We start from the raw sequence: 69,683 nt of genomic DNA, 5'->3' as shown, positions 1-69,683 counted from the left end.
TAGAAACCCCTTTGGTGAGTACATCTGCAAGTTGCTCTTCGCTTCGAACAAAAGGGAAGCTAATAATTTTGGCATCTAATTTCTCCTTTATAAAGTGACGATCAACCTCCACATGCTTAGTACGATCATGCTGTACTGGATTCTGTGATATGTCGATGGCTGCCTTGTTGTCACAATACAACTGCATGGTATTTTTGAGTTTGAAACCCAGATCACGTAACATATTTCTCAGCCACAACAACTCACACACTTCGTGAGCCATACCTCTATACTCTGCCTCAGCACTAGAACGTGCCACAACTTTCTGTTTCTTACTCTTCCATGTAACCAAATTACCTCCCACAAAAGTAAAGTAACCTGATGTTGACCTCCTGTCTGTGATATTTCCAGCCCAATCTGCATCTGTGAAGCCACAAATCTCAAGAATGTTGTTGTGTTTAGAAAACAGTACTCCCCTTCCTGGAGCTGACTTCAAGTACTTCAGAATTCGCATAACAGCATCCATGTGACTCTCACTCGGATTATGCATGAACTGACTCACCACACTCACTGCATATGCAACATCTGGTCTAGTATGAGCCAAATAAATCGAGCGCCCAACTAACCTCTGATAACGAGCTCGATCAGTAGGTACCTGATCTGGATACTCAGCTAAACAATGGTTCTGCTCAATAGGAGTATCAATAGGTCTGCAATCCAACAAGTCTCTGTCAGCAAGTCAAGGACATACTTCCTTTGGCATAGATAGATTCCTTCTCTCCCCCTGGCTACCTCAATTCCTAAGAAGTACTTAAGTTCTCCCAAGTCCTTCATCTCAAACTCAGAGGCTAGTTGTCCCTGCAGTCTATCCATCTCAACAGTATCATTGCCAGTGATTACCATATCATCCACATAAATAATTAGGGCTGTTACCTTCCCTTGTTGATGCTTGAGGAACAATGTATGGTCTGAGTTGCTCTGTCTGTAACCAACCTTCCACATGAACTGTGAAAATCTTCCAAACCAAGCACGAGGTGACTGTTTGAGACCATACAGAGACTTTCTCAATTTGCATACAAAATCACCTGGAGAAGCAACTACATATCCAGGTGGAAGGCTCATGTACACTTCTTCGACTAACTCTCCATGAAGGAACGCATTCTTAACATCAAACTGTCGGAGTGGCCAATTTAAACTAGCAGCAAATGAGAGCAGAACTCGAATGGTGTTCATCTTGGCAACAGGAGCAAATGTTTCATCGTAGTCTATACCATACGTCTGAGTAAACCCCTCTGCTACAAGGCGTGCTTTGTACCGATTCACTGATCCATCTGCATTATGCTTCACTGTAAACACCCAACGACAACCTACAGCTTTCTTGCCTAGTGGTGGAGGCACAAGTTGCCAAGTATTGTTCTTCTGCAACGCCTCCATCTCTTCCTCCATTGCCTTCCTCCACTTTGGATCCCCCAACGCATCCTGCACTTTGTTAGGTACTGACACAGCAGATATTTGATTCACAAATGATTCATATGACTTAGACAACCTCCTAGTGGACATATAATTGACTACTGGGTATTTGGATTTGGCAGTAAGAGTAGGTTCATATCTTTTGGCTGATTGACCTCGAGTTGTTCTATTTGGTAACACATATTGCCCAACAGTAGACTCACTACTACTAGTACTAGTGGGTGGACATACCTCAAATGAGTGATCTTCAGTACCAGGGAGCTGTGGGTCAGGGGTAGAAGAGAAGGCAGGAGGAACAGTTGTGTCTTCAGCTTCACTTGAAGAGCTTGAAACTGGTGCCTGGAGTCCGTCAAAGAACGACCAAGCATCTTCTTCTTTGACTTCGGCGTCATCTTCTCCTCTTGCTCAGATCCAGCGCATCAGACCCAGTCGTCCTAGTCTCTTGCTCAAATCGCCGAGATCGATTCCGGCCTTGTCTTGTCCAGATCGAGTCTGGCTTAGTCCTCAGTCGAAGGTCACCGGTGCTCTCCTCTTGCTCCGATCGCTTTCCTGCTTCGTCTTCAGCCAAAGACCGCCGACACTCCTCTTGCCATGACCGATTTCACCATTCGTCCGAGACCGTCGCAGACTATTCGTTCGAGATCGTCGCCTCCTTCTCACCCACATACTGACCGGGTTCTTCAGTTCGTCGCTGCTCACAGGTCCACCGGATTGGTTTAGCCCAGTCAACATCTGGGTCGAATCCGTCCGTCACAGATCGACCGTCTGTTTCGCTTCTTCAGTTCAGGCCGGTGTCGGCCTTAGTCCAGTCCTACCAGTGCAACAGGTCAAAAAAAAAAAAATTAAATAAATAAAAAAAAAAAAAATATATATATATATATATATATATTAAATTGCTGCACGTTCTGGTATTATTTCAGAATTCCTGTTATGCTGGATCTGAGCAAGAGGAGAAGATGACGCCGAAGTCAAAGAAGAAGATGCTTGGTCGTTCTTTGACGGACGCCTAGTGATGCAGACAAACGACGACAATAGCAACGTCGTTATGAGACAAACTCCTCAATTCAGAAAACTGAAACAAACAAAGAGACAAAGTCCTTTCGGATCTTTGCTCTGATACGATGTTAAACAGCGACAAGCGTGGCCCGTGGTCCACCATTGTACCGATACTGTCCCAACTTAACCACCCATTAGGTGTTGGGTTTTAATCACAAAAGGCCTCGGTACAATTGGGTGAGATCCACCCACTTATAAGTTATATTTCATTTGTCACTTTTCCAATGTGGGATCTTTCCTCTCCAACACGCCCCCTCACGTGCAACCTAACTCTAGGTCTGCACGTGAAATTAATTAATCCAATTTCCACATTAGAAATTGGGACACAAGTCTCATATCAGAGACTTGGTCGATACAATCCAAGGCCCACATTGGACACTTGGTAATTTCAATGGCAATACAGGGAACCCCAATTTGGGTTCATGATACGTGCCTACGTGGAGACGCAATTGGAGAATGACCCGCTCTGATACCATGTCAAATAAAATAAGATTGAGAGTGAATTTTCTGATATATTATTACACCCATTCTGTGGTGTATATATACGGACTACAATTGTACTACAACTATTGTGTACTACTGTACTACACAACCTATACAAGGTAAGTAGTTACAACAATATATTCCCTTATAGTCTATTCCTAATAGGGAACAATGACTCACACTAACAAAGAATCCATGCAAATACGCAATCAACTTGATTGTCTTCTAAGATATGACATCCAATGTTACCAATTTAATATATTTTTGGGATATACTCCAAATGATGGGAACTCTTGGCAGCTTTGACTGGAACACTACATATATGGCTGCTGGTGAAGGAAAGAAGACCAAAACACACTGGCTTTAGTCAGTTGAAGCTCTCCTATTGCTTTCAATACTGTTCTTCATTGTACTCTTGTGAAAGATTTGTTTTCCTACCACTAACCTAGTGGTTGAATACTCCATTATCTTCAACTTTGTGGTTGATCCAAAGTTGAAATAACCAACAAGGATGCCATACAAATGGTTGAATACTTCATTAGCTTCAACTCGTAGATTTTCGTGGTTAAAGATCATATCACCTATAGTCCTATACTCAAGGTCTCGGGTTTGAATCTCCCGCATCTAAAACAAAGTAAGTATATGTTTTCACCTACCTCATCCACTTTTCTTTTTAACCACAATGTGTGCGTTTACTTCACTAGTGGTCAAACGACTTGTCGTATTGGCTTGAATCAGAATTTGAGCTTCCTTCAAGTATTTGTGTTCTTTTTTGCATGGCGTTGTAACCTCGTCAACCTCACAATAAAAAGAAGATACGCACACTCAATTATGTCCTCCCCTTTCAACTTTTCTCTCCCTCGTTTTCTAAACATGCCGGAATTGCCAACTATGATTCCGGATATTTATACCTATTACTATCTCTAGCCCCCAATTCCCTCACCCTGTTTTTCTTTTCTTTTTTCTTTCCTTTTTTGGATTTGACCTCCATTTTGTCAATCAGAGGTAATGATCTCGGTGACTCGGTCGGCTTAATTTTTTTCAGTTTTATCTAATTTTCTTTCTTTTTCAATCTTGGGTTGCATTTGCGTAATTAGCGTATTGATTTGTTTGTGATGTTTGTTTTCCTAGGTGGAATGTAAGTGCGGGCATTCGGGCAGGGCTTTGGTTCTGGATCCCTGCATCTGTGATTGAAGTTCTTTGTTTTCTTCTGCAAGTTCTCTTAGAGTAGCAAAAGAAGGTTGTATAACCATGTCTGGATCTCAATCCACAAAGCAAGGTGAAAGACTACTTCAGTCTCTCTATGGTTAATACATTTTCAAAATTGTGATGTTTTATCATTGCATTGTTTTTTTTTTTTTCATATGTGTGGTAATGGTCGATATATATGTGTTTTCAGAGGTCGAAATCTCTGAGGAAGAGAGAAAGACTAGGATTGGGTCATTGAAGAAGAAAGCATTGACTGCTTCTGCCAGATTCAGAAACTCTTTCACAAGAAAGCATAGGAGAAGCCAGAGTAGAGTCTTGTCTGTAGAAATCGAGGATGTGCATGACCTTGAGGAGATAAAGGCTGTTGATTCGCTTCGTCAGGCACTTATAGCGGAGGACCTTCTTCCTCCCAAACACGATGATTATCATAAGATGCTGAGGTTTATACCTCTTTGTTTTCCACAAATAATTTGTTGCATTTTTTTTTACATGATTTTGCTTCTGGTTGTGTTAATGTGGATTTCGTTTTTGTAAGACAGATTCTTGAAGGCCAGGAGATTTGATATCGAGAAGACCAAGCATATGTGGTCCGAGATGCTCGAGTGGAGGAAGACATTTGGTGCTGACACAATAATGGAGGTATAGTCATAGCTTCTAAGGCTTTTGAAATATTTTTTTTTTTTGTTTAAAAAAAAAAAAAAAAAAAACCTTAGTCCACCCCATCCTTACACGTGTCAATGAGAATCGAACCCATGAGTTCATGACCTTTATAATATTGGAGTTATAACTTACCAACAAATTATAGCTCACTGGCTTTTGAAATTTTCTTAATTTCCCTTACGGTGCTTCATTTAACAATATTCATCATTTTACATACTCATAATCTGTCTTTCTTTTCATAGGATTTTGAGTTCAAGGAACTCGATGAAGTCTTGCAATACTATCCTCAAGGACATCATGGAGTTGACAAGGATGGACGACCTGTGTATATTGAGAGAATAGGCCTAGTAGATGTAACCAAGCTGATGCAAACCACTACAATAGACCGCTATGTGAAATACCATGTCCGCGAGTTTGAAAGGACATTTGATGTTAAGTTCCCAGCTTGTTCAATAGCAGCAAAGAAGCACATTGATCAAAGTACAACTATTTTGGATGTGCAAGGAGTGGTATGTAATTACCATAATCACAATTTTTAGAGACAAGCTGTTATATTCGTTATAGCTGTTATTATGTCAATCATTAGGGATAAGTTAAAGCTCTGTGCATATTTCAAACAATGGTGCTTAAAAAATACACCAACACTATCTTTAAAGTGTAATTTTTGTATTGGCTCTCAATGCTTAATTGTGCACCAAAGTAAAATTGTCTATATTAACTTAGATGCATGCCTCAGGGACTTAAAAACTTCAATAAAGCTGCCAGGGAACTTATCACTTGCCTTCAGACGATTGATAGCAACAACTATCCTGAGGTACTATACGAACATCTTTTGGTCTATATTATTTTTGTGGATGACAGAACTGGGAGTTTTTCTTGTTTTCATTGCAGACCTTGAATCGTATGTTTATCATCAATGCTGGTTCTGGTTTTAGAATGTTGTGGAGCACTGTGAAGTCCTTCCTTGATCCCAAGACAACTGAAAAGATTAATGTCAGTATAACTTTTTTAGCTAAGAGTTCTAGCTAGTTCCTGTCAGGATCGGACCATATATGTTATTAACCGGTGAATGTTATATTCCTCCAGGTCCTTGGTAACAAGAGCAAGTTACTTGAAATAATTGATGCTAGGTAAGTCTCTAATTGAGCAGCAGCTTATTTTACACTCAAAATTTTCAGTTCTTGCCTTGCTCCACAATGTTCTACCTTTTCTCTGCTCTTTGGCGTTTACTATATCTAACCCAGTAGCCATACATAACCTGTACTGTTATCACAATAAGCTTGTCTGTTTAAACATTTCCACAGAGCTGCTCACTTTCTTTATCTTAATGTTCCATTGTTGGCTGCTTCAGTGAGTTGCCAGAATTTTTAGGAGGTACATGTACTTGTGCTGATCAAGGAGGCTGTTTGCGTTCTGATAAGGGCCCCTGGAAGGACCAAATGATAATGACGGTTACTAAATACCATTTCTGCTTCTTTTTCTTTTTGTATCATTATAACTCGGCAGATGGAATCACTTTGCAGTTTGTAGTTGAGTTCAATTTCTCAGATAGTTTATATAAACATGCAGATGGTCCAGAATGGTGTTCATGAATGTGCAAGGAAACCTACCGTTCCAATAAGTGAGATGAAGATGATACCAGAGGTGAAATAGCATACCCGTATATCTTACATGATTTTTGAAGATAGATCCACTTTCTCTTTATCTTCACCTAACAAACCTCCCCATGTAGACAAGACAAGTTTTTAAGGATCAAATTAAAGAAGCTCGTCTGATTGTCACATTTGGCACCGAGTCATCTCTGATTTTCCATTACCTTATTTTCTTAATGTCTTCCAGCGTTTCTTGTCTGTTGACAAAAGCTCTATCTGATTTATATAACCTTCTCAGGGACGTGACGCAGCTGATGTGCAACCTGTGTCTCCTAGACGTTCTCACTTTCACAAAGAAGTAAGTAAGTGTGGAAGATTCAACTTCAGTTTTCGTTGCATTCAAAATCTCTAATGCTTTATGCATGAGACAGTTAGAGAGGGTGGGGTGGATAGAAGTTGGGGTGATAATTCTGCAGCACTAGCATTATTGTTCTTTTGTTCGTCTTTCATTTGCAACCTGAGTATTGGGATAATTGTGGACTTTTTATAGATTCAAAAGCACTTAAGCACTTAAGTGTTAAGTGTGTTCCATAGGATTGAATTAATCAGACAATGATGCAACTTATAATGTTACTGTGGTACTATGTGACAAATCCATTTGAATCATGTGTTCACCTTGGTATCTAGGAGTCAATGTCTGCAGAAGAGATGGAATTGCAATGGTCTTCATGTAGCTAACTTTGTGTTGAAGTCATGTTATCTGTCTCACCTGTGTTATTAATTATGACTGCTTTAACTTCCTCTGAAATAACATTCACAGTTATCCATGAGTAAAAGTATCCAAGGAACTACTTTCAAGTATCCCCCAACTGCGGGTTCAACTTGGCAAATGGCGGTTAAGAATGGCAAAGGTACATCAGCTAACCGATCGGTGACCTTATATCTGTATTTTCTTTCCTTTCCAATCCAAGATAACCCAAGCTTTGCTTTGTGTTTTGTTTCTTTGACATTGATTATGTACTGATTTTCCCTGAACTTGCAGCAGGAGGTTGTTATGATGCTCCCAAAGTTTATGATGGATTCAGCTCTCAGATTTCTGCTGCTATTATGGCATTTCTTATGGGGATTGTCACTATGGTCAAACTAACCCGTAACATGCCAAAGAGGCTCACTGATTCCACCTTCTACTCAAGCACTGTTTACGGTGATGACACAGCGTTCAAAAACCAGCCTTCACGCTCTACCATCTCCAGTACAGAGCTCATGTCTGTCATAAAACGTATGGCTGAATTGGAAGAGAGAGTTAAACCACCTGCCAGGCCAAGTGGGAATGAGGAACTTCTGAATGCTGCTATGGGCCGAGTTGATGCCTTGGAGCATGAGCTTATGGCAACAAAGAAGGTACCATCCTTGGTCTCTTCAAGTTTCTTTTCTAAAACTTTGTTTCACAGAACTGTAAAACCTTGCTTAAGAAGGTAGTACATAACACAATCATAGTACAGAACCAAGCAACATAAAAGTATAAGCTGTAGTTTGCATCAATGACTAGAGATTAGCACGCAACTGCCGGTCTCATTTGAATTTGTTTCCTTTTTTAGGCTCTTCGCGAGTCACTTGCCCGACAAGACGAGATCTTGGGACCTAAGAAAAACAAGAAGAACAAGAAGAAGAAAATGATGAAATTTATGTGCTATCATGGTTGATCGAGTAGCATATTCTTAAGGTTCAGTTTGTGTCATTCCACACGGTGAAGGGAGACCTGAAGAATACGCTTGGATTTGATTGTTGGTTTTCCAAAGCCGCCCCCCAAATGCCGCCCTTACATTGCACCATTTACCTCATCACATGCTATAGTTTGGTAATTAGTACAGTCGTGTACCTACTTTTGTTCCAAATTTTTGTGCCATATCATGTCAATGTAATCATTAATATTCTTTCTTTCTTAACAAGTTTTTCGATACTATTTTCATGACTTAAAATGTAAACAATAATTATTCTTAATCACTAAAACTACAAATCAGACTGCTCTTATTTCAATACACGAGTTACATGAGTTAGATCCTATATATGACTTTTGCTCGCACCAGTTACCACAATTATCACATTCTGCTAAATCGGGTGCAGGTGCACGTACATCATACCCTACGCTGTACCCGACGACTTTCCAGTTTTGATTGCCGGAAAGCTAGTGAGCTACTTTGGATTTTGGTGATAAACACAACAAGATTGATAGGTGAAGTGGGGCCGAAGCAAAGCTAAGCAGGAGGAGGAGGCAACCGGCGGCAGCTACCAGCTTTCCACGTGGCGAGCCGCTTGCTTGGTAGTGGAGGCAGAGTTAGAGTGAGTGAGAGCAAAATATTAAGAACGTCTCCTTTGAAAATGAATTGTAGGGTAAGCAAAGGCAAACACTAGGATCTTTACCATATCTTCAAGGTGGAACTGCCGCCCTTTGAAGCCATTTAGTGGCTTAAAGGCTTTAGGGCTGCCCTAAGAACTTGGCTTAGGCTTAGCTTAACCCCCACAGGATTTAATGGAAGATATTGAATACAGAATAATTAGGTAATAAACAAGTTGAATGCTAGTAGAGCTAGAGGGGCACCCTAATGTTATGAATCACAGGTAGATACCTGGGTGTTGAAAGTAACATGATTGTTACATTAATGGAAAAGTCTATCCCTTAAATGGGTTGCATATTCTATAGGCAATATAGGTTAAGATTTCAGAGTTGGTTGTAACGTGGTAGAATCTTAAATGTTATAAGTCGGAGTGAGATTTTAAATTTTTTTTTTTTTTTTTTTTTGCGAAGAGAGATTTTAAATATTTCAAATGTTTTGCTTATGTGAAACATTTTTTGATATTGATTTATACAACTTCTTTTTGTTAGATTTTTGCTTTTTAGAAAAAAAAAGGAACTATAATTTCATTATAAAAAAATTACTGAGTCTGAGAAATAAAAGTTGAATGATTTTTTGAGGCTCACTAATTTAAACCATAACCTGATCGAAAAATAAAATTATCCAAACAATTGATGTAGAACCTTTTCAGCTTTAGGGCAGCTTAAGAGATACTCAACAATTTTGTCATATACACGTCCAAATGGGGAACATGCAATGCTAATGCTTTTGGCTTAAATCACATTTAAGAGGAATTGTATCAAACTTTCGAGTAATTTTACTTAATATTTCATGAAGATTTATATATTTGAGATTTTCATGTTAAAAATATACGATTACTAGCTAAATGAAGAATTCTTTAATAATATGTGAGAGCCCTTCTAATGAGGATCACTAAAATGAGAACTAGTTGGAGACTTTTGTGTTAAACTTAATTTTTTATCACACTTATGCAAATCAACATGTTTAGATATTTATGTGTAGATCATTTATGCAATATTTCAACCAAATAATTGTGATTCATCAATTATAAACATGAACAGTTCATGTTTGACAGATTTGGTTCGTCCATTAATTTGATCTAGTACGGTACCTTAACCATTAACAATTTGAAATAAAATTTTCAAAAGTAATTTACTCATGCATACATAAACATCTAACGATTGATTTGTCGTAATGTAATCAAAAGTATGTATTCCAAATTATTGATTAGAAAATCCTGAATTAATCCTCATTAAAAAGACTCCCCGTAAGAATTAAGTTTCTCTTAGGTATTCGATCAACTCTCTTCCCATAAGAATTAAACACTAAAATCAAATCGAATGACAAATAACGTATACCATAAGATTATCCAAAGTCGTTTTCCAAAGAAACATTATGGTGTTGAAAACAAGGCAGAGAACAGATGGCTGAGTGGGACTGCGCCGGTCACTGTAACAAGTGAAAGATGGGTTGACTTGAGCCGAGCTGAAGTGAGGCGTGTTTTACTTCCACTCCATGACGGGGATTTTGATTGTGCATGAAGAAAAAACAAGAGAAGGAAAGAACACCGAAAGAGATCTTTGAGCTGTCGTTTCTGTGCAGTTATATACGTTGTGAATTTTTCCGTGTGGTACTCTAATGGATGAGTTTGGGTTTGGGTACTCTCATCCTCTTCCCCATTCCTTCCCCTCAAAACCCCATTCTTTATCTAAATAACTATCTTCAACCCTTCTCTCTATCTATATTCTCTGCTCTGTCTCGCTAAGATCTCTTTGAAGAAATAAGGATCGAGTGATCCGATCACCGTGATATTTGAAGTGATTTATATTGGATAAGGAACGATCTACGTGTTTGTAGGATCTTTGCTGGTTTTAATGTTTGTTGCCAGTTATTGAGGTGAGGCTGCTCTTTCTTCTCTTCTGTTTTTTTTTTTTTTTTTTTTGTGGTTGATTATGGTGTAAAGTAAATAAGTAATGGAATTGAGTCTTGAATTTGTGAATTGGGTATTGGGGTGTGAGTTTTGGAGGGGTTGGGTTTGAAAGTTTGAGACTTTTTTTTTGGTGTGAATGGGATTGGAGAATTGCTGGGTAAGGAAGTAAAGGACGAGAGATTAGGACTTTGGGAGCTGGCAGAGTGTACAGAGTGGGGTTTTATGTAAAGAGAAGAAGGCAGAAAGTGGAAATGAAATTGTTTATAATTTGAAAAAGTAGGAGAAAAGTAACAAGAATAACATAAACTAGGAACAGGGTGACTGGAAAAGATCAAAACCCAGAAGTAGAAGGGGCAAGTAAGAATTGATTCTATTCAAAAGAGAGGTCTTTTATACCTGCATATTGTGTTTTACTTATTGCACGTCATGCTATTTAATTTTTCTCACTTGGCTATATTTCCTGTTCCAACCAGCTTTTTTCTGTAAGGAATCATGTTGTTCATAGTAAACTTTGTTGGTTTTGAAAGTCATTTCGAGGTTTCTGTGGCTCAAGTTATGATGGGTATTGAGTGATTTAGATTATTATATGGTGATTTGCAGGGAAATGGCAACTTTAGTGGAGCCTCCGAATGGAATCAGGCAACGGGGGAAGCAATATTACTCAATGTGGCAAACGTTGTTCGAGGTTGATTCCAAGTATGTTCCGATCAAACCCATAGGGAGAGGAGCATATGGTGTAGTCTGCTCGTCCATCAACAGGGAAACGAATGAGAAAGTTGCAATCAAGAAGATCCATAACGTGTTTGAGAACCGCATTGATGCATTGAGGACACTGAGGGAGTTGAAGCTACTTAGAAATATCCAGCACGAGAATGTGATTGCTTTGAAGGATGTTATGATGCCTATCCACAGGACAAGTTTCAAGGACGTGTATTTTGTGTACGAGCTCATGGATACTGATCTTCACCAAATTATAAAGTCTTCACAGCCACTTTCCACTGACCATTGCAAATACTTTCTATTTCAGGTATTAGATTTCTCTAAACTATTGTTATGTTCACTCATTTGTTCTTCTTTCAAGTAGTCATCCTAGTTAGTTAATGCTAAATTTCTGCTGTACTAATTCATGGAGACGTCCATGGTTCTGGGAAAAAGGAACACAAACTTAATGACTAGAACGCATCAACTAAAGTGTATTTTAACCAAGTATGAGAGACATTGCAGCCTCTTACATTTTCGTATGTGGAACTCAGCACTTGGGCTTGAGAAAATGTGATTCCACGTATACCAAGTATCAGTTAATTTTGAGCTCTATTGCTTCTAGTAATTATTAATTTGGAGTATGCATTGCAGCTGCTTAGGGGGCTCAAGTATCTTCATTCAGCAAACATTCTTCACCGAGACTTGAAGCCTGGGAACCTGCTCATCAATGCTAACTGCGACTTAAAGATATGTGATTTTGGGTTGGCCCGAACCAGCAGAGGTAATGACCAGTTCATGACAGAGTATGTTGTCACTCGCTGGTATCGTGCACCAGAGCTGCTACTGTGCTGTGACAATTACGGAACATCCATTGACGTCTGGTCGGTAGGATGTATCTTTGCTGAGATTCTTGGCCGAAAGCCAATCTTTCCCGGAACTGAATGCCTCAACCAACTAAAACTAATTATCAATGTTCTTGGTAGCCAGCATGAACCTGATCTCGCATTCATTGACAATCAGAAAGCCAGGAAGTTCATCAAGTCACTGCCCTATTCAAGGGGGACACATTTCTCCCGTCTGTACCCTCAAGCCGATCCTTTGGCTATAGATTTGTTGCGAAGGATGCTTGTGTTTGATCCAACTAAGAGAATCACCGTCTCGGAAGCACTCCAACATCCTTACATGTCAGGGCTATATGATCCCAGAAGCAATCCTCTTGTTCATGTTCCGATCAACCTCGACATAGATGAGAGTTTAGGCGAACATATGATTCGGGAGATGATGTGGAACGAGATGCTTCACTACCATCCAGAAGCTGCTTCTTCCGACCCTTTTACCTAGGTAAATGTCAAAAGGCTTTAATTCCTCAACAATGTAATGTTTCTTTGTGGGCATTTGAGAAAATATAAGGTGTTAGTCCTGATATTGGTTTTACCAAGATTTTGTTTCACGTTGTCTGTTTGGTAGTTTGAGGTCTCTGCAACGGGACATTGCTATCTTGTAACTCTGTATATAACTATGCTTGTTTATCCCTAGTCTGAGACTATGGTCCTGTATTATCGATCATGTAAGGCACTTCCTTTGAGAAACTGAAGGAATTGAATAAAATTGCATCTGTTCTTTTCCTTCCTCTCCTCCGTGCATGGTCATTTACAGTTGCTCATTCTTCCACAAAATGCAGAGTGAATTCCTTTCATGTGTTGTCCAACTCATGACAACCGTCTACTTGCACTTTTTAGGGTTTCTTGTTGCTCTCGACTTTGAGCCCTTCAATGTGATCACAGCCAAACTCATTTCTTTCAAGTTTCGAATGCTACTATCCTTCTGAAACCCTGTTAACACTTGACATACCCTAGTTTTGAGGTGTCGGAGAACTGGATTTCAGCTCAAACAGAATGTTGGTTCTCTTGATTAAGTACTGTATTGGAGAATGAAATTGGGTATGTGTCAATTCTAGCCTTTCCTTTGCTCTAGCTGTAATGTCATAAGCGGTGAAATGGATTTGAGATCAAAATGTGGGTTTGTTTTTGGATGATAAAAGCCCAATGCAAAGTACAAGGTCCAAGACTACCACTATAAACACAGGCCGGCTCAAAGCCTAAAGGGCATGTTCCATCGGCTGTGATGAAGCCCAAAGTTTCTTGCTTTAGAACGTACTACAAGTAGTGGTCACCGATGACCTAGTAAACAAGAAATTTATGGTTCCCTGTTCTTATATTTAATATTATGAATTGAAATTTAACATTTAATGACTAAATTAAAACATTGAAACTTACTCTCTCAAAAAAAAACCCTAACGCGCTTGGCTCTCTCCAGTGTGCCGTCTTGCCTTGTCCGACGGCACGCCCTCGTGGCGGCGGCGTCGAACGGGCTTTTCAAGGTGGATGGGTCGTTTGATGGTCCTCTAGTATGCCTAGTCTGTGTGGAGATCAGATGTTGCCGAAATCAGGTGTTGGTTCGCTGGGTTCCGGACGCTATAGATGGGAAAGCCGGTGGGGATTCAGTGGTTTGCAACGGCGGTCGTGGTCTTCAGGGTGCTATCTGGTAGGTCTCCGCCTCGGGGTCTTGCCAGTAGGGATAGATCCGAGCGGCCGGATTGGGTGGGAAGCGGATTTGGATTCGACTTGCCGTTGGTTTGGCCTGGTTGTAGGTCACGGTGAAGCGCCGGTGCTGGGTTTGGTCTGTCTAGTGCTGGGTTGGTTGGCACAGGTCGTGGAATGCAGAGGTAGGGGTGTCGATGGCGGAAGGCGGGCGACGGGATTCCAAGGGAGCAACCGGTGTGGTGGCTGCAAATCTAGACATGGGCTTGGGTTAAGAACTTTGTGGGCCTGGCAAATGCTTTGGGCCCAAACTATTTTAATTTATATTTATGTTCTTTGTTTTTTTTAATTAGAATTGGCTTGGGCCGGGTTATATGTGTTGGGCCCGTGTTGGTGGGAAGTTATTATTAGTTTTCAGGGCTGGGTTTTTTTGATTTTGTTTTTCGGTTTTTAAGTTAGCTATTGGGTCGGTGCACTGCAACTTTTGGCATAGACAATCTTCTCTTCGGCGGTCTAGAGGGTCGTTCCTGTTCTGGAGTTGGGTCAGCAGCGGTGGCGAAAATGTCTGGCTGTGGCATACTAGCATAGACAATCATCCTTGGCCTTCTAGGGGGTCGTTCCTTTCTGGTTTCGGGTCGGAGGTGATGGCGATTTGGAGCATTTGTGGATTGCTGGTGTTGACATTCAGGTAGCAATGGAGTTGGGTTTAGTTTAGTCTCAGGTCTGATGGTCCAGCATTTCACTTTGGTTGGGTTCGAAGTCACAACGAGTGTAGACTTGGTCAATCAAAGGCAGGTCATGAGGACTCTGGGTGGCGAGTTAGTGTTGACGAAGTTGTGAGTTTGGCATTCACTGCTCCTGCGCAAGTTGTCTCTGCCTTTTAGTTGTTGTGTAAGTTTTAGTTTGTAGTTGAGTCAGTCAGTCAGTATGGATTTCTAGTGTGAATTCCAGTGGCCATTTCTGTGTTAGAGATGTTGCCCAAACTCATTGTAACCAGTTCATTATTAATGAAGTCTCTTCTTGATCAAAAAAAAAAAACTTCTATCCTAATGAAAAGATAATGAAAAACTAGTTACTAAGGACAGCGAGTGCAGCACTAGCATAGATTTTACTGGAGGATTTTTTTTTTTGTGGACAGATCGAAAATTAGATGGGAAAAGAAGAGATACCTGACAAGAATTTAGTTCAATTCCGATAGACACAACGAATTATTATCTATCACTAGAAAGAGTATTGTTCGTATTTCTTTTGCCTAAAAGAAGAGCTCCATACAAACTAACAAAGGAAAGAAGAAATAAACATAAGGAAGAGAGTTTGGAGGACTTCTATTATGGAGAAGGCAAAGACGCAACTAATAGAGCCGAGCATCGGCTATGAAGTACAATGTATCCTTATGACGTACAAAGAATAATGTATATCTGAGCTCTTTTAGCAAATTCCTATCATATCAAAATTAAATGATTGGAATTTGGAAATGATGGCCGTATAGCTACAAAAATCAAGAAATATTCTTGCCAGCCTGGTCCATTAGCCTCCAGCTAGCTAATTAATCATGCTTGAATTTATATTAATTCCTTCAAAGAAGTCAAAAATGCATCTATGAAGGTCTTTAATTTCAAAGAAGTTAAGGCGTGTTAACCCTATTATGTGTTGATCATCATGGTGGTTAACACGCCTATACAGTTACATAAGATGCTATTAAATCCGTGACTTATGATTATCTAAAGTCTAAACAAATTTCCTCATACCGCGTCAGAAGATTAGCCACCTCCAAGGCTTCTTTAACCTTATCCTTTCTTCTCTTCATGTCTTGTACATATCAAGCTAGGCACACCTGATTAGGCATCGGGAAAGTTAGTAAGCATGTAGTCATTATATGCTGAAGTATAGCAAGGAAAAGAACTTATTATCAAGCTGCTGCTTTTGAAGAACTTTTGGGCAGACAGATTAAAGAAACAGTACTCACCACCATCCTACTAGAAAAGCATGTCACTCACAAAGTGCATGACAAAAGAAGCACACCATTTGAGACCCAAGGGCAACTTGCAAGTTGCGAGACAATGTGCTTAATTTCTAAGGCACCACAAAGTTGCTTTTGGATCCATTTCTTTCTTCTCGGATATTTCCTTTGTGTTCCTGTTAACTAATCGAATTTGCATAAATACCAAGACGTAAGAGTTTCAGTATCAGTAGAAATTTTAGTACAGTTTTACGGGATTATAGAGAAAATATTAATTCCCTATTGAAATTTCGATAAATATTAATAAGTACCTGTACCTAAAAGTTAGATTTGAAAGTATTTTAAATATTTTTGTAAATCAGTAAGATCAAATTAATCCCTTTATAAATATGTGAAGGAAAGTAAACTTGAAAAGTATAAAGTAACTGTAACCAATTAAGCACATGTATTTCCAAGAGGGATATCCTATGATACTTTTGAGCATGCAATACTTACGTTAGTGGAAACAGAGTAGACTTCAACCAATTACAAATTAGAATAGGACCCAAAAAAACCCCATTATGAAGTTTTCCAGCTAGATCTCTGTTTACACATAAAAGAAACAGAATGCTTTACATTCTCAAATTTATTATGTATAAAATCAGCATAAATACACATGATATAAATAGTTCACCAACAATCCAGGAAGGGTTTTGCTTCGCTCTGCCTTTTTCCTTTCAAAAAAAAACAAACACAGCTAAGCTGCCATTGCTGGCCATGTAAAACCTTATACTTTATCAATTCTTAGGGACCAGCTATCAGAATTCTGACCACACTGCATGTGCCATTGTACTGCTCAGAATCCTCAGATTGCATTTAGCCTTTTCACCCAATTGAATATATTTCTTCCTTAAGTAATTGCAACTTGGAGAATAAGGAAACAAGAAAAAACCTCAACCTAATTTGCCTCACTGATCAAGTACAGAGGACCTGGCCCTTAGTTTGGAGCTGCATTATATATATTAATCATTCCCCTTGTTTCTTAATCTTATATGCTTATCATATTAGTTTCCTAATAGTTTATTCCTTTACAATGGGCATTCCTGATCTATATATTCAACCCTCTACCACCATTCAAAACCTCCTCTTCCTTATCTTTCTTCCTACCATAAAAATTTGGTCTCTCTATCTCTATCTCTCTCTGTTCCACTGGTTCTGAAAACCTGTGTGTTCTTAAAGCTTTGATTGTTGTGTTTTCTCACATACCAATAAAGCTCTCTTAGTTTGGTCCTAGCTTCTCTAATGCTTAATATATACATATCCAGCTCTTCATGTTTGAGCTAGATTGATGTCTCCTGTACTCAGTGAAGTTCTCCTCTCTGGGTTTATGATAAACTCCGCACTCAGACGCAGGACCCATTTAGTTCAATCCTTCTCCGTTGTCTTCCTCTACTGGTTCTACGTTTTTTCATGAACAACTGACCTCAAAACCAAAACCTTAATATATAAACTAGCTTTGCATCACATTTTCTAGACTACTACCCTAGCCTATTTCTTATTTAAGTTGTTTTTACCTTTTTAAACATAATAAGCATCTGCATGGCTACTTCTAGTGGGAACTCATCTGGCTCCAGCGCGCTTCAGATTATGAACTCCGGCTCCGATCAAGAGGGTCTTCATCAGGTCATGGACCAGAGGAAGCGGAAGAGAATGGTGTCTAATAGGGAATCGGCGCGCCGGTCTCGGATGCGAAAGCAGGAGCACCTGACTGATCTGACGGCCCAAGTTGGTCTGTTAATGAAAGAGAACAACCAAATCCTTACAAGCATCAATGTCACAAACCAGCTCTACCTGAACCTTGAGGCTGAGAACTGTGTGCTCAGAGCCCAGATGGCTGAGCTCAGCAACAGGTTGCAGAGTCTGAATGATATTCTGGACTATATTGACTCGAGTAAATGGCTTTTGGAGAATGAAGAAGAAGACTTGAGTGCTCAGTTTGGTGGTGATGGGTTTCTTAATCCATGGAGTAATCTCTGCTTCAATCAACCAGTTGACATGTTCATGTGCTAAACTTAATTGGGTTCATTTGTTTGGTTGATAATGTTTTTTTCTTTTCTTTTTTTTTGAGTTAAATTATTGAAAGGTGTAACTCAGAACACTATGGCATGTGTAAATTTGTTGCTATTATATGAGCCAAGGGTTTTGGATTTGTAATCAATCTTTTATGGGCTTGTTGCAATCAATGGGGAATAAAGAAGTGGAAACACTTTTCGAAAACTGTGTTTGTTTTCTTCTCCAGCTGCATATATTTCCAGTTTTAAATGTTTGATTGCTGCTATGTGATTAGTGATGGCGTATGGGATGAGCCGATGAGCAATATGATTGGAGTTGGACAAAAGAACTAAGCATAGAAAAGTGGCATTATTGTTTACTGGTTTTGTATGGTTTTCATTATTGGACTGTATGGGTAAGACAAATTTAGTGGACTCTAGAGTCTGATATTTAAATTTGGGTGCTTTCTTGGTGGGGGGAAAGCTGTTTGTAAATAATATCCAGAGGAATGCTTTCACATAAACAATGTCGAGGCTCTTTAGCCATTGTTAATGATGATGGTCCAAAATTTTCATATATATGAACACAAAGGTGTGTCGATCGTCACCCTAACTGATTGGTAAAGTTGCCGAGTCTTACAAGTTGTTTTTTTTTTTTTTTTTTGAAAACGAGATACTATGAATTTCAAAAGAATACCATGATCTAAACTCGTAACAATTTAAATTTTAGACAATTCGAACACATATGCACCGATTCAACCGTTCCAAAATCTTCTCTGCTTCTGTTTGCCATCAGCCACATATGTTTGAAATTGTTGTTTGTAATGATATTTGTTAATAAAGTTATGATATATATCAAATTGGATTCTATCTAACCTTCATCACTATCTGATGATGTTCGTACTTTTGATATATATATATATTTTTTTTAAAGGAGCCCGTAGGGCAAATATATATTCATCAAAAGCCAGAATAGACTATTACATACCCTTCCGCTACCATTTATAGACAGACAAGAAGATAGTGGTAGTACCCACAATGGTACATTGAAACTAGACCCACTCATTGTATAATCAATAGTCTACGTAGACATAGTGGGAATCCCCCTTTGGTACTACGCCGGAGGCGCTAGAAAGATCCGGCCCTCCCCACCTAACTCTTTAACCAATAAACCTAGCTTCCTAGAGACCTCAATTGGTGTACACTTAGATCCACTGAGAATTAAGCCGACAAAACCAGACCAAATGCAAAAACTAAATGCACAAAAGTGCCTAGACTGTCCCTGAAAACGGAACATAATTGTAATTTAGACAAAAACTAAATAACATAGTGTTATTTGATATGTTAAAATCAATATTCAATGGTTTATGAATAACTACTTCAAAGAGAAAAACTTACAAAGAGACTACCCTGAAATAAATAAGTCTATCAGCTAATTCTCTACCAAAAAGTAAAAGTAAATTAATATTGTTGGAAGACAAATCCAGTGACATTTCAGAACTTATCGGGAATGAATCTTATTCTCTGTAATTATATCAATATAAAACAAAATTAGAGTTTGACCATAATACTAATGTCAAAAAAGGAAAAAAAGTCAGAAAATGAGTGCCTAATATATATCCTGTTGGCAAGCAAACAGTGCCCATTACCACAGAATTAGGTTTGCTACTTGAGATAGAAAAGACTTCTTTAACAAACCTAATTTGAAGCCATGAGGTCAAGGTTTTAAGAGATAATTAATTTAAACTTAGGCACTATGAGCCTAGATTATTATTAACTATTCTATAGCCAACGTTTATATTGTGGGTTTTGCTTGATAACTAAAGTATACTCGGTCATAGGTATGTACTTGAACACTTGGTCATTGGCTTATTAATCCCTACTTCACAATTTAGACGGCTAGCGAAAGCTAAAAACAAAAAACTGAGAATTGATCTAATAGAGGCATTAACCATCAAGTATACTTTGTAAACCCTAATACCCACTTCACCAACCGAAAGGGCAAGTCTAATTGCACGATTAGTTTTAATATCAAATGGGAGATGATGAAAGCAAGTGGCCAACCAACTATGACAGCAAAGCTAACACGAGCTTAACAAAGTTAAGAATATTCTTTGATCGCTATAGTGTAGGTTTTTCTGTTCTTAAACAAAAGTATGCTTCATCTGCCTACCTAATAAATCATAATGAATGCCGTCCTTGTATTTAAGAAATTAATAATTGCAATTATTGACTGCTAAACTACATATGCATCTATCTATGTGTATAAAACAGAAACTGTCAATATATTATACACCTTTTGAAGTTGATAGGCGCACGCCCTTCTCAGCTAATCAGCCTAATATGGAGTTTGTAGCAGTAAGTCAGTAACATGCTTTAGATTCAACTCTAACTTTCACCTTTTTTCTATTACAAGCAAGTTGTGCAAGAAAATAACAATGTCATGTCACACAGTTATTGAATGGTAAACCTAGACGCACCTGAATCCATTGAAGCATTTGTAAAGCAGTACAAAAATGACCAGGAATCCAACAAGATAGCCTTCTTTGTTTCAAGAGAAAATCACTCTTTATCATTCACAGTCAACCAGTTCATCACATAAAAAGAAGATTATCCATAAAAAAACACTTCCCATTTCTTTTCGGGAATTTGCATCCTTCCTTTAACACAACATCAATACAAGAACATAGAAAATTTACCTATGCCTAGTGTCCTACAAACGAGTATACTTTAAAAGAGGTGATGAGGATCTGAATCATACGGATTTCAAAACTTTGAGACCACTGCCAGTGGCCATTGCTACTCGTTCCCTAGAAAATAAAAAGGCTCATCTTGATTGAGAAATAAACAGTAAACATACAGCACTCGATTATCCTCTATAGATCAAGCCCCAGACTGGGGTCTGCTCTTCTTGATGTAACTCCCAAATCTTTGGGCAACTGCAGCATCATACGATGTATCCCATACCTGAAATTTCAGTATTATAAAATTAGCTATCATCAACCAATGTAGGAAACAACTTCCAAAAGGAAAAACACAAACAAGATCTGAAATGACAGCTCACTTCCAATTTCCCCTTTGAGCCTCCCATGGCCAGCAAAAAGGGGTTATCTTGTGAGAAAGAAATAGAAAACACAGCTCCCTGACAACATTTAGAACAGTGCGACAATCAATCTAATGTGAAAAATAAAATAAAATAAAAAAATAAAAATATATTGAAATCAGTAGAATACATCATCACCGTATACAGTGAACAAATCATATATCACTTACTGCTTTAGGATTCATGGATGCAATGCATGAAGGTTGATTATTTGATAAATCCCAAAGCTTCACCTGCAAGAAATAACCATTGGATAATATGAGAAATAGTGGCTTAATATTAAATCAGAATGGCATACAGAGACGGCAAGGAGGTGTAAGAACTTACCATTTTATCTGTGGATCCAGTTGCAAGAAGCTAGAGAAGAAGAAAAAACATGGCATAAGGATGAGGTTAGAATTCAATGATGCCAAAAGATGAGGAGAAAGAGGACTATACATTAGGTGCCAAAGGATTATAGGATATTCCACAAACAGCTTTGTCGTGTGCATGAAGAGTAAAACTGGGTTTAGATTCAGAAGTAGGAGCAGAAGTGGCGGCCCGAATATCAAAACCTTGGACTGTACCATCTTCAAGACTCACCTGGATGGATCCAAAAGTGAATGGTGATCATCAAATTCCAATTCTTAACTAGCCATAGAAACTGTATCCGAACTAAATGCATGTATAGATGATATATAAACACATCACACAAATGAATAAATAAATAAATACGGTTTAAGGTTGCATATACATGTTAATAATCACGAAAACTGGAAAAAAGTTGTAATTGAAAATGACCGTCTTTAGAGGCCAAAGCACACACCACAAATGAATGCTCAGTGTGTGGATCCCATGCTAAGCTTTCTACATCAGCTGTCACTGTCCACTTATAACCGGAATGTGTTGGCACCCTTCCATCTTTCTGGAATGCATAACAATTGTCAATCCATGAGGAAGGTTTCAACAATCAAGCTCCTTGATAGGGGTTAACTTTCTACAAAACATAAATAGATGAAAAGAAACTACCACTCAAGTGGAAACAATACCAAGACAATTGAATGATCAAAAGATCCACTAAGAAGAACTTGAGGGGCAAAATGATTCCATGCAACCGCCTGAACCTGTAGAAAGTAGTGTGTAGAAGGTAAACATTGAAGCCAAACAACTCAAAACCTGAACATATCTTAAAATTTCTGTAGCACACTGTCCAAGCATTGATATCAGGATAAAGCATGTAATCGTTATTCAGTAAAAAATCCTTGCCTTGTCTGTATGATGCTCCATAGTAATGTTACATTTTCCAGTAGCCACATCCCAAATTTTAACTTGTTTGTCAGCACTTGCACTGGCCAGTATATTTCTGTTTACCAAAAATGTTCAGAATATAAACATTCCACTGATGCAATAACAGGTCGTACAAAATTTTTAAAAAGTGAACAAACCTGTACTCCTTATTCCAAGCAAGCCCCAGAACAGAATCTGTGTGACTGTCTTCTTTGTATTTGATTGAGGTCTAACAGAAAAGAAGTTGTAAAATTGGTAAAAGTGACAAAGAGTTGCATCCTTACCAACCCAAATATTGAAGGAACTGAGGCCAAACCTTTTTTCCTTTCTTTTTCTTCTTCTCAGCAATACCACCCAGGACCACACATGGTTGTACTTCATCAATCTAGAAAAACAAGAACATTCTTAGAAATCATATAACATCTTCATGTCTTCATGTCAATGAGACTACTATAAGTAAACAACATACAATGTCAAGATCCCATATCTCAATGGTAGGTTCACCCATCAAACCAACAGCTATAAAATTCCCTGCAACATATACAAATATACACTTAGACTTCAATAAATAGAAAGATAAATCATGCAGAAACCAGAAAGTGCATCTAGATTTTAATAAATAGATCTACATTTTGAAAATGAAATTGCTATGAAGGGGGGAAAAAGTGGGAAAAAAAGACAACAATGCACGACATTCAGCTGCAACCAAATAGAGAGCTAATTGTCAATGTTTACGAGTAATATGGATGCATATAGTCAACAAGTTTCAACCAAAATACATAAAAAGCACACAACTCGCACCTTTGTCTCCACCTTTGAGAGGGCAATCAAGCCATGCTGTGCAAAGGGGAAATGCTGAAATGATGATGTCATGGTGAACATAAACATCTGGTTCACCATCTTCTGTTTCAGTATACAGCCAAATCTGCTCATACATAATTCAAGAATTATTAGTGCCAGACAGAGAAAAAGAAATGAAACAAAAAGTTTCAACCAAGTATTACATGCCTCAAGCTGACTGATATCATCCTCATTGCGAGCACAAACTATGACTGCATCATTTGGGTTGATGGTCATGTCCTCACTATCTTCAGAATCCTCGTCCTTTGGAACAGATAAATGTAAACAAAAACCAATTTACTCTTCTAGCCTCACAATACAGGGAAATAAAACAAAAACAAGGGCACATTAAGTTAAAAACTTACATCATCCTTGTCCTTCTTGAGATATGGATCCATATCATTACTTGGGTAGTAAAGGTCCCCATACCCACCACTAAACAGATCAATGCCTGTAGTCAAATATAAAAAAAGATGCACTGTGAGGTTTAAAATCTTAATGACATTTTTAAGAGGAAACATATGGTACTAAACCACTCTAAACTAAATCAAATTACTATTAGTAACTTTAACAATGCTTCAAGTTCAACCTTGTCTTACAGTTTCATTGCCCCCTTCCAATGCCACCATTTTAATTGACATGGGAAATCCATATAATAAAACCATCTAACCAAGAACCAAAGCTAATAACCACTTGATAGATTTTACTATCTTTCGAGTTTAACCTTGACTGACATTCTGACTGTCCATTTAAACACCTCCAGTTTAAGCATTCCATAAAACGAAAATAAACAAAACGAAGATCAAATTGAAATACCATCATTATCCTCCTCGTCATAATTATCCATGTCAAGTTCCTTCAATCCTTCGGTAATGTCATCATAATTGCTCCCTGATTTAGTCACTTTGGAAGCTCTGCCGAGTGCTTTCGCTACCTCTAATGCCTGCGAGACTTCACCACCCTCACTGGTGGTTTCAACCTCCATTTCTCCCTCATCATCCTCATCGTTTCCACCACCATCTCCACTGCAAAAACAACACCCACCATTACTCTCGCAGACCCATATAAAAGACGCAGCTTCTTGACCATTAGACACACACATTGCACCTACACTGACTGAAAAATTCAATCTTTTCCTATTTGTTATATAAAGACTCCATCTTTTAGGGAAAGTAAAGACACCCAACAATTTGTTTCAACCAAAGTGGACATCTTTGGCCAAGAATTAACCAAAAACAATCAAAAAAGTTGAGAGCATAGACTGAGCAGCTATCAAAACAGAAAAAAAAAAAAAAAAAAAAAAAAAAAAACAGAGGAACCAAAAACGATAGAAAGAGAAAGACAACAAGGAATTGAAGAGGTTCACCTTTTGTCTAAGATACCAGATTTTATTAACTCATCGATTTCTTCTTGGGTGGGCGGCTCAGCGACTGCGGGGACTGGCTTTGAAACTCCTTTGGGCACCCAGGAAACTGCCGATATCATCTCTTCTTCTTGTTTTCCTCGGTTGAGTTGAAATTGATGAAGGTGAAGGAGGTTTGGGAGGTATGAAACTTGGCGGTGGAGCTAGGTAGAGTGTCAAATCCTGCGGCCGCTCGCGAGCTTTGATAGTTTTTTGTGTTGGGTTTTTTTCTCTATTCCTCTGCTACGATCTTGTGTTTGGACGCCAAACCTGCACCATGGGCTCTTTGGTGTTTTGGGCTTTATTGGCCTGTAAACAGTTATCATAGTGTATCTTGCTGTTTTTTCTTTGCTTTTCCTTCTTTCGTTTTCCTTTATTTGCTTTCTTTATGATGTCGTTTGAGTATTTTGATTCTCCTTATTTTGTGGTGCTGTAATCGGTTCACGGTTTTAATATACGGTTGCCATGGTATTAGGCGAGGAAATGCGTTTGAAGGCTTTGCTTTGGTTAGGGATGTTCGAACTTTGATGATACTTTTTGTATGGAGGAGCTAGGGAAGAGCTTTAAAACTTCAAAAAAAAATTCATGTTTGATCCTCAAAAATAATTGCACACTAAAATTTATTAACTCATTAAGACATGAAGACGGTACGTATGTACAAAATTAAGGGTGGGCTAAGGTGTGATGCAGCTCACCCCAACTTTTTTATTAAAAAAAAAAATTAATTAATATACATATATTATCATAACACCCTGACCAATTGCATTTTCATTAAAAATCTATTGTGCTAACCTAGCCGCACATACGCGAGAGAGAGGAAAACTCTAGTTCACAAAACCCTATTTTTGGTTGCATGGAGGACGTCGACAAGATGGCAGTGCGCCTGACTACATCCTTGGGACTGGCGGCTGAGCACCGGCCGGTGGACTTGCAGCCTTCTCATGGTGAAGGATTACATCGATCACAGACTTACCTTGTGGGGAAACTTTTGACAGCCAGAGCTTTCAACAAAAGATCTTTCATGGGAATGTTTCAGCGAGCATGGCGGCTGAATGGTCGATACACCGTCCAGGAGCATGATGATTGTTTTCTCTTTACCTTGTCGGACCCAACTAATTGTAACCGGATTCTCCGGGGTGGTCTATGGGGTTTTGATAGAGCTCCGGTGGTTTTGGCACCATATGACGGAGTTGGAGCAATCAAAGATGTGCCGCTTGCTACACTAGCTTTCTGGATCAAGGTGTGTGGACTACCGCCGGATTTTCACACGGATCGCTGTCTTAGGAGGGTTGGCAGTGCCATGGGTCGATTTGTTCAAAATGACACCACAGAGTTTGATGCAGGAAGAATTTGGATTCTGGTTGAGTTGGACCTGCTGCAGCTTATCATCTATCGATGTACCTTCATGGTAGATGATGGTATTGTGGTGGATTTAGAATTCTTCTTCTAGAATTTGTATGGCCTGTGCAAAGATTGTGGACTTGTCACTCATGTTGGTTTATCGTGTTCTGGAACTCCTTTGCTAGTAGAGCTGCAAACTGATACTCTTTTAGCACGTTGGAATATAAAGCGTGCCATGAACAGGTAGATGTGATACAGTCGGCTGGGCCAATGTTGGTTTTTAAGGCACAGAATACCCCCTAGTTAGGTTAGAGAGATTTATGCCGACTACTAAACCCAAGGTGAGGAAAGAAATACGACGTCGGAGTCCTTCTGTTGATAGTGGAGAGGGTAGCTGTGGGATGCAGACAGACTCAAATGCGACGGAGCTGGATGGTGGTATTGAGTCAAAGTCTGATGGCTCGAGTAGGGGGACAGTTGGAGCAGACAGTTTGACATAACATGCACCAAATCATGCAATGAATTCTCCTAGTTGTGGAATGCGTCGTAAGCGTGTGGATGAGGATGAGATTTCTTCAAAGAAGATGAGATTGAGCTTGGCAGTTGGAAGAACTAACCTGGATGTTATGATCATGGGTTTGTGCAATGTGAAGCCTGCCAAGAAGGTATACAAGAAGAGAGGCAGGCCGAAATGTACAAAAAACAAAGCCAAGGAGCTCAAGGTTGTTCAAGCTTCTCCTATGAAAAAGTCCCCATAAAAGAAGAGCAAGTCGATCTCCAAGAAAAGAGGAAAAGTTGGTGAATGGTTTGCCAGAATTTACTTTTGTTGAGGTTGTCAATGGTCCTAACCCATCTAAGCGGAAGGAACCTATAGTTGCTTAGTAGGTGATCGTAGTTTTGATTGTCTATGCTAGTAAGAATGTCTCTATGAGTCTTGTGGAAGTGCTTAGCTTTAGTGTACCACAAATGCGTGCTCGGCGTTTAAGGTTAGGTAGAATAGATTGCTTGCAAGGTGAGGTATTTTTATGTGGCATAGACTACTCTGAGCATAAATGTATTATTGAAGTAGTTTTCTCTACTATTCTTGATCTATGAACCGGGGTATACTATTGGTATATATGCTACCATTTTATAAAAAAAAAAAACAAAAAAAATTGCATTTTCATTTTGTTTAATAAAAATTGCATTTTCATTTTGTTTAATTACATATAGCATTGGCTTTTGCTAGTTGCTGCGTTGCTTTGCCTCTGCTGCTCCCGACCAATTGCCTCTTGCTTTGCCAGTTTCCTCGTTGTATTATATTTTAAGATATATATTTTCCTTTGTATGGATGCTAAAACCTGTTTTCTCTTTCCATCTTTAATTTTCTTTTTCATTTGTTATCTGCTACCAACCCATCGATTTCTTCTTTAGGTTATTACAAAGGGTCAGTAATATATATACCCATCAAGTTTTGTCTTTCACATCAATAACCATTAACCAAGATTTAAGCCAAGAAAAGATGCTCAGATAGTCAGATGATCGATCATAAACTCATATATACATGTTCAGATGTTCAAACTCAACCTCACTTAGCTTGTTTTGATGTTTTTTTTTCTAGGTTTTGTTTTTAATGATGGATAAACCTCAAAATCCTAAGCCAAGAAATGTTCAAAAGAAAATAAATTTATAATGAGTGATATTCCAAGTTCAGATCAGCATTTTGAATTGTTTCAATTTTCTATTATTGGCTATCTCCAGATATGGTTTTGGAACCCTTTTGTATGTCAAGGAGTTGGAAGCGAAGATTAGAAGCATTAGTCACATTTTGTTGGGCAAAGTGTTGTTGCAAGCAATCCCATATAGCCTTGGAGGTGTCATGACCAACTGTCACAAAGAGAATTGGTTCAGATAGAGTAGTCGTGAGATAACTGACGATAAGTTGATCCTCTTGAAACCACTTGAGGGGAGCATTTCCAACAGCAGGAAAAGTGGGAGAAGGAACAATGCAGGAACCATCAACGCATTTGAAGAAGTTATGACCATATAGGAAGGGACGCATTTGTCGGAAGTAGGTAGTTGGTTTTGGTGAGTCTGAGGAAGTGAGCAACATTTAGAAGACATGGTGGTGAAAGGAGAGGAAAAAAAAAAAAGCTTCGTTTAGAAGTTGGCAGGCTTTAATACCATGAAGAATTATTGGAACTGAATAATTTCTTTGTATTGAATAATAGTGTATAATATAACTTACAACTATGCTTCTGTATACAAGTCGTAGTGAAATAAGAACTCTCAGATTACAAACAATTATCAACAACTAAGAGATAATTATGCTGGCTAGCTTAGACTTATCAACACAATAAGACGTTATCATATCCACAACAGAAGATATCCACAACAGAAGATAAGGACAAGTTAGTTAATATGATTCAAGTAAAGAAATGTATTTTGTTAGGAAAAGTCATTATGTTTCCCCTACTAGAACAACTTTTCTTCCTTGTTAATCAAATACACTTGTGTCAAGATTTTTTTTGATAAGAGTTCAGTTATTTATAATTCTAGATGATATTTTTAATAATTTTTTATACATGATCTTGTTGAGAATGTTTAAATGAATATTAGACTTGTTTTAATAAGTGTTATGTAGCGGACATATTTAATTAAAACAAGATAGACTCTGCAGAACTTTTAAGAAGAACTTCTTTTAACAGCATAATGTAGTCCACCCAATTTTAACTTCTGCTTCCAAACCCTGACGGTATAGCATATGAGCTTCACAAATTAACAAGTTGAGCTATTAATTCACAAATTAACAAGTTGAGCTATTATCCAAAAGAAAAACAAACAAGTTGAGCTAATCTGATAGAACTTTGGGATATAACTTTGGGAAAGATTATTCCGAGTGAAACTTGTTCGAGGATGAATTTGAAAAACCAAGTAAAAGATCATCACCTGGCCTAGATATTTTGCTCAAAATCAGTAAAGTAATTTGAAACGAATTTGAAACACACTTTAACATAAACTATTCTGATGTCGGTTTAGAATAACATGACTACGAAAAACTTTCCAAAAATATCTTCATGGAGAACAACAGCTAGCTCCACCCATATTACCTAACAGCAAAATATGATAAAAACCTCCGTACACATCCTATCCAACAATCAAACCATCGCAGTGTCATACCAGATCAGGGTTGATACTCATCAGCAACTCTTATACAACCACGTGTCCACCTCTGACGATTCAACTCCCACTTTAAGACCTCCATGGCCTGCCAGACGCGGTGAAGGGGTCACGAGCCCTCCACTTGCAGACAACGACCTTTCTTATCTTATCTGTTTACCGACGCCAACATAACACTTGTCATCTCCTTAGACACCCACGTATACGGGGCTAGGCACGTGTCCATGCATTGGAGGGAGCCCCGATGCCTATAAATGAAATCCCAGGTCCCTATGTTCAACTCATCTCATCCACAACAAGTTCTCTTTACTTAGAAATCAATATCAATCCCAATTTGCAAACAGTTTGTGTTTCTTTGATTCTCAAATGGCGCATTACCAGAGCGAATACCCCACAGAGTCTCCCACAGACGAGTACGGCAACCCCGTTACCCGCACTGACGAGTATGGCAACCCGATTCACCACGGCGTGACCGGAGCAACCACCGGGCACGGCATTCATGACACCACTCACGTCACCGGAACCGGCTACGGAACTCACGGCACCGGTACTGCACCCACTGGTTTCGTTGGGGATGCTCCTGGTGGTCACGGCGTCACTACTCTTCCGCGTTCTGGCAGCTCCAGCTCCAGCTCCGTAAGCCTCTCAATCTACTTCATCATTCTTAATTGATTTTTGTGTTTGTGTTTAAATTAATTAATTAGCTAATGCTGGTTTCTATGTTTTATCACGTAGTCTGAGGATGATGGTTATGGTGGAAGGAGGAAGAAGGGTTTGAAGGAGAAGATCAAGGAGAAGCTGCCAGGTGGCACACGCCGGTCCGATGACCCCTACGGTACAACCCCGACTACCACACCTTCTGGTGGTCAGCACCAGGATAGGGGAGTGATGGACAAAATCAAAGAGAAGATCCCAGGTGGTCACAAGGACGATCCCTACAGTACTACTCATACCACTACTACACCGGGTTACGGCGTGGCCGGAGAGCACCGTGAGAATAAGGGAGTGGTGGACCAGATCAAAGAGAAGCTACCAGGCGGTCACAAGAATGATCCCTACAGTACTACACATAGCACTACTACACCGGGTTACGGCGTGGCCGGAGAGCACCGTGAGAATAAGGGAGTGGTGGACCAGATCAAAGAGAAGCTACCAGGCGGTCACAAGAATGATCCCTACAGTACTACACATAGCACTACTACACCGGGTTACGGCGTGGCCGGAGAGCACCGTGAGAATAAGGGAGTGGTGGACCAGATCAAAGAGAAGCTACCAGGCGGTCACAAGGATGATCCCTACAGTACTACTCAGAGCACTACTACACCGGGTTACGGCATGGGTTACGGCAGGGCCGGAGAGCACCGTGAGAATAAGGGAGTGGTGGACCAGATCAAAGAGAAGCTACCAGGCGGTCACAAGGATGATCCCTACAGTACTACTCATAGCACTACTACACCGGGTTCCGGCGTGGCCGGAGAGCACCGTGAGAATAAGGGAGTGGTTGACAAGATCAAAGAGAAGCTACCAGGTGGTCGCAAGGATGATCCCTACGGTACTACTCACACCACCACGACTGCTGCACCGGCTTACGGTACTGCAACAGGGGAGCACCATGAGAAGAAGGGAATGATGGACAAGATCAAGGAGAAGCTTCCCGGTGGACACAGCACCACTCGATAAACTGATTAGTTTGTAATTAACGGCTGTGGATCAATGCTCGTTTGTAATTTGACGCTGATACGCACAGTTAGGGTGCATAAGCGTATTTATGCCGGGTAGTGTATAGCAGCTAGTGTGGTTTGTATAATAAAGCTCACCATGCATGTTCGTCGTGTATGTGGGTTCGCACTGTGTCCGTTTGTTGTATTATGTAATATCGATATATCTTAATTTCTTTATTTGAGGTGTACACGGTTTTCAATCTACCGATATTTAGCTAGCTAGCTAGCTATTACCAGAGCCATGAAATTGAATTTGTTGATGGGGAAATGGATCGGGAGACTGTCAGTAAATGGGTACTGGCAGCGTACTAGTCACGTGCCTGTTAAAATTTGAAGAAGATATCGAGTGGCAGCCTTAATTTGAATCGTCGGAACCATTGATCGATTGTAGCCGGCTAATGCAATTTCATTCTGGTTCCTGCAGCCCAAGTTCAATTCTGTTTGTAATTAGAATTTGAATTGTATCCACGAGAGCCTTGCGAAGGTGATTAAGTAAGTGGATTTGGTCGCCAATTCAGCTTAACCAAAAGAAGTTATGTTTGTACATGTTTGCATTCCTTAAGGGCGGAGAGATTGTGGACCTCAATCTTCTGAATTTTTTGGTGAGCATGTCTCTTTCTATCTATTTCAATGCTTCTGATTTTTTACTTTTGCTGGTGCTGGGTCATTATCTCACAACAGAAAAAATCAACAAAGCTCTTTTTTTTCCCTGTTCAGTTTTTCATGGCCATCCTCTCATGTAGATTAATCGTATTTTGCATGATTTGGTCCCAAGGTAATGAAGCCTAAACTATAACTATTTCCCTTGGAAATACTTTGTAATTTTGTGTTTACTAGTTTGGTAAGACTCTCTGTTAATGCTGGAGTTGCCTTGGCAAGACACTTTCAAGTGCCCGAGTCATAATAAAACACATTTGGCAGAAACATAAATTCTGAGCAAGTTTTATACTAGCTGAGGTACATTGGCAGTCCTTTGATGATTGCATGGGTTGATTAGAGTAGTCCTTTGACGCTTGCAACTTTTCTCTTTTGTGATTTTTGTATACTTGATGTGTTGATTAGAGTAGTTGCTGCTGAAATTGGTGAAGATTCAATGCTTCCCTCATCTCAAAAGTTCACACCACACTTGCTCAAAATATCCCTGAGTACCACAACAAGAGAAAAATGTACTTTAACAGAAAACCATATTTTCATATTTATATGGCCAGTTATTTCAAGCACCAATGAAGAGATAATATGGATGAAACATGAATTCAGAAAATTGATACAACTAAATGTAGATAGAATGGAAGCATTCTGAAAACAATTGAAAGTAGCTAGCCTCAGCTGCAGCAATAAAGTGAAGCAATAGGAGCATCAAAAGCTAATTTTAAACACGAGGAATAACAGGCTTATACTACATCTAGAAAAATTTCAAGAACACAATGACATAATTTTTCCTTTTCAATGACAGCAACACAATGAAATAGTTGATAAAATTAAATTTTCGTTGAATACTTGAATGAATGTAAACCACACATTTTCAACATGAATTTGCTATCGATCAGAAACAAACATCAAAGTTTCTTATTACCAACCTCATACACAATTTAATGTTATAATCTATGAATTTCAAAACTATTTTGCAAGTAAATATACTTATTTTTGGGGTCCAAGCTGAAAACATGAAGTCTTCAAGTGCATGTAGCACTGAATCCAACAGCACCAAAATAATTCTTTCAATCGCTCTGGCTTAAAAAGAAAAGTACCTTTCTTTTATCCTCTAGTGCTGATTTGAAGTTGCCATTTGCAAAATGGATGTGATTTAGCAGAAACCTTAAACTCTCAAGAATAGATGCCTGGAGAAATGAAGCAGGTTCACTGAGAAAATGCTTGCTCTTATGAGCTACAAATAAACATATGTGAAACTTAGATGGAAAAAAAAAGAAAAAGGAATGAAACAATCCGCCCAAATCCAAATCTCATAAAGCGTTGATATTGATAGGAAACCTCACATTCACAAGACTAATTTCAGAAACAATGATGGAAACAGTACTAAATCAAGGAAAAGCACAATTTCAGATATCACATATAAACTCAAGGAATCACAAATAGAATAACTAACAGTTTTTTCAATGAAGAAAGCTACTTGAGCCTAGAAAAACTTATTTTCATACTCATTTAGAATAACCAAACGTCATTGCCTTTTAAAAACTCAAAGTAATATCAAAAAGAAAACACCATTGATGCAGGTAATTGATGGAATTTGCCAATTGCTAAAGCTACACAAAGTTTACAATCTATAGACTAACTACAATAGGAAAAAAAAAACTACTGAGACTAGAAAACCTGGATTGCAATACGCCCGAACTACAACTATGTAAAACTACAATCAATTATTGATAATCAGCAATAGCGCAAAAAAGCTATCAAGGCAAAAACGAAGCAGAACAAACTAAAACAACCAATATTTGCTGAAGACTAATCTACAAAGATTAAGCAGACTCAACAAATTCAAATCTGTAAAACACATTTAAGGAAAGTAAATTTCAGCTATCACATATAAACTCAAGAAAGAAAAACAAGAAAGGCCTTCAGTTTTCAAAAGAAAGAAAAATGCAGCTGTCTCATGCTTCAAATTTAAACTGTAAACACAAATAATAAGTGTAAAGAAACATCTATCAATTTACTAAGGCAAAGCAATTACGGAGTTCTATTTTAAATTCAGAAATCAATAAGACTAAAAAAATTAACTCAACCATCAAAAGAAACGGATTATAGCAAAACAGACAAAGACAATAGATACAGTGCAAACCAAAACACAAAAATATCCTTAGCTACCCCAGACACCACCTGAAATGAAACTACCACTCTAGTGAACAAGGTTAAACAGAGCTGATACAAAAGTCATAACATAGCAACTATAAAAATTTAAATTTTTTTTGATAATTGCATCAATAATTATCATACATTTACTTTATTAAAACTGAACTGGAAATTATACAAACCTGGAGTCAAAATATTAATTGTCATCACTGTGTGATGCACCATCGTAGCCCTCATCGTTGGGGAAGGGCCTGAAATGTTGAAAGAAATTAGGAACTCTGGTACAGTTTGGGTTAGAATCTTCATTTTCACTTATATCATACCCAGCAAAAATTGTAGTAATTGTATCATATACCCTTCACCGTAGTAATTGTAGAATCTGTTGACCTCCTCAATCGTATTAAACTCAACTTCCTTCAAATCATCTAATGTCAAATCCTGATATGGCTTCCCTCTGAATAATGTGAAATCCTGCATATCGATCTTCCTCTTTTGTAAAATCGGTGTCTTCCATATCTGCATCTGAACTTCCATTGCTAGATCCTTCCTCACTGTTCAAATCCATGAGAGAATCGTAGTACTTATGTTCAGAATATCGCAATCCACTCTCCATCAAAAAACCTGGTACGCAAAGCATGTGTTAGTGTCTAATTAAATAACAACAAACTATTCAACAGAACCACATATCTATGTCCATACTTTTCCTTAGCAATTATATTGAATATCTACAAAAGACCAGATAGTTATAACCTGGTGTTGAAGAATATCACAATAATTGACAATTAAATGGTCTACAATCTGAGAATCACATCAGTACACTTTGAGGACAATTTCCGAGCAATTGACAAGCAACAAGACAGATCAGTCCAACAGAAAGGATGGCATGAACGACTGAATAACAACACAGAAATAGAAAATAAAAGGATACAGAGCCGAACACAATAGGAGTTTAAAGTAACATGGTTATATTGTTTACATGGCTCAAAAAAGATTACTGAGAGTGACTCATTAGATGGCTGTTCTAGATGTTTGTACTAGACCAAATGATCCTTTCAAACAGATTTCTAAGTTTAACTTCCCAAGACCAAATGAGCCTTTCAAATAGATTTGCACAGAATATGTAGATTGAAAGTTAAACAGTTTGCTGTTACTTTTCAATCAGGACAAGCTTCTTGGACTAAAGATTAAGTTTCAAAGCATGCTTTAAATGTCTAATTTAACGTACTAAAGTTTAAGGACTGACAAAAGTGTGAAATTTTTTTAAATCAATTGTTTTGTGACAGGGTTGCTGCAAGAGTACGCCCAAATTTTTCAAAAAAAAAACTAGTAAGAAGAAAGAAAAATTCACCAACAACTATTCTTTCAGTGATTTCAAGCACAACTCTCCATATTTGACGCAGACATGTAAAGCTATTATTTCACAAAATTTCATGTCATTCGCAGTTCTAAAGAATGGTCAAACAAGAATACAAAGTAACAATAAATGCTGATTTCTGCAGAAATCCGGAAACACTATACGAACTTCAAACTAGCATAATTATCTCATTTTAATTCCGTTTTTCATGAAACCAAGTTCAAAATGATCATTGAAGAGTCTAGTTTAAGCTGTCGAAAACTGAGATTAAAAAAAAAAGTAGAGGCTTTTAGAAAATAATAGAATAGCCCACTGGTTCAGCTTGGTTGTTGTCTCTGAGGCATATCATCAAGCACATGGTGTGCAGTATTTGAACTTTGATCTTTTCCAGTTCTATTCATCCTAATGGAGTTACCAAATCTAAGTAATAATGAAAAGTGTATTCCACAACAACCTTGAAAAGATTTAAGAACAGAAATTTAACTAAAACTAATGTTCTTACCAAAAGAAAGTACGTAACTTTCTGATATTGATGCAAAATAGAGAGAAGCTCAGCGGTTTGAAATCTCAAAGTCCCCCAATTGTTATGTCAAGCCTCCAGGTAATATGCAAAGAACCTGTATAACAAATTTAGACTTCACTTGCTACGCTGCTAGACTTCTTCTCCTATTGGCCAGAGTTTCACTTGCTTAGGCTTCCTCAGTTTGGTTGTTTTTGGTGAATTTCGTTCCCTTTATTTAATTGGTTTTGTCGAGCTTCTGCTTTTGCTCTGAAAAAGCCGAAGCAAAGCAGGTCCTTTCTTAGTTTACCAAACAGATCGATGTGCTTTGCTTAGAGCTTAAACCCACCCCCCGCAAACGCAGTCTTAGACTGTGAGAACAAGTCCACCGGTTGAGGTTAGCAACTCAGATACTATTCACAAAAGGTGACTCTGGACTTTTGGAGTTCTCGAATTCTATTTCTAAATTGGCAAAAAATCACAAATAGTCACTGAGTTATGACTTATTCGACACTTAACTCACTGTATTTTCAACAATATCACTTAAGTCACTGACTTTTACATCCGTCTTTCACTTAACTCACTGTCGTTAATTCTACAGTTAAAAGCCATTAAAATTGAGGGTATATTTGTCAAAATGCTTAAAAAAATGTATTTCTAACTTTTTTTTTTTTTAAAATGTATTTCTTTTTTTTTAGAAATACATTTTTTTAGTGTTTAGACAAATATACCCTCAATTTTAATAGCTTCTAACGGTAGAATTAACGGCAGTGAGTTAAGTGAAAGACGAATATAAAAGTGAGTGAGTTAAGTGATATTGTTGAAAATACAGTGAGTTAAGTGTCGAATGAGTCATAACTCAGTGACCATTTGTGATATTTTCCCTTCTAAATTTGTTTTTATTTTTTATATACCATCAAAACGATGTCGTTGCATATTCTTTTTCATGTCTAATGTGCTCCACGTTCGTATATGAAAAAAATAAAACGTCGTAATAATTTGAATATCCCGCCTGTTTTTTTTTTTTTGTCAATCCCGCCTAATACTCCAACCCCAACAGCACAATCTTAAACCTGACATCTCATGGTCATAAAAAAAAAAAAAATATATATATATATATAATATAATAAAAAAATGCATCTCATGTTCAGGACAAGCTTTTAAGTAGAAAATTTTCGTGTCGATTAGTCTGTATAGTTATTTTAGTTTGCAGATAATCGTCTTAATTGACATCTCACAAGACTAATCTTTTTTTTTTTTTTCACAATACACTATGCGACTAATATACATACATACATATATATATATATATATGAGGTAGAATTTGTCATTTATAATTTTAGATTTTTTGAAAAATCACGAAATAAAGATGTGTATATTAGCTTTGTCTCACGTATTCACTGTCGGTGCATAGAATCGTCTTCCATGTTATCTAGGTCAGATGTTAGTCAATGCAGAGAACAAAACAAAATGAACAGTTAAAATGAAAGTTACGAAGATCAGCAAGATTCTAAGATCAACACCACAATTTCCATGACACAAATGAAGATGAAAGAAAACCATCAACACAACCTTCTTGCTTGTTTCAACTCGAGCAGGGTGAGGATATCGAATCACGAGGAGACAATTACGCTTTTTGGGCATGAATCAAAGTTGAAAATGAACTAAGAAGCATTAGAGTAGCCACCCTGGATAGTGGGTCGACGAAGCCTGACGACACCCAAAACACAAATTCGTTCAAAAATCAAAACCCAATTAAAATTGAAAAATAATTAAACACATACGTAGAATTCGAGGAGTAGATCACGTTTCATACCTCATGCACCGCTAATGGTAACCGGCGTCGCCGGAAATCGAAGAAGAACAGCCTGAGCTGCCGAAGATTTCAGCCTTCGATTCTCCCCACACATTCGACGAACGGACTAACCAATACACCAGGGACATCGAAGATAGAGATGCAAGTTGGATGAGACTGGTGCGCCACCGCGATGTCGCCTAAAGGCAAAGATATGGTCGGGTCACCGTTATAGCTTCGTGGGTCGAGAGGCCCGATGCTTCTGAGCTCTTCAATCTGAATTGCATCTTTATATCGTAGAATCAAATTTTGATCAACGGCTCAGCTTTTACCACGTTAATTGCTCTTTCCTTAAATAATTTTTCATAATTATGAAAAGGGTTAATACTCATACACCCCTAATCCAAGGAAATACTTCTCATACACCCCAGTGTATTATTTTTATTCCTCTTTACACAACTCTTTCTCCCTTTTATTCCTACCTACTCGTCTTGTCAAAATCCTTACCTTTAGTACCCTTAGTTGTTTCCTTTCGTCTGATGTCTATTTTAAAAGTTTTGTTGAAACGTGGTGGGCCCATCAGAGTTTTGTTTGTTTAAAAATGTAGTGTTAACAGGCATCCTCCATTTCAAAGGTAAACAGTACAAATTACTATTCATAATTTCGATCGTTGACAGACTTGAGTTAAATGCTATTTGTAAAAATACTAGCAGAGAATTGAAAAAAGAAAGAGAGAAGTTGAAAAAATTGAAAGACTATAGAGATAGTCTTAACAGAGAAACTCTCAACTACTGGGATATAATTTATAGACTCCAAACCAGGATCTATAAAATAGAAGAAGAAATTGACAATCTCTTGTATGTACTTGAAGAGGAACAAAAACCTCTTGATTATTTGAGCATTGGTTAGATCCGCACATCACTGGTATCAGAGCTGGTAAAGAGCTCAACAGGGGAATCCCCAATGGGGACAATGTCTGATTTGATAATAGAGAGACTGAATTCTCTATTAAAATCTTCTGATGAAAAATATCAGAACCTGCAGCAAGAATTAGCTAGATGTCAAAATCATCTAGAAAAAATACCTGCTATAATCCACCAATTAGAAAAATTGGAAAACAAATTGGATTATATCAAGGAACTTCCAAAAACGGAAGAAGAAAAGCTAACAAGTGTTAGTAGAAAAATCAATGAACAGCAAAAAACGCTGGATTCTATGAAAAATATAATGAAGGACAAGAAAGTGCCTACAGTAAAAAAGAAAGCTAATGGATTCAAACCATTAGAAAAACCAGATAAGAATCATGTTCCAAATATGATTTTTCTGGATCCATCAACTAGTTCAACTAGTATTCGGTATGAAAATCCGAAAGAAACTCGAGATGTCAATATGATGAGCATCTTTGGGAAAAAGAAAGGAGTACAACTCCTAAATGCTGAAGAATTCGAATACAACGAAATCGAGCATGAGGTAAAAAACGCCTCAATTCCAAAGCTAGATTTAAAACAAATCTACAAAAGGGGAACTTTTGACCTGATGGACAGCCATCATTTTAAATTATTAGAATTTACAACCCCTTCCACAACAGGAGAAACCGATCTCTTGATAATCACTCCTGCTGAAGTTGCCAGAGCAAGAGCAAAAAATTATCAATTTTTGCACATTGGAGCAGTCCAAGTTGGCATAAAACTTCTTGCCCGAGAAGGCATAAACTGTTCAGTTCTATGTGTCCTACAAGACAATAGACTAACAGATTTTCAAGCTAGTCTGCTGGGAACACTTGAAGCATCTTTATGCAATCAAGTAGCTTATTTCAACTGCTTCCCAAATTTCTCAACCAGCTTGAAGGATGCAGCCCACTGTCTCCGACTGAGAGTCAAGACAGATGGCATATCAATGAAAAATGATATGCAAGAACTGGCGATAGTATACAGAATATACTATAAACTAATGAGCACCACAGTAGAGCCAAAGACACGAATACCAAACATTCCCGGTCTCACTACTGGATTCCTCACCAGTCAGAAGAACCATTCACAACAAATTCACAAGGTTACTTGGAATGAAGTAACTTTTCCTATAGAATGGAAATTATCTGGTCCGAAAAAACCAACAGAAAATGCCAAAGCGGCAATATATGAAAGCAGAAAGACTGGAGATATCAGTCTAAAATTCGACGATCACAGAAAAAGTGACGTCTGTCCTGAGAATATCAGGATAAACAACAATCTTCTCAGAAGAAGTTATAGCACTAGAGAAGCTAGTGTTAGTGGTACAAGACCCTCTGAAGAACCCTCAGAGTCCATCACAGAAGAAGATTTAGAAGCTGATCTAAACAGACTAGTCAATATGCTTAGAGTACAAAAGCTCTATGATCTCAATGATGAAGCAGAAAGCTGCGAAAATCCTGAACGATTAGAAAAACTAATCGAAGAAATGAAAAGATTCAAACCAGGAAAGGAAAGAAAACTCCTTCCCTATCAGGATATTGAAATAGAAGAAGGAGAAGGCTCCAATTCCAAAACAGTCATCACAAGAGAAAAAGGAAAAGGAAAACTTCCTTTTCAGAAGGCCCCTACGGGCAAGAATGGAGAAAGAAATTTTCAAAGATTTGTCCCAGAGGACAATATACCCAGAATACCAATTTCCACCCATGCATGGAATTTGGCTGAATCTAGACAAAGCTCTAGACAAGAGAAAAACTCTTGACCAATGGGTTGATAGCCTGATGATGGCTTCGGCTCTAACCCTTGGAAAATTTGAAGCACCAGATCTTCAGGTGTACTATGAAACTACTCTTACCGGAGTAGCAAAGAAGTATTACTTCTCTTTCAAAGAGACTGCCAGAGGGAAAGACTGGCTTGAAGAAATAAAAAATTCAAAATCTCCTTATGATTTTGCAGTACCCCTGTACGATCAGTTCTGTGGAGATCTTTCAAATCTGAGTGAAAAGGCTAAAGAAAAGGCCAAATCAAATATCTATGCTCTCAAAATCTGTGACATGAGATATTTTGAAGAATACTTGAATGAATTTCAAGAATATTACTGTACAATTGGTGAACTAGAAAATAATGATCTAGTCAACCTGTTGCACAGAAAACTCCCTGAACCATGGAGAACAGCTGTGAGAGAAAGCATAGCTGAAAAACCAATTGAAAGATTTTCAGTTGGAGGAATTGCCGACAGAATTCGGCAATTACTGAAAGAGCAGTGTAAAGCCAATCTTAGAGCTAAGATGGCAAAAAAACAACTCAAACGAGTTGAAAATTTCTGTTATGGAATACTGGATATGCCGACCAACTGGGGATGTCATGAATCCAAATTCCACAGGAAAAAGAAAGAAAAATATTACTCTAAAAAATTCAAAAGGAGTAATCAAAAAAAAGATTGGAAATTCAAGAAAAGTTCCAATTACAAGAAACATCAGGATGAAGATCCTAAAAAGAAATTCTTCAAGGAAAAGAAGAATACTCATCAGCATAAACAACCAAGCAAGAAAGCTTGCAGATGTTGGTTATGTAAAGCTGAAGGGCACTATGCCAATGAATGCCCGGAAAAGGGTAAAAGATCTACTAAAGCTCTCTTTGAGGAATATGAGCAGATAGTAGAAACATCAAATATGAAAGGCTACGAAATAGCCTATTCTGATGATGAAGAAGACGACAGGTCAGTTTAATCTGCCTGGTCTGAAGAAGAAGATTCATTTGAATCTGAGTCAGATTCTGAAGTAGAGTACTTCGAATCAAGACAGATGAATGTTCTAAGAATCAAAAACTGGGAAGAAAGTAAGACATAATCATTAATGTCTTCTTATCAGGTGAGCCCTGGTACATTCGTTTGTGACTACTGCCTGTGTCATGAAAAGAATGGTCTCCCTATGTTTTGTGAGGAGTCAAAAAAGACTTATCACAAAGAATGCTTCATAGCTGAAGCAAGAAGGAAAACCAAGAATGGCCTTGTCAGCCAATTGGTAGAACAAGAGTATGAAGAATACTTCTCTGAACAAAAAGAGAAAAAGGTAGAAGTCTTGTTCCAAGAAATTATGGAACCATCTTCCTCAAAAATAAAGGAAGAAATCATCGATGAAGAAAAAATCGATGAAAACGAAAATTTTGAACTGGTTGAACCACCAGAAATTGTTCCAGAAGAATGTAAACTATTCATCCAAAAGGAACAAGCTCAAGAAAATGAGCTTCAACAATCGAAAGTCGTCTCTACTAGTAGATACAGCAACTACATAGAGATTGGACTAAAATTCCCTGATCACAAAAAATATCATCTACATGCCTTTGTAGATAACGGATCAGGATTTACTGTTGCAAAGAGATTTGCAATTCCAGAAGAACTCTGGAAAGAAGATAAGAAAAGAACCGCTACTGGTGTCACATTTGATGGAAGTCACCTTACCATGAATAAAGTAGCAAAAAATGTTCATATCACCATTGGTGGAGGAACATTTATCATCCATAATGTCTGGCAATTTGAAGGCCAAGGATCAGATTTCCTGTTGGGAAACGATTTTATTCTCCAACAGAGATTCATTCAGGATGAAGAAGCAATAGGCTTCAGAAAAAAAGAACGGGTGTTCTGGGCAGACCGACTTACACAAGCAAAAAGTGTAGTAGGTCCTAGTTTTACTACTCAGTATCAGAGATCGCAACAGAATAGTGGTGATCTTACCCCCTACAAACTCAAATTTGAGCCTATACTCCAAATCAAGCAACAAGAAGAATTACTTGTTGAAGAATCTTCTGAAGAAGAAGAAGAAACTAGTGAAGATGAAGAAACTAGTTTCATCCATGAGCATAACCTCAAGCACTTTCAGAACAAGCTTGAGTCTCAGAAAATTCCCACTCTTGAAAAAATCAAGAAACTACTCGAACAGAATATCGATGTAGATCCTCAGAAGTTTTGGGAAAAAGACCCAGTGGTCTGTGAATTAAGATTGCATGACATGAATGCTATCTGTCATGTCAAAGCCATTCCTCGCTACAAAGAAGAAGATCAAAAGGAATTCAGAAAAAATATTGAAGATCTCCTGAACAAGAGATTAATTCAACCTTCCACTAGCCCTCATCATGCTCCAGCATTCTACGTGAGAAATCATGCAGAAACTCTAAGAGGAAAAGCTAGAATGGTGATTGACTACCGAGATATCAATAAAAAGACTGTCAAAGATGGCTATCAGATTGCTCAAGTACGAGTACTGATCAACCAGCTCAGAGGAGCTAAAGTCTTTTCGAAATTCGATGCAAAGTCGGGTTTCTGGCAAGTTAAGATGCATCCTGAGAGTATACCTCTCACTGCATTTGGAACACCACAAGGACATTACGAATGGCTGGTAATGCCTTTTGGTCTAAAGCAAGCTCCCTCAATCTTCCAGAGAAAGATGGACAACATCTTCAAACCTGTAGCGGAGTTCTGCGTCGTCTACATAGATGACATCCTAGTCTTCTCCAAAAACAGAGAAGAACATATGAAACACCTCCACGAGGTTGTAAAGCTGATAGTTCAGCATGGAATTATCCTAGGAGAAAAGAAAATCTTCTTTATCCTCGATGAAGTTGATTTTTTAGGAATAAATATCAAGAATGGAGTAATAAAACTCCAACCTCATATCCTTGAGAAAATCTGGAAATTCCCAGATAGAATTCCTGATGCTAAGAGTCTAGAGAGATTCATTGGTGTCATAAATTATGGGAGAGATTTTATTCCCAAAATATCAGGGTTAACAGCGATGTTATCTCCTAAAACAAGTTCCAAAAGAAAATGGAACTTCACAGAAGATGATGAAAAAACTGTGAAGCAGATAAAAAATCTCTGCAAAAACCTCCCTCCTCTACAGCAACCAGAGGAAAATGATGAAATTATCCTCCAAACAGATGCGAGTGATAATTACTAGTCCGATGTTGTTCTGGCAAAAACTCCTGAAACCAACATTGAAAAGATCTGTAAATTTTGTAGTGGCAAGTTCAACCCTGCAGAACTGAATTATCCCACAGGGGAAAAAGAAATTTTGGCTATAAAGAAAACAATTTTAAATTCTCCAGCTTTTCTTGGAAAACCCTTTACTGTCCGCACAGATTGTGCTAGAGTAAAGAATTTTAAAAATTTTAAACTTGATAAAGCTGCTGACAGAGGAAGATTAGCTAACTGGCAATTATTTCTTAACCAATATGATTATGTTGTTGAATTAATTGCAGGAAACAAGAACTATCTTCCAGACGCCTTAACTAGAGAATTTGCAATGTTCAGCCGAAAAGATGACGACGAAGGTCGTAATCCCAGAAGCAGAAGAACTGGGAAAGAACATGAACCTGAAGAGGATCCCATGGAAACCAAAGAAAAAATCCTCAAAAGGTTTCTGCTAAGTCCTAAAGGACTAGCCACAACTTATCAATCCCAGAGTAAAGGATTGGCTAGCCCGTCTCAAACGACAGACGGTAAAGGCTCATCAAGACCGTTGAAGGCTGTTGCTTTGCCAAAAAGCAAACCTACTCCAACTGGAGTAATAAATGTTTTTAATTATGAACTTCAAACATTCGATACTCCTGTGTTCAGAACTGGCAGGAGACTAGCCTACCACCAGAAAGCAATTCTGGATAATCTCCTGTTTGCTTTTCAGGAAAGAAACAGTCGTTTGATGTTTCCAGCACTCTTTGCACTTGCTGAGGAACTCTATGAAAATGGTAGACCACAGTTTGAAGAACTTCATACACAGCAGAGTGCTGTAAGAAAAGAAAAAATTCACTTCCTTGAAAGCCCAGAAAGTGCTAGGGTCCCTATCATGGCACTTAATGAATCAGACTGGCATGAATTTCATACTCTGATAGGAAGTCATAATTCTAAAGATCGAATTCCTCCAACTCTCTTTATCATTGCAGGACCATATGTTGGAAGATACTTAGTCAATGTTCAGAGTGAACATCCTCAAGAACACAAGCTTTGGCTTGTTGAAAATGGTTTTGTCCATAATCTGTGGACTAAAACAAATGATGATCTAAAAGGTTTGTCTCCCATCATTGTCAATATAGTCAAGAACATTAGAAAAAATGACTGCGTGCTTCGTCTGAAGTTCAGATCCACTCCTCTAGAATGGAGTCAAAAGGCAAACGGAGAGGTTGAGTATATTTCTCCATATCATTATGTGAGAATTATTCAATGAAAATATCTTCAACCAGCATGTGTTGGGTTCAATGGCCAGCCAAACTCAAGCATCCCATGGATGAAGGCCATGGCCCTAGAATACATCAAAAAGATCATCTCTGAAGATATCAGCAATACCTTCCTGGCAGCAGGAGAAAAAACTATTATCACTGCTTACGACCATCCGGACGTAGTCAGCAGTGACCTGTTCCTATCTCTCACCAGAAAAGAGATAGACTCGACACTGGCGTGCTTACAATGGATAGAAAAGCTTGAAAGAGATAACCATTACAAGATGTACGTGGACACAGATGTCGAAGATAATGCAACAACTGTTAGGATGGCCCAGGCAGAAAACAACTCCTTTGTCTTTGGCCACAACTCAGAAATAGATGAGAATATGTAAAGTCACGGGTGAAGCCACAAGTGAAAGAAGAAGAGCACCAAAGATGCAACTGTAGCACCTTTTGACTTAAAAGACTACTTTTGCTTTTCAAAAGGCAAGTAAAAAACACTTCACCTCTCACCTAATAAAGCTTTTGCTTTTCCCCGAACGACCTCCATCATCAGGAGCACTCAGGAAAGCAGAAGGTCACGGAGTTGTTCTGTACATTTTTATGTTTTGAATTCAAGTTTGAGTTCCGCTCCCTATATAAGGAGCTTTAAGTTCATTTGTAAGGAATCAGAAAATTGAGCAGAAGAGTCTTCTCTCAAAGAGTAAGAAAGCCATAGTAGCAGTGTGTTTCCCTTCCTGTCTAGAAGTGTGCTTTCATTTCAAGTAAGTATCTATTCTCATTCCCATGGATAGCTAAACAGCCTTTTGCTGTTTACCTGAGAATGAGGCTCTGAATGTTTAACATATATGCATTTTGAATAAATAAATTCAGGTTACTCCCCCACTTCATCAAAACCTTATAATAGTCATTATGTTTCAGTACTCATATTTGTCAGTATGTTTGCATGTTTGCGTCCTGGAGAAATCCAAAAGTTCTAATTATACTTTTCAGCAAAAAAAAATCAGTTTTAAACCTAAAATTAGGACAAGCAGCAGTGATTCCGCCTGTTAAAGTAACCGTTAGGCAAGAGACTGTTAGGTGAAAAACTTAGGCATGTTGAAGGCTAGTCTTGTTTTTAATTTTGTCGTTTAGAGCAAAGTTCTTTTTTGGTCGACTAGTATTGTTAAAACCAAGGGTCAACATAGGATGTAACAGACATATCATGAAAAGACCTATCCCTATTAGTCTTTTCCTAAAAGTAATAGTGTAATACAAAAGTGTTGGGCAGTTGGGAAATATATAGAGGCTTTTTGGGTATACGGGAAAAGGCCCTTATGAAACTAAAGAAAATCGTAATAAATAGCTCAGATGTCAGAATTTTTTTTTTTAAAAAAATTCTTACAAACTCCCCACGTTGTGTACTTTATTATTGAGTTCATAAATTGAAGATCTTCAGATCAAGAAAAATTCATAAATATTCCCGAAGTCTCTAAACTGTTTCTGATACCATAGACTCAATTTCTAATAATTCTACTTTAATTCCTTAAATTCTTCCGGGTAGTAATTTGTACTAATGCATTTGACATTACCATGGTAGTAATGCATTTGCATTACCTTACCCATGTACTCCACTTTAATTTCTTTAATTTTTTGTAGTAATAAATTTTCCTTAAATTTATCAATTTTCAATTTCATTCTAAAAAAATGAAATTAAAAATTGATATATTGAAATTATCCAAAAATAATCCAATTTCATTCTCGTTTCTACTTAGATTAATTTACAACCATATATTTATCAATTAGATTTTTCAAATAGCAACTTCATTAAGACACGAGAAATTGGGGAAACTGACCGTTGGATGAGAATATTGTACTATTTTATGCATGTTTAAAAAAATTTAGCCAATTTCGCTATAGTTTTGATTTCAATCCACTTAGTCAAACCGAAGTAACGTATATAATCTCTTGGTTGACTAATGACATAATGACCACGAACCTTGCCAATTTTTTTCACACGACCATCTTTTGAATTACTGTAACAATTTCAATGATTCATTATTAATATTTGTTTAGAAAAATTAAAGTTTTTTTTTCTTTTATATATAACTAACAGTTGACCATCTTAGTCAAGGCCTAAATGATAACAAACATGGCTAATTATTTGGGAAAATGATCATTTACCCGATTTTAGGCTAAAAATTGCCCACTTGCTCCACCAACTGTTTTTTAACCCCATTTACCCAAAACACTCTAAGGGATTATTTCCCCTTTACCCAATTAATTCTTTTTTCTTTTTTTTTGAGACTTTTTTGCCCTCTCCTTCTTTCTCACTTAGAGAGAGAAGTCACCTTCCACCTTGCTGTGCTACGGTGACCAGTGGCCGGCGCGGTCTCCGGCCACCGGTGACCGGACTCCGGCGAACGGTGACCTGATTCCGGCGACCAGTGACCGGACTCCGGCGGACGGTGACCGGATTCTGGAATCCGGCTATTATTGCCCCCCAGTAATCATATTACTGCCCCCCAGTAATCATATTATTGCCTCCCAAAAATCATATTATTGACGTCCAGTGAATTGTATGAACTCCCAAAACCAAAATGAATACACTACAGGAACAATTGATCAATTTATAATCATATTACTGCTCCCCAGTAATCATATTATTGCCCCCCAATACAAAGTCTAATGTTTCTACTGCCTCCCAATAGACCACCAAAAATGCACCTTTTTGTAGGATTCACAGATAATTTGACTTTAATACACAGAAAACAACATGTAACTTATCAAAACACCACACTATAGTGATCCATGTCCCTCGTATCAAAGTCTACTGGGGGCCAATAATGTGTCTACTGCCCCCCAATAATTATATTACTCCCCTCCAATAAACATAATTCCGATCAATACAAGTCAAGTTTACATATCCAATTGACCCAAATAGATAATCACAATGTCTGAAATTGCAAGAAGCTGATTAAGGCTTTATTGCCCCCTAGTGATATGGGCACCCAGAAATTGCTCTGGGCACCCACCGGAGTGTGAGGCCGGTGGAGGAGTTGTCGGGGCGTGGGCAAATCGGGTTGGGATCGGTGTCGGATTGGCGGACGGGCCTTGTGGACTACGTGTGGGTCTGGTGCGAGGCCGGGTTCCTCGATTGACATGGTTGTTCCGGTCGAGGAGATCACGGTGGCTGGCTGGAAGGGGAAGATCGAGTTGGTAGTTGGGTTTGGTTTGCTGCCTCGCTGTACTCATCGGTGGAATGGCTTGGAGGTGCAGGTTCGAGGGTTGCCGGGCGACGTCGTATCTGTGGCGGCCTGGATCGCATCGGATCGGACTGATCCGATCTGGACTGGGTTTCACAGATCCAAGCTGGGGATCAAATTGCTTGGAGGAGGCGGCGCTTTTATTTGGCGCGGCAGGGATGGCGGAATGACGGCGTTGCCGGAGTCAGTCTCCGGTGAGAGAAGAATTCGGTGAGGGGGGAAGGAGAGAGAGAGAATAAATCGCAGAGGGGAGGGGAGAGAGAGAGAGTCTGTGAGAGAGAGAGAGAGAGAGAGAGAGAGAGAGAGAGAGAGAGAGAGAGAGAGAGAGAGAGAGAAATATGAGTGTAATTTATAAATTAAAATGAGGGCAATACTGTCAAATACTGTTGGATTGGGTAAACGAGGTTAAAAAACTCTTGGTGGAGTAAGTGGGCAATTTTTTGCCCAAAATTGGGTAAGTGGTCACAGCCCCTAATTATTTCACACGGTACATATTACTATGCGCTGAATGTATAAACAATGCCAAATCTCTTTTATGTCATTATCGATGTTTCAATATAAACGAAATCTCTACATGCCTACTGGTGTGGTCAAACTTTTTCATTGGTTATATACAAACGTATATCTTCCAAGACAAACAACATGGACGAAAAAGAAATTCACTAATTTGACCGTTGGATGTGATCAATATGGTATGAAATGGCTACGCTAAAAAATTTATTATCTTTAGTATTCGTTTATGTTTCGATCCACATTGTCAACCATATTCTATCAAACTAAAATGCCCGTAATTAAAATTTTATTTAAGTAATGTAGGTCTCTAAAGATTTTTTTTTTTTTTTTAAGAGAGGTCGAACAAGTAATGCAGTTATATTTTTTTAATAATTTAAAGCAACAACATTTTATTTAAGTATGTACTTTATTAAAGAAAAAACAACTATAGAGATGAGCTGGAAGTGGCCAGAACCTAGAGAGGAAAATATATTCAAAGTTAAATGAAATGTCTATGAAATATTTTTACTTCATCTTTCTGTAATTAGTATAGTTTGTTTATTTATATATTTTGAAGTCTTATTGAAATATTGTAGTTTATTAAAAAAAGGAAAATAAAAACAAACAAAAAAGTAAATAAAAATCAGGAAAAAAAAACAACTAGTTAGTGTTTTTTGTTTATTTATGTATTTTGAAGATGGATCAAATTACAAAGTAAAAATATTTTTGCCGTGCTCATAGAACTAAGTTGTATTATTTTCTATTCTTATTAAGGAATACAAATAGGACACCTAGCCGTCTAAGCTAGGGTTACTTTCTTGGGCAAGAAAGCCAATTCGAGCGTTCATGAATTTGGACGTACTTAGTTTGAATTGCAGAGGAATCTGCAATGATGCAACGACGAGGGCTCTGAAGGACTTGTGTATTCAGAACCGTCCACATATCATTTTCTTATGCGAAACGAAGATCAGCAGAATGGAAGATTTTGAAAGCCTACGACGATCGTTAGGTTTTGTTCATGCAGAGGAGGTTTTGAGTGTTGGCCAAGCAGGAGGCTTGGGTTTGTTTTGGAACAATGATGTACAGGTTCGAACTGGAACTAAATCTGCGCATCAATATAGATGTAGTGGTCGTGGGGGAGGCTGGTGCTCCATCATGGCGTCTGACGAGGTTTTACGGTATGCTCGTACGAGAGAACTGGATAAATCATGGCAATTATTACGTGATCTCTCAGATCTTGATTCTCTGCCTTGGGTGGTGATTGGCGATTTTAATGAAATTCTAAATAGTGGGGAGAAGATCGCTGGCCCTTTGCGGTCGGAGAGGCAAATGTGTGGTTTTAGGGAGGCTTTAGGGTACTGTGAATTGTTGGACTTAGGGTTTCAGGGTTCAATGGCGACATGGTGGAATTCTGAGACCTTGTTACGTCTGGATCGGGCTGTTTGTACCCCTTCTTGGGTTGATATTTTTAACCATGCTAGAGTGTTGCATCTGGCACCTTCTGATTCTGATCATGTTCCGGTTTTGTTAAGAGGAAGCTCTTTGCCTCTGACTGCAAGACCTAGAGCTAACCGCTTCAAGTTTGAAGCGTTTTGGTTGCAGCATTCTGATTGTGATGATATTGTGAAGGAGGCCTGGGGTACTGATGTCTCAGGCACCCCTATGTTTTGTGCAACGAAGAAAATTACGCACACTAGATTTCGACTGAACAAATGGCAAAAGGAGGTTTTTAAGGGCAGACAACTATAGATGTTGGGCATTCGTGCTCGGTTGGAAGAGTTACTGAGTGTCTCCCCTTCGGTGGAAGTACAATTTGAGAAGAAAGAGTTGACAGATAAGCTTCAAAGTTTATTGTTTCAGGAGGAGTTGTTTTGGAAGCAACGTGCTAAAGTCATATGGCTTAAGGAAGGGGATCGAAATACTGGGTATTTTCATTGAAAAACTGAGAATAGAAAGTGTAAGAATTGTTTGCAAGGTCTCTTTGATGAGAATGGGCAGTGGCAGGATAAGGATGCGGGCATTGAACATGTGGTCACTACTTATTTTTCTAAGATGTTTCAAGCCTCTGAAATTGATGGGGAGGCTTTGAATTGAACTCTGGAAGCTATTGCCCAGCATGTTACTCAAGAGATGAATACTCAACTTTGTGCGTCATATACCAAGGAGGAAGTTCGTTCTGCTCTTTTTCAGATGTATCCGACTAAATCCCCAGGGCCTGATGGAATGACTCCCTTTTTCTTCCAACACTACTGGGAGCATGTTGGAGATGATATTTTTGCAGCGGTTAATAGTTTTTTTTGCAAACAGGCCAGTTGTTGAAGGAAGTTAACTTCACTCATATTTGTCTCATTCCAAAGGTGAGCAATCCAGAACATATGTCAGATTTGAGACCCATTGCACTTTGTAATGTGATTTACAAAATTTGTTCAAAGGTTATTGCTAATAGGTTGAAGACAATTCTTCCGGAGGTGATCTCCCCCTTCCAAAGTGCTTTTGTCCCTAGTAGGCTGATAACTGATAATATTTTAGTGGCCAATGAGATAGCGCACTTTGTGCATAATAAACGAGATGGGGATGATGGATACATAGCGTTGAAATTGGATTTGAGCAAGGCCTACGGCAGGATAGAATGGATATTTCTGGAGCAGGTGACGCTATGGTTTGGATTTGCAAGCAGTTTGATTTCTATGGTGATGCAATGTGTGAGTACGGTGAGGTATTCTTTTTTTATTAGGGGGAGACCCCAGGGGCATGTTACTCCCAGTAGGGGACTTCGACAAGGTGACCCATTGTCACCCTATCTCATTCTCATTGGAGCTGAGGGCTTCTCAACGTTACTACATCAGAGATTGACTATGGGTGTTCTTCTTGGCATTGCGGTGTGTGCGAACGCACCTTCAGTAAATCATTTACTGTTTGCAGACGACAATATGCTTTATGCACAGGCCTCTCTAGAGTCTTGTGGGATTATTCAGGAGGTTTTAGATATTTATCGGAGAGCTTCTGGTCAGGTGGTTAATTTTGCTAAGAGTTCCGTCGTATTTAGCAAAAACGTGCCGGTTGATCTATAGGATGACATTTATGGAGTTTTAGGTGTAGAGGTGGTGGAGTCACTCGCTAAATATTTAGGCCTTCCGACTTTTGTAGGCCGAAAGAAAACGACCACTTTTCAGTATATCAAGGAGAGATTGTCTAAAAAATTGTTTTCTTGGCAAGGTAAATTCCTAAGCGGAGCGGGAAAAGATATTTTAATTAGGGTGGTGGCTCAAGCATTGCCTAGCTATGCGATGAGTGTTTTTCAACTCACCAAAAGCTTTTGTGAAGACTTGGAGTAGCAATGTGCAAAGTTTTGGTGGGGAAGTACATTAGACAAAAGGAAGATACAATGGAAGAATTGGAATGCTCTTTGCAATCCGAGAGAAGATGGGGAATTAGGCTTTCGCAGTCTGACCAATTTTAATTCTGCCCTGCTAGCTAAACAAGCATGGAGGATATTGAATTTTCCTAGTTCGCTGGTGGCTCGAATCTATAAGGCAAGATATTTCCCGGATACTTCTTTTTGGGAAGCCGCACATCATTCTTCGCCTTCGTATTCGTGGAGAAGTATTTTCTCTACTCGGGAATTGCTTAAAGAGAGCTGTTATTGGAAAGTAGGTACTGGAGAGAACATTGGCATCTTTGCAGAAAATTGGGTGGTGGCATTGCCTGCTGGAAGACCTCTACCCACAGGGTTGATTGATAGTGACATCCAGACAGTGAATGACTTAATGTTTGAACATGGCAGGTGGAATATACCCTTAATACAGGGGGGTCTTCACGGCTGACGAAGCAGCTGCGATTGCAGCTATTCCCTTGAGTAGGAGAGTAGTGAATGACCGCCTATGTTGGAGACTTTCAAAGATGGAAACTTCTCTGGGAAGACAGCCTATAGGTTTGCTTTTTTGAAGTTGTCCTGCTATCCGCCATTGCAACTCCCAGTTGACTCGGGTTTTTGGAAAAAACTGTGGAAGGTGGCAATTCCAAACAAAGCCAAGATCCATGTCTGGAGGGCGTGTCTGGTTATACTTCCATCTTTAGGAAGCTTGGCCTAGAAGCGAGTGGTAATGGACTCACATGTATGTGTTTTATGTGAGGATCTTACTGAAACGACTCTCCATTTATGTAGGGATTGTCCCTATACTAGGTTGGTACTACAGAAGAACACATTGCTTCATCAGGTATGTTATACCCCTAGCAATATGACTGGGGATGTTATTAGTTGGTTAAGTCAGTGTGCTAAAGACTTGTCATTACCTCAGTTCGGAGAACTTCTGTTTTCTCTTTGGGGTGTTTGGAAGGAAAGAAACGATAGAGTTTGGAATCTTAAGAGGCTCAAGGCTTGGGATGTTAGCTTGGGGATTGTTTCTCGGTTGAAGGAGTTCAGATTTCATAATCATAAACCTCCCCGATCCAAATCTGTACACAGAGCAGTGTGGAGGGCACCCCAGTAGGTTTTGTTAAGATCAATGTGGATGGTGCATTTCATCATGTTACTAGGAAAGGTGGATTGGGTTTCGAAATCAGAAACGAGACTGGAGTGATGTTAGGAGGAGGGGCTTGGCCTGTGAGTGGTTTACTTTCTCCGGAACACGCTGAAATTTTGGCATGCAAAGCTGCAGTAGAGTTTGCAGGGGAGCACGGTTTTGGTCCAGCTATACTGGAAACCGATGCATTGGAGGTTCAGCATCAGCTCCCGAGGTGTGCTTTAGCTAACTTGTCGCTATTGGGCAGAATCTATGATGATGTAGGGATACTTTTGAAGTCCCATAATGTGGTGCAGGTGTTACATGTCGATCGGCAAGGAAATGGGGTTGCGCATGTGTTGGCTACCTATGGTCACTCTCTTAGGCAGAATGCGTTTTATTTTTCAGTTCCAGATTTCTTACAAGCTGTGATTGCAACTGAGCTTTGTACTTTGTAGACTTCTTTTCTTTCAATAAATGCCTGACACCTTTGATTCAAAAAAAAAATGTATTTTGTGTTCAAGTAAATCATTATTTGTGTGTTTGGCCCAAACTCTAGGTTACTTGACCTAGTGGTAATAGGGTTTAATTAGAAGGATCTAGATATTCCTATTCAATGTATGATTACCTTTCCTTTTATGATTCGGATTCTATGCATTGTAATCCTCTATATAAAGAGACCCCTATTATCAATGAGAATACACAACGATTTTCTCTCAATTTCTCGTTTCCCTAAAACACGTTATCAACATGAGCCCTAACCACAAAAACCAAAAACCAAAAACCAAAAAATATTCATCGCTACCGCAAGCACGCTAGCCGCCTCACCACAGTTGAGACTCACCGCCGCACGTCCGCTGCCCCTACAGCACCGCTGCATGCCCATTGCATCCTTCTCCTCCTAGTTTCTTCTCTCGTTCCTGTGCATATCAGTCAGTTTGCAATCCCTGAAACGTCTAGTTCAGAACTTCAGATCAAATTTCTTCCTTCATCAAAGTTGTTCACCTCTGTCTCTTCTATCTGATCTCCAAATTTCAGCCCCATTGGAGTCGTTTTGATACAGAAGCGAATCTGCTCCGAATTTCAACAAGTTTGATTCGCCTAGGACTGAAGCTCGTCTGCAATCCTACAACGAGGATCGAATGCGCTCTACAATCCTAAGAGGTATGGTTTACTAAAAGTTCCCACTTTTAAAGTTTTTTTATTCTTTTTCGCTTCTTTTTCTCGGGGACTTGCAACCTCCCTTCTTCTACCCCCCTTTCTTCATCATAGGGGAAACCAAATTAAGCCGAACTGTGGGGGTTCGTGCTCACTCCAAGCTTAGAGATTGTTGAGATCTCCAAACTTAGAGTTTGTAGAGAATTTATGATCGACGACTTACGTCATTGTTTCGATCTAATCCAATACCTCTTGGAATTTAATTTCTTGGAAGCAATTACGCTCAGAAATATTTCCTAATTTCTTGGAAGCGATTACGCCCAGGAATTTTATATGTTTTCGTGGTAGCCTTTTTAGCTCTGAAACTAACCCTAATTTCTTGTTCTCTTTCAGGATGAGTAAACCTGAATAAATTGGACTTTGCTCCATTGGGAACAACTGGCTCTGGATATCACAGGTGGGTTCGTGATGTCCACCAGCATCTCAAGGCCGATAGAATCCTGGATACGATTCTCGAGCCTAGCCAGTATGTGCTAACTATTGAGCAAGCTCAAGCTTGGGAAGCAAATAGAGCAGCCTTAGAGGCAAATAAGGCGAAAACTATCATCCTAATGACTCGTCATATGGATGATTCGCTCCAGTACGAGTGTATGAATGAAGAAGACCCCAGAAGGCTGTGGGTCTCACTCGAAGAAAGATTTGGCAACATCCGTGACTCCCTGCTTCCTGACCTAGAAGTGAGATGGCATAGCCTCCGCTTCTGTGATTTCAAGTCAGTTCTTGACTACAACTCTGAAGCACTTCACATTAAATCCTTAATGAAATTCTGTGGTAAAGAGATCACAAATGCGATGTTGATTGAGAAGACTCTCTCTACCTTTCCCGTCTCTGCATTGATGGTTGCTAAGAACTATCGAATCGATGTTACTGCAAGACGGATCACAAGGTTTCATGAGCTCATTGGAGCTATGAATGTCGCTGAAAAGCATGACAACATCCTTGTGAAGAACTAGAATTCGAGATCCGTGGGAATATAGCATATTCCGGAATCCAATTAAAGTCGCGCCCCAAAGAGAGGGCAACAAAAGCGAAACCCTAATCTTAGGGATACTTTTGGACGTTCTGGTCCATATAATCGCTCTACTTGGGAAGGTAACCGCCAAAATAGGTGAACACGGAATCGAAGAGGTCAACATGGAAAGAGAGAGGGAGGCAACGCCTCTGGCCATGTTGGTGGGGCCACCAACATTAAGATCCATCTAAATGACGCTTTCAAAGTGCCTCAATCAATGGAGCTTGAGCAAAGAGATGTATGTTCTCGATGTGGAGTGTCTGATCATTTGGCACACATTTGTAGAGCTCGTGAAGAACTTGTCACCGCCTACAAAGCATATTGTGAAGCAAGAGAAGCTCACTATGTGGAACAAGAAGATCAAGAAGATGATCTAGAGTGAAGGGGTGAAGACTACAAATCTGGATGGGATCAATAGATCGCCAATTCTGTTTAAGTCTTTATTTTTCCAAGAGATGTAATAGGCAATTGCCATATACTTTGTAGTAAATGCCAATGGTTTAGTCTTTCTTCAAAGTAGGCTCACCCAAAGTAAGTGTGATGTCTAGAAAGGTTTTGAGATTAGTGGTACTTAAGCGAGCCTTGCTCCACCGACATCTCTTTACTCACCTGGTCACATTTATTTTGGAATTACCGAAAGAAGTTAGACGACTACCATTGTTTTGCATTAGCTAGCATTTTGGATTAGATTTTCTTTGGTCAAAGAGACAATGATGTAACTCCATTGGCTTATGAATAAAAATTTCGAGTTCTTTTCACTATGACTCCATTTTGATTCTGAGCATACTTCTTTGTGACTACGATGGCTGGGCCATCAGTATTAATTCAAGGACAGGGAATAGCCCAAGTTCCCCTTGCCAAATGGCACCTTGATTACTGTCATAGAAACTCTCTAAACTCATAGGGCAAATCGCACCTATCAATAGCCAACGGATTCTATGCGAAAACGCATGTAGAGAACGTAAATGTGTTCCTTTGCAACACCTCTAATGACTGCTAACAAAGGCGCATCTTAGAGAAGTTTATGTGTCTCTCTAGTGGACTCTATGTCACTATTCGAGCTATTAAATCCAATAAAGTTATGAGAGAAAGTCTCTTGGATTTAGACACATATTGGCTTTGCCACTACAAGATAGGTCATCCTGGTCACGATATGATGATCCGTCTACTAAAGACTTCACATGGACATTCTATCTCTCGAGCGAAATGAAGCATGAATCAAAAGTTGATTTCTAGACTAAGTATAACCGACGCTGCTGCTAGGGTATCGCCTCCATCACCATCAGCCTAGGGCTGGCACAGTCCCTATCCATGACACCATGGATAGCGTCCATCATAGTGATGGCGCCCCAGGTGATGCTGCAATCACCAACTTACTTCAAATAGCTTTTCAGACACTCAGGCCCAACCAAAATCCTTATTGGTTGCTTTTAAAGCCTCTCGCTCGTTTTACAAAGCCCGTTCCTTAGAGAAATTAGGACTGAGACCGTCCTATGCAAAGGATATAAAAATACTCATTATGTTCTTACATAGAATCCGTAGGGATTCTGTGGACTAGTTCAACCAACTTGCAGACGTTTAAATATCTCAAGATGTTGGTTGACACGCAAACGCGCTGGTCATGTGTTGTGCCATTATCCACTTGTAAATGCTACTTATGCTACACTCCTAGCACATATCATACAACAACGGGCTCACTCCCCGGATCATCCTATTCAGTCAATGGATTTGACATTGCTAGAAAGTTTACATCGAAGACTTTTGATGGTTATTGCATTGGGACTGATGTTGGACATCATATTCCCATGAACACACCCAAATGGTCTCGCGGAAACGACTACAATGGTAGTCCAGACATTGGTAATGCGCACCAATCTCCTTACATCCGCTTGGGGTGATGCAATATCACATGCAGCTATGCTCATTCGTCTACGACCTACCGCCACTCAATCTACCTCTGCTTTACAGCTAGTGACTGGGTACAAGTATCATACTTATGCATATTTGAGTGTGCCAATTGTGTCGCCACATCGCTCTATAACAGGTCCTTACAGACAAATGGGCAACTACGTTGGATTTAAGACTCCAACAATCGTCCGCCACTTAATGCCCTTGCCAGGCGATCTCATTACCGCTAGATTTACGGTTTGTCACTGTGATGAGACAGTCTTCCCGTCGTTAGGGGGAGATAAGAACACGGATATTCAGTAGGAATGACATGAATTGTCGTGGTCTGTCCCCACTATGTCTCATATCGATCCCTGTTAAAGTGACGAGATTACACAAATATGCTGCAAACATGTCTGCAAGGAAGGACGTCCCTATGAGGGGACGTAGCGCTAACCTACACAGAGGTAGGCATGGTGCCAACGCCATAGAGAGTGACACTTTGGCGTTACAATCCATGGCCCCAGCTAGGATGCGTGGGAGGCCCGTGGGTTCGAAGGATACTTTGGCACATTCCAATCCTTTGATCATCAAGACTCATTCCAATCCTCTGATCATCAAGACTCAAAATCCGTCTCATGAGAATCTTCGGGGATAGGGTTATCATTGGGGGATGCCTCAGCGTTAGAATCTATTCCTGAGAATATAGAGCTCTATGAAAATTACACTAGTGTACATGAAATGTGGGATAGAAACTCTATCATAATTGATGATGTAGTTGCGCATTTTGTTGGGCATGAGTTTGTTGAGTCTGACGATATCGAACCACGCTCCATTGATGAATGAATGCTAACGTAGAGAAATCTGGCCTAAATGGAAAGATATGATCCAGGTTAAGTTGGATTCTCTAATGAAGAGGAAGGTTTTGAGCCAGTAGTGCTAACATATCCTAACATAAAACCTATTGACTAATGGGTCTTCGTTAGAAAGCGTGATGAGAAAAAGAGATGGCAATCTCACCTTATGGAGCAAGGCTTCTCACAAAATGCCCTGGAATTGACTACGATGAGACATATTCTCTCGTAATGGATGTCATTGCACTCCACTACCCTGTCAGTTTGGTAGTTTCTGAATAACTGACTATGCAGCTTACAAATGTGGTCACTACGTATCTCTATGGGGATCAAGATACGGAATATACATGAACGTTATGGTGAACTTCATTTATCCAAGTCAAGTGGCTCTAAAGGACCACGGAGCGCGTTTACAAAGAGGTTGAAACGCTCACTAAAATGACTACTTGATTGGGAAGGGATATGCCCACTCGTTTCCATAACAAGTTTCAGATTTTTTCGTGGTTCATGTTGGACATGATCTTCATTGGAAGCCCTTAAAGAGTTAAGGGAAACCACTGAACACTTGAAATCCGAGTTTGAGATGAAGGATTTTGGGAGAACACGATTATGTCTCGGTTTGAAACTTGAGCATCGTGTTGATAGATGCTTAGGCATTTTGACAAGGTCAAGCCTCCAAGCACCCCCATGATCGTCCGTAGACTTGATCCTAAAAAGGATCCTCTTCGTTCAAAGGATGATGACGAAGATGTGCTAGAGGCAGGAGTGCCTTAATTGAGTACAATAGGCACATTATTGTACTTAGTTCAATGCACAGGACCAGACATCTCATTTACAGTGAACTTGTTAGCTAGATATAGCTTTGCACCAACGCGACGCCATTGGATTAGTGTAAAAGATATCTTTCGGTACTTGAGATGTACGATTGATATGGGCTTGTTCTATCCCTACATAGAGATGATGGATTCGGACCCATCACACACCAGGATCGCCGCCAACATTGGCCTGCGTCCACTATCCCCGTCCCAAAATTACATGTGTTTTGGAAGGTTTTGCTGATATTGGGTATCTCTCTGACCCATACAAAGGTCATTCCCAAACTGGTTAAGTGTTCACCATGGAAAAAGACCGTGATATCTTGGAGTTCTACAGAACAGACCTTAGTCGCTATATCTTCAAAGCATGCAGAGATTATTTCTCTTCACGAAATGGTTCGTGAATGTTTATGGATTGGATCCATAATTACGCATGTCCGAACAATTATGGTTTGAAGTCTACCACAGATGAGCCTACGAGCATTTAGGATAATGCTTTTTCATTTTGAACAAATGAAGCAAGGCTACATCAAAAGCGACAACACCAAGCATAATCAGCAACAACAGACTCTCCTCAAAATCAAAGTGAACTAGGTTCAATCTGAGGACAGTATGGCAGACTTGCTCACTAAGTCATTGCCTAAATTCCACTTTCGAGAAACATGTTGGTAGCATCGTTTGGGGAAGTTATCCGAACTCCAATGACCGTAGTCATCAAGGGGAGATGCAGACATCAGGGGAGGTGTCTATATGTATGGTCTCGAAATGTGAAGGGTGTGTTGTGCTCTTTTTCCCCTTCGACCGAGGTTATTTTTGTCCCACTGGGTTTTTGTTACTCGGCAAGGTTTTCAACGAGGCAACGAGAGAAGCACTGCGTTTGGGCAACACAAGGGGGAGTGTTCAAGTAAATCTTTATTTGTGTGTCTGGCCCAGACTCTAGGTTACTTGACCTAGTGATAATAGAGTTTAATTAGAAGGATCTAGATATTCCTATTCAATGTATGATTATCTTTCCTTTTATGAAATCCTCTATATAAAGAGGCCCCTATTATCAATGAGAATACACAGCGATTTTCTCTCAATTTCTTGTTTCCCTAAAACATTTTGAAGATTTTTTAAGTACTGTAGTTTATTGAAAAAGGAAAAGATAAACACAAAAGGGGAAAAAAACTCAAACGTCGTCGTGGTTCGAACCCACATCATGTGGACCTCTACCACTATACTAACTACAGTTTTTTTTTTTATGACAGATAAAGTACAACAACTAAAAGACAAAGCCTCTAGAAACACCCCCTCCCAACTGATTCAACTGGAACTCTGGGACACCGAAAGGGGCAAACAAAAGAACTATACAGAAGGAGTAGCAGAATTATGAGTTGCTGAAGCTAAGTGATCTGCAATAAAATTGGCCTCTCGACAAATATGGCGAAAAATGATCGACTGAAATTGAAGAGTGAGCTCCTTAATGTCATTAATTAGAGTCCTGATTCACCAAGGTATCTGGCATCTGCCTTGAACACAATCCAATAAGAGCTTGGAATCCCCTTCCACAACTAAATTGGGATACTGATGCAAAACAGCAGTGTGTAAACCGTCTCGTAAAGCTGTTGTCTCCGCCACAAGTACAGAAGTATACCCAAGTTTTCTATTAGCTGCAAATAGAGGATTACCATCCTCATTGCTAATTACAAAACCAATAGAGGCTGTCCCATTTCTGACAGAACCATCAAAGTTCAACTTAACTTGATTCACATTAGGAGGCTGCCATTTGATATAAAAGAATTTTGTAACCTTTGGATGAGATGTTCTAGGATTATCTTTAAGATAGCTAGAGCTTAGCAGAGAAGCTTGAAAAACACAAGAAGAAGGAGAAACTTGACGATGCTTAAAGATTAAGTTATTCCTGCAATTCCAAATAGCCCAAGCAGTGTAGAGAATTGAAGCCAGCGCCTCAACAGAAGAAGAATTCGTACTCGTCTGCTCAATCCAAGACAAAAATGAATTACTTCAAGATAAAGGATTAGGAGATGGAGCTAAAGACCAAACTTGAACAGCAAAAGGACAATGCTTAAAAAGATGATCAATGGATTCTATTGTGTTTAGACAAAATGGACACTGCGGGGAAATATTAATTTTTTTTTTTTTTTTTTAGAAAGTGGTGTAAGAGCTAACTCAGCACCCTTACCCGAATTTATTAAAAATCAAGTAAAAAAAGATACATAGCAAGGGGGGCTAGACCAAACCTTGCCGAAAGAGAAAAATACAAAAATGCAAAGTACATAAGAAACAAAAATCATTGAGAAGCGGGGGACTAGGCCAAGACCGCTTTCAAAACAAACAATACTAAAAGACAAAAGAAAGAGGCACTTCGTATCTTTCCTATTATTTCCATCCATAAAATAAGGCAACCCTTCCACTATGAAAAATGATAATTTGGAAAACCCAAATAATCAGCTTGTAGAAACCTGTGGAGCTCACTAGGAGGATTATCATACCAAGTAAAAGTTGCATTTGAGATTCCCAAGTTTGCCATCTTGTCAGCTACAACATTACCTTCTCTAAAAATATGACTACATCGAAAATATTAATTATGATTATAACAAGAAATCTTATCTCTAGTCTTTAAAGCATTTCGAAGTAAGGTCCAAGCAAAAATTTTAACTTTAGAAGAAATGTTTAACTTCCACATTTTGGTTAAAACTGAAGTTCTGGAATGACACTGAACAGTTTGGGATTGGATCCAAGAGGCAGATTTGATTGAGAAGTCCCCTGAAGATGAAGGTCCCCAAACAAAACTATTAGGTGTAGGATGAATAGGAATACGAATCGCTAAAATTTTTTGAACAATATCCTGAGGTAATAAATTCTGAAGTGCAGTAATATCCCAAGTGTTATGAGTAATGAACTGTGCTACAGTAAGATTCCAGTTAAGATGAGCTCGTTGATCTTCTGGCAAGATGAGATATAAAGGAAAAGGAAACACCCAATTGAAAGACCAAAATAAAATACTCTGACCATCTCCCACAATCCATCTAATGCCCTGGGAAATTAAGTCTCTAGCGTCTAGAATACCTTTCCAAGCTAAAGTTCGAGGCCTTTTTCTGAACAGTTAAAAAGTGATTATGCTTCAAATACTTTCTAGTAACTAACTGAACCCACCAATTATGAGGTTGAGTTAAGATTTTCCAGCCTAATTTGGCTAAAGCAGCTTTATTAAAATGACTAGGTAAACGTACCCCTAAACCACCTTTAGATTTGGGAAGACAAACTTGATTCCAATCAACATGACCTTGTGACTTACCCCAGAAGAACTACCTGAACTCTTTATTAATTCTATCAGAAAGACTACGAGGACATTTAAAACAAGAAAGAATATGATTAGGCATTCCAGAAAGATTAGATTTAAGCAAGGTCAACTTATCTCCTCTGGAGAGAGTATGAGCTTTCCAACCTACTAACTTTTTTCTGAATTTTAACTGGAAGGTCGTCAAAGTTAAGAGGATCTTTCTAACAAACTATATTATGAACTCCAAGGTATCGACCAATAGAAGATTTATGTTGGATTCCGAGACAGCAAGCAATATCTCTTTTAATAGATGCAGAAATGTTATTAGCAAAGTATATTGTGGACTTGTGATAATTTATTTGTTATCCTGCTGCTTCAGAAAATAGAGTTAAAGTATGTAAATATTTTTGGCAGCAGAATGAGAAGCTTTGGCAAAAATAAGACAATCATCCGCAAACACAAGATTAGAAATTTTGAAACCATGAGTAGAAGTAAAAATGCCAACATGAGTTCTAGACTTAGTAGTAAGATCATTGAGTTTCCTAATGAAGGGTTCCAAAGCAAGAATAAATAAATAAGGTGAAAGAGGGTCTCCTTGTCTAATTCCTCTATTATGCCTAAAAGATCCCTGAGGACAACCATTAGGAGAATGGAAAAAGAAACAGTACGTAAGCAGTTTGTAATAAGACTAATCCAATTATTGCAAAACCCAAAAGCTTTTAAACAGGCGACTAAATAATCCCAGTTAAGAAAGTCATAAGCCTTTTCTAAATCAAGTTTGATTGCCATAGATCCCATCTTACCTCTTTTCTTGTTAAAAGAAGAAAATAACTCATGTGCTATAAGAATGTTATCATGAATAGACTTGCCAGGAGAAAAAGCTCCTTGATTATTAGAAATACATTTAGTCAATACAGGTCTAAGTCTAGCAATCATAATCTTTGTAGTACTAACTACAGTTGGTGAGAATGCTTTCTTCTCTTCCTTTTTATGTTTATATTGTAACTAGTTATTAATCTGAACCACCGAAACCCAGAAACCAAAATCTCAGATTTGCTTACTCTTCGATCTTTATCGACTTCCTTCAACTTGAAGCTCCATCAGAAAAGTTAAAAGCTTTGCAGATTGGTAATCACCACCGCATGATCACTCATATAATGAAACACCGTCACTTTAGGCTTACTAACCAGTCAAGTCGCCAGGTGGCCGAACCTCAATCCCGACGAGGTCTTCCATGATCCGACTTTTGTACTTTTCCACGTGGCGGCTCACGCCGAGTCAATACTTACACGATATCGCCGTCGACCCGATTCACAACCGTTCTCATCCCTCCCTCGGTCGATTTCATTTCAGAATTTACCCCGGTTTACCCCTTTAAATTTTTTTACCTTCTTTACTTGTTTAATTGTTTTTTATTAACGTCTGTTAATAAAAAGTTTGCATGTATGGGCAGCTTAGATTACATAGATGACCGACCCCACATATAAATGGTTGAGATTGCTTCATAGTTTTAAAATATTCGTCAGTGCAAGTGTACTGTCGGTGCATAGAATCCGTTCCCATATTTATTGTGAATTTCAACGAAACTAATTATTAAACTCTTCAATTTCTTGTAGTGATTTCATTACATAGAGAGAATGTATTTTAGAACTCTGATGCCTTTAGGAGTATCACGATTATATATCGATATCAAGTCATTTAGCCAACCACCAGAATCATTTCTTGGGCACACATGCACGAATCCTGTATCACAATTAAAGCTTCTTAGTATTCTGCTCGTAACAACCATTATTCGATCGGCAACTTCTAGGACAACTGGCCAAGGTGTCTTGCGGGCTTGTGATGATTAACTTGATTCGTTTTATGAGTCTTTGATAAACTAATATTAGCATAGGAAGGTCAAGTAAGAAAATTAAATCTCGGCGCTCGTAATTCACCTATTAAATATATATTTTTTGGCTAAAAGATCGATGATAGGAGAGGAATAAAGCATCCCCATCACCTATTAAAGTTCTTATCAAATACACTACTTCTCTTATTCTTTTGATAGTGGGGGATCGATGGAGGAGTTCTCTGAGTGTCGAAACCAGCCCTACATCGTTTGTAATTGTGGCCGGGTTAGTTGCCTCCCTTTATGAAAGCCTAAGGTATACCTAGCTAGGTTTAAGTTTGAGAAACAATATCCAGAGGATCCTCCAACTTCATTAGCGTCAGCGTTCGACATATCAAATCTTGGTCGACATTAAATCGTGGTCGACCTGTTTTAGACCTCCCGCCAGCATCTTCAGACTTCAGATCTACTGGTTCATTAATATGGCCAAAGAAACATGTCCCATTACAGAAGTGGTGGAACCTCATATATATGTCATCGATCTCTCACAACAGTCGCAACAATCACCCTAGCATGTGATGTACCACAACATGAAGCCATGGAAATCTTCACAAATCATAATTTTAATGGTCGACGCGAGGTGCACCACGAGCTTAGTTTTCCTCTCCTAGCTAGGAGACAAGGACTTCTCTTATCTTATCTCATGCGTACCAACTGATGTTAAGAATATATACATCGGTTTATAAGGGTTTGGGCCACTCCATCCATTGTCAATTGGTTTTGGATGTGAACCCCAGATTACTTTATCAACTACGACATACACTCGTCGTGTCCTGGCAGTTTCACGCTCTCAGTCATACCGCGTGTACCATAGTCTAGAATCATGTTATAATTTCCCACCTATATAAACGAATCAAGTCCCAACTTCCAATCCATCTTCCAAAAGCTTGAGCTATCATTTGCACACCAACTGTGTGCGTCTTTGGGAAACTGATCAACATGGAGCATTACCAGAGCGAGTACGGTAGAGACAAGACCACCGACGAGATCCGCCGGAGTGAGGACCCGGTTAACCATGGTTTAACTGAAGCAACCGGCATTCATGACACTAAAACAGGCTACGGAACTCATGGCATGGCCACTGGGCCCACTGGCTTCGCTGCAACAACGGCCGGTGGTCACGGGTTCCCGAATCACCGGTCTGACATCTCAAGCTCTGTGAGTCTCGATCACGTACTCATTGCATGCTAATCAATTCAATTTTTTTTTTGAATTAGTTAGGTGATATGTTTGAATGGTTATGAACTTATGGTATGTGTATGTGTAGTCTGAGGATGATGGGTACGGAGGGAGAAGGGAGAGGAAGGGTTTGAAGGAGAAGATGCCAGGTGGCACACACCGGTCCGACGACCCCTACGATACGACTCCGATTACCACACCTTATGGTGGACAGCACCAGGATAAGGGAGTGATGGACAAACTCAAAGAGAAGCTCCCAGGAGGTCATAAGGACGATCCCCACAGTACAACTCATACCACTACTACACCGGGTTACGGCGTGGCCGGAGAGCACCATGAGAATAAGGGAGTGGTGGACAAGATCAAAGAGAAGCTACCAGGTGGTCACAAGGATGATCCCTACAGTACTACTGACACCACTACTACACCGGGTTACGGCGTGGCCGGAGAGCACCATGAGAATAAGGGCTTGAAGGAGAAGATTGAGAAGCTGCCAGGTGGCAACAGTGACCATAGCGGCACTACTAATACGCCACCTTTTGACACCAGAGCCCATGAGAAGAAGGGATTGATGGACAAGATTAAAGAGAAGCTTCCCGGCCACCACTAAATTGATCATTGATAGATTATCTATATATATCATATATGTAAAAGCTTGTTGATAGCTGAATATGCTGATAAGCACCTAGAGTACTTCTACTGGTATAATAAGCCGCATGGTATATCGATTTGTTCTTTCTCCTTCTTTCTCTTTGTGCTGGTTGCATTGTGTAAATTAATGTCATTCGTTTTGTTCTTCAGGGTTTGGCTCTTATGTCGCCCTATTAGAGCGTATATTATCTTTATTTAAATAAATTTGGGGTGGGACTGTGGGAGAGCATTTTGCTCTTCCCAGCTTCTTTTTTAACCCAAAAAAAAAAAAAAAGGGGTCCGCGTGGTTGTAAGGAAGGATTTGGAAAGCAAGATAAATATAGAGAAACAGTCATTGCAATCGTTTATGTTGATCTCTGCTCGTTGAGCCTTTGTACTTTGCCATCTAATGTTCTTAACTTCTTATTCACACTGCTACCGAGGAAAAGGATCAAGCCCATCAACACTTATAATTATTCACTTCATACAAAAGAAAAGGTGGCAAACGAAAAACATACTGCTTGATGCTTCAATCGAACGCTTAATTAATAAGGAAACCAAAAACAGCTGTATGAAAATATTTTAATTTGAAAGGGTTTTGCAGACTAATGTATATATCGTTACCTGCCTCAGGCTATGAACCTCTGAGGCAAATAGATTTCCGTTTCCTAGCAACAATATCACAAATTCTAAATTGCCAGTTTCCCACTATCAAATCTTGCTCTTCATAATCTTGGTTAAATAGATTCAACAGTCTTTAGACTCCTGCTTCAATCACCAAAAGTTGCCGCGCGCAATTATATGTCCCATTTTCGAAGTGGTGGAATCTCATGTTATCTTTCACAATAATATGCCTTCCTGTCGATCACATGAAGGCATGAACTTCACAAATCCTTATGTTCTTGATCATCTTAATGGTGGAACCAGAATCTGCGTTAAGCAATGCGTATGACAAAGCCAGTTTCTCGCTATGAGCCATCAATATACGCGCATCTTTTCTTCATCCCCCATTTCAACCCAGCTATATGCAGGCTAGGGTTCTTTTCCAGATCCTTTATCGCAATGTAATTTTGGTTCTCACGAAGTAGATCAAGTGGAGCAATGATTAACATTCATGTCCATACGAGGTCAATCTAGAGGGATCCAACAATAGCAAGACCCTACATGGTGTCTGGCTCCAGATCAGATTCCTGCCAACGAGGGCCCCACTCAATATACGTACATCACTATGTTCAATTATTCATTGACAAAAATCCAAAAATCCAAATAAAAATGCTACAAAAAACCAAACTTGACCAGCAAAGATGTCTAAGACCCTCATGGTGTACATCTTTACTCATTTAGAACATATAGGACTTGGTATCCTATGACAGACCACCCAAAAGGCCTGGCCCAAAATCAGCCCAAGCCATAGAAAGAAAGAGAAAGTGGGTTGAAGCCTAAAGGCCCAACCCACACCCTCATCCCTGTAACCTGAACCAGCAAGAACCAAGCCTCCCACGAGGTCGCCGGCGCATATTACCGCCGAATCAATCCAGCGGCTTCCTTATCCAAGAAACCATGGCTGCCAGTAAAGGTGGCAAACGGGCCGGCCCGACCCATTTTTAGCAGGCCTAGTCGTGCTTCGTGCCGTGCTTGGGCCGGCCCATTTATTATCGTGCCGGGCTCGTGCCGGCCCATTTACTTAAACATTAAGCCCGGCCCGGCCCATGGACGGAGCCCATATCGTGCCGGGCCGTGCTCGTGCCGGGTCAATAACGGGCCGTGCTCGTGCCTACCCACTATAAAGCACGATTTTAAAATCTTAATTTGAACAAATAAAAATTAATTTTATTTAACTATTTAGAAAATTAAAATAAATTAAGTTCTACAACGTTTTTCTTAATCTTAGCTTTTTAAGATTAGATTTCTAATAATTTTTTATATTCCACTATAAGAAAGAAAGAAAGAAAAAAACTCAAAATATATTGATTTTAGTATATTATTGTGAGATTAATCTTTATTAATATAATGAAGATTTAGTATCTATTATTCTTTCCTTCATTCTATAGTTGTATTATTATGAGATTAATCTTTATTAATAAACATATATTTAATATTTAGAAAAAATACTTATGTCAAAACAAGGATATAATGTTTTGTTTCATTATTTTGACAATATAAAAGAAAGCATTGGTGAAATTGTCATGAGATTTTAAATAAAAATGTCTCATATTCAAATCTCATCATTGTAGTTTTTTAATATTTTTAAAAACAAAATGAAATTTTGTGTGTTGTAACGGGCCGGTCCACAATATGTCGTGCTCGGGCCCATTACGAGCTAGGGCCGGGCCGGGCCAATGGGCCAATATTCTTAGGCCTAGCCCGACCCGTTATTCTAACGTGCTCGGGTCGTGTCGGGCCACTAACGGGTTTGGGCCGTGCCGGGCCGCTTTTAAGAGTACCGGGCTCGTGCTTAGTGGCCCGTTTGCCACCTCTAGCTACCAGCCTAAGCACCAAGTTGCACAACCGCCACCATTGCTACAACACAAGCGTTGCCAAGTCAAAAACAGAGTCGCACGCCTCCTCCGCAACTAGAAAACGCCGACCCGCTTTGAAAAAAATCACCTCATCTACAAGCCTCGACACAGCTACACAGCAGACACGCCTACCTCAATCTCAGCCCCAAAAAATCTGAGCCGTACTCATCTCCAACCAAATCACCACCACCTCGCTCGAGACCAAAGTCTCGTCCTCCCACGCCTGGAAGAGTGACATCGAAGCGCCCTGCTACAAGTTAGAAACCATGAGGCACTGTCGCACTACTGCGCGAAACCTAGGGCTAGGTTTTGGTGTAGTACCGATTTTTTGGGAGCGTTTTTTCTAGCTTGCCCCATCACAAGGATCATCTTTTTTTGTCTACATATGGTTTTATTGATCTTTTGGTTGCTTTGCTCATATTAATTTTTGAGACTATTATTATTATTATTATTAGATTTTAAGTTACATGACTTCTTTTGTGTTTTTTTTTTTTTTTTTTTTTTTGTGTAAATAAAAATTTCAAATTCATTGATAATCGCAGGCTATAATGACACTTACAAATTATCAGAAACCGGAATCATGCACCATTCGTTTAAGACATTGAAGCTCACTTCAAGGAGCCTAACATACTACAACATTACCGTAGAAAGAGATAATTTTGTATGAAAACTTCATTTGCCAATGCGCTCAATTGCGGGGCGCCAGATGCTTCCATTATCAAGAAACATCATAATTTGCAGGCTAAAACACCACCTAACAAACACCCGTTAGCGCTCATTAAGGAACTGACAAGTATAGCTACCTAAAAAAAAGGGAATTATTAGAAATAAACAAACTATAACTAGCTAAAATCATAGCAGCCCACAAGGCCCAAGGAAAGCAGTCCTAGACCCAAAACACCTTCTCGGCCCAAATCCAATCCTCACATCCCTGTGCAAACATGCCACACGCACACCGCATGCGATCCACCACCACCGCTCGCTGCAAGTGTGCCACCCCCGCCCCGCTTCCAGGTACACCATGGCCACTGCTTCGCCATCACCTAGAGAAAACCAGTGATGAGACCTTGAAGCAGCCCAATCTGAATCCGGAATCAAACCAAGATCTTTTGCATCCCAGTACGCCAAACTGACCTCCCGAGATGACGCCCACACTGCCACAACCATCCCGTGCCGCCCTCGTCGTTCCTGAAAGACGGTGTTGACAACCACTGATCGCCCAAGCCACAGAGATGCACTGAATACCAGATCAACACCGATCACTATCGAACCCTAGTAAAGCAGTCCAGAAACCTCTGGAGCATAGGTCAACATCACCCGTCCAGCAGCCTCACAAACATCAGCAAGGCAAAGCCCGTGCCGACGCCGGAGCACCGAGCCTAGTCGTGTGCGTACACCGCCGGACTTCTTTTGTGTTTACTAATACAAAGTGAGCGAGAATGCATTATGTACCGCATATCAAAAATTTACCAAAACTAATTATTAAGTTCTCCATTTTCTTTAATGCTTTGATTATATGAACGGAATATATTTTTGAACTCTAATACTTTTAGAAATATCACGATTATTGATATCCTAACCAAGAAGTCATTTATTCAACCACACCACAATCATTTATAAAGCTTCTTAGTATTCCGCTTGTAACAACCATTATTTGGCAACTTCTAGCACAATTGACCGAGGTGTCTTGCGGGCTTGTGATGGTTAACTTGATTCGTTTTA

General features: G+C 39.1%; 7 protein-coding genes and 1 long non-coding RNA gene across 12 annotated transcripts; 6 read left to right on the top strand and 2 right to left on the bottom strand.

Moving 5' to 3' along the window:
• Nucleotides 1-3,492: 3,492 nt before the first annotated feature.
• Nucleotides 3,493-8,423, top strand: LOC112188596 (phosphatidylinositol/phosphatidylcholine transfer protein SFH12). Of its 3 annotated transcripts, none has more exons than XM_024327744.2 (14): nucleotides 3,493-3,622; nucleotides 4,120-4,267; nucleotides 4,388-4,637; nucleotides 4,737-4,836; nucleotides 5,100-5,366; nucleotides 5,594-5,671; nucleotides 5,749-5,850; nucleotides 5,944-5,987; nucleotides 6,209-6,308; nucleotides 6,427-6,501; nucleotides 6,748-6,807; nucleotides 7,270-7,360; nucleotides 7,492-7,850; nucleotides 8,048-8,423. In XM_024327744.2, exons 2-14 carry the CDS (start codon nucleotides 4,240-4,242, stop codon nucleotides 8,150-8,152), a joined length of 1,659 nt encoding a protein of 552 aa, XP_024183512.1. In that variant the 5' UTR covers nucleotides 3,493-3,622; nucleotides 4,120-4,239; the 3' UTR covers nucleotides 8,153-8,423. The 3 variants fall into 3 exon arrangements, with proteins under 3 accessions (XP_024183512.1, XP_024183513.1, XP_024183511.1); XM_024327745.2 differs by lacking the exon at nucleotides 3,493-3,622 and adding an exon at nucleotides 3,784-3,993 and having other exon boundaries at nucleotides 7,495-7,850; XM_024327743.2 differs by lacking the exon at nucleotides 3,493-3,622 and adding an exon at nucleotides 3,784-3,993.
• A 1,907-nt stretch (nucleotides 8,424-10,330) lies between these two features.
• LOC112187594 (mitogen-activated protein kinase 7) lies at nucleotides 10,331-13,069 on the top strand. The gene is made up of 3 exons (XM_024326458.2): nucleotides 10,331-10,720; nucleotides 11,355-11,781; nucleotides 12,108-13,069. The coding sequence occupies exons 2-3, from the start codon at nucleotides 11,359-11,361 to the stop codon at nucleotides 12,795-12,797; spliced, it is 1,113 nt and encodes a 370-aa protein (XP_024182226.1). The 5' UTR covers nucleotides 10,331-10,720; nucleotides 11,355-11,358; the 3' UTR covers nucleotides 12,798-13,069.
• A 3,900-nt stretch (nucleotides 13,070-16,969) lies between these two features.
• On the top strand, nucleotides 16,970-18,212 carry LOC112187064 (bZIP transcription factor 44). Its single transcript, XM_024325698.2, has one exon. The coding sequence runs from the start codon at nucleotides 17,535-17,537 to the stop codon at nucleotides 18,003-18,005; it is 471 nt and encodes a 156-aa protein (XP_024181466.1). The 5' UTR covers nucleotides 16,970-17,534; the 3' UTR covers nucleotides 18,006-18,212.
• A 2,316-nt stretch (nucleotides 18,213-20,528) lies between these two features.
• On the bottom strand, nucleotides 20,529-24,949 carry LOC112187063 (periodic tryptophan protein 1 homolog). Its single transcript, XM_024325696.2, has 16 exons — nucleotides 24,562-24,949; nucleotides 24,012-24,220; nucleotides 23,561-23,646; nucleotides 23,364-23,459; nucleotides 23,157-23,280; nucleotides 22,825-22,886; nucleotides 22,672-22,740; nucleotides 22,514-22,584; nucleotides 22,335-22,431; nucleotides 22,118-22,192; nucleotides 21,895-21,993; nucleotides 21,528-21,671; nucleotides 21,417-21,446; nucleotides 21,260-21,322; nucleotides 21,051-21,128; nucleotides 20,529-20,953 (listed from the first exon to the last, which is right to left on the bottom strand). The coding sequence occupies exons 1-16, from the start codon at nucleotides 24,678-24,680 to the stop codon at nucleotides 20,870-20,872; spliced, it is 1,506 nt and encodes a 501-aa protein (XP_024181464.1). The 5' UTR covers nucleotides 24,681-24,949; the 3' UTR covers nucleotides 20,529-20,869.
• A 4,417-nt stretch (nucleotides 24,950-29,366) lies between these two features.
• LOC112185919 (cold-shock protein CS120) lies at nucleotides 29,367-31,022 on the top strand. Of its 2 annotated transcripts, none has more exons than XM_024324252.2 (2): nucleotides 29,367-29,727; nucleotides 29,833-31,022. In XM_024324252.2, the coding sequence occupies exons 1-2, from the start codon at nucleotides 29,464-29,466 to the stop codon at nucleotides 30,775-30,777; spliced, it is 1,209 nt and encodes a 402-aa protein (XP_024180020.1). In that variant the 5' UTR covers nucleotides 29,367-29,463; the 3' UTR covers nucleotides 30,778-31,022. The 2 variants fall into 2 exon arrangements, with proteins under 2 accessions (XP_024180020.1, XP_024180019.1); XM_024324251.2 differs by having other exon boundaries at nucleotides 29,367-29,733.
• A 647-nt stretch (nucleotides 31,023-31,669) lies between these two features.
• Nucleotides 31,670-35,867, bottom strand: LOC112185921. Of its 2 annotated transcripts, XR_002930535.2 has the most exons (5): nucleotides 35,480-35,867; nucleotides 33,979-34,244; nucleotides 33,806-33,874; nucleotides 32,567-32,656; nucleotides 31,670-31,959 (listed from the first exon to the last, which is right to left on the bottom strand). It is a non-coding gene; the product is annotated as an uncharacterized LOC112185921 (long non-coding RNA). The 2 variants fall into 2 exon arrangements; XR_005806512.1 differs by having other exon boundaries at nucleotides 33,806-34,244.
• Nucleotides 35,868-52,406: 16,539 nt separating this feature from the next.
• Nucleotides 52,407-53,128, top strand: LOC112183708. The gene is made up of 2 exons (XM_024322057.1): nucleotides 52,407-52,654; nucleotides 52,705-53,128. Exons 1-2 carry the CDS (start codon nucleotides 52,407-52,409, stop codon nucleotides 53,126-53,128), a joined length of 672 nt encoding a protein of 223 aa, XP_024177825.1.
• An 11,367-nt stretch (nucleotides 53,129-64,495) lies between these two features.
• LOC112185920 (dehydrin Xero 1) lies at nucleotides 64,496-65,639 on the top strand. The gene is made up of 2 exons (XM_024324253.2): nucleotides 64,496-64,791; nucleotides 64,901-65,639. Exons 1-2 carry the CDS (start codon nucleotides 64,573-64,575, stop codon nucleotides 65,420-65,422), a joined length of 741 nt encoding a protein of 246 aa, XP_024180021.1. The 5' UTR covers nucleotides 64,496-64,572; the 3' UTR covers nucleotides 65,423-65,639.
• The last annotated feature ends 4,044 nt before the right edge of the window (nucleotides 65,640-69,683 follow it).

This window comes from Rosa chinensis, chromosome 2 (assembly GCF_002994745.2).
Source record: "Rosa chinensis cultivar Old Blush chromosome 2, RchiOBHm-V2, whole genome shotgun sequence".
Classification (NCBI taxonomy): domain Eukaryota; kingdom Viridiplantae; phylum Streptophyta; class Magnoliopsida; order Rosales; family Rosaceae; genus Rosa; species Rosa chinensis.
Note: the sequence above shows the minus strand (reverse complement) of the source record. Positions and strands in the feature narration are given on the sequence as shown.

What these genes read in the sequence shown, in the direction of transcription:
- LOC112187063 (XM_024325696.2), bottom strand. Translation starts at nt 24,680, where the DNA reads ATGATATCGGCAGTTTCCTGGGTGCCCAAAGGAGTTTCAAAGCCAGTC. An exon ending in AGAAAAAGAAAGGAAAAAAG is followed by an intron (nt 22,585 to 22,671) that starts GTTTGGCCTCAG and finishes CTTTTCTGTTAG; the next exon opens with ACCTCAATCAAATACAAAGA. An exon ending in TTGATCATTCAATTGTCTTG is followed by an intron (nt 21,994 to 22,117) that starts GTATTGTTTCCA and finishes TATGCATTCCAG; the next exon opens with AAAGATGGAAGGGTGCCAAC.
- LOC112183708 (XM_024322057.1), top strand. Translation starts at nt 52,407, where the DNA reads ATGACTGGGGATGTTATTAGTTGGTTAAGTCAGTGTGCTAAAGACTTG. An exon ending in GCAGTGTGGAGGGCACCCCA is followed by an intron (nt 52,655 to 52,704) that starts GTAGGTTTTGTT and finishes TCATGTTACTAG; the next exon opens with GAAAGGTGGATTGGGTTTCG.
- LOC112185920 (XM_024324253.2), top strand. Translation starts at nt 64,573, where the DNA reads ATGGAGCATTACCAGAGCGAGTACGGTAGAGACAAGACCACCGACGAG. An exon ending in GGTCTGACATCTCAAGCTCT is followed by an intron (nt 64,792 to 64,900) that starts GTGAGTCTCGAT and finishes GTGTATGTGTAG; the next exon opens with TCTGAGGATGATGGGTACGG.
- LOC112188596 (XM_024327744.2), top strand. Translation starts at nt 4,240, where the DNA reads ATGTCTGGATCTCAATCCACAAAGCAAG. An exon ending in ATCTCAATCCACAAAGCAAG is followed by an intron (nt 4,268 to 4,387) that starts GTGAAAGACTAC and finishes ATGTGTTTTCAG; the next exon opens with AGGTCGAAATCTCTGAGGAA. An exon ending in AGGACCAAATGATAATGACG is followed by an intron (nt 6,309 to 6,426) that starts GTTACTAAATAC and finishes ATAAACATGCAG; the next exon opens with ATGGTCCAGAATGGTGTTCA.
- LOC112187594 (XM_024326458.2), top strand. Translation starts at nt 11,359, where the DNA reads ATGGCAACTTTAGTGGAGCCTCCGAATGGAATCAGGCAACGGGGGAAG. An exon ending in GCAAATACTTTCTATTTCAG is followed by an intron (nt 11,782 to 12,107) that starts GTATTAGATTTC and finishes TATGCATTGCAG; the next exon opens with CTGCTTAGGGGGCTCAAGTA.
- LOC112185919 (XM_024324251.2), top strand. Translation starts at nt 29,464, where the DNA reads ATGGCGCATTACCAGAGCGAATACCCCACAGAGTCTCCCACAGACGAG. An exon ending in GCAGCTCCAGCTCCAGCTCC is followed by an intron (nt 29,734 to 29,832) that starts GTAAGCCTCTCA and finishes TTTATCACGTAG; the next exon opens with TCTGAGGATGATGGTTATGG.
- LOC112187064 (XM_024325698.2), top strand. Translation starts at nt 17,535, where the DNA reads ATGGCTACTTCTAGTGGGAACTCATCTGGCTCCAGCGCGCTTCAGATT.